Source organism: Vulpes lagopus, chromosome 12 (assembly GCF_018345385.1).
Source record: "Vulpes lagopus strain Blue_001 chromosome 12, ASM1834538v1, whole genome shotgun sequence".
NCBI classification, from domain to species: Eukaryota; Metazoa; Chordata; class Mammalia; order Carnivora; family Canidae; genus Vulpes; species Vulpes lagopus.
The window spans coordinates 20,407,344-20,479,432 of NC_054835.1; the positions used below are offsets into that span (position 1 = coordinate 20,407,344).

At 37.4% G+C, this 72,089-nt stretch overlaps 1 protein-coding gene across 3 annotated transcripts; it reads left to right on the top strand.

Moving 5' to 3' along the window:
* Positions 1–11,598: 11,598 nt before the first annotated feature.
* On the top strand, positions 11,599–57,540 carry SUZ12 (SUZ12 polycomb repressive complex 2 subunit). Of its 3 annotated transcripts, none has more exons than XM_041726351.1 (16): positions 11,599–12,211; positions 14,468–14,514; positions 14,599–14,663; positions 19,067–19,135; positions 29,125–29,174; positions 32,503–32,588; positions 34,975–35,206; positions 36,139–36,232; positions 41,626–41,731; positions 45,782–45,959; positions 48,954–49,045; positions 49,267–49,410; positions 50,447–50,604; positions 50,995–51,193; positions 52,180–52,259; positions 55,172–57,540. In XM_041726351.1, exons 1-16 carry the CDS (start codon positions 11,938–11,940, stop codon positions 55,515–55,517), a joined length of 2,220 nt encoding a protein of 739 aa, XP_041582285.1. In that variant the 5' UTR covers positions 11,599–11,937; the 3' UTR covers positions 55,518–57,540. The 3 variants fall into 3 exon arrangements, with proteins under 3 accessions (XP_041582285.1, XP_041582286.1, XP_041582287.1); XM_041726353.1 differs by having other exon boundaries at positions 12,083–12,211; positions 14,382–14,514; XM_041726352.1 differs by lacking the exon at positions 19,067–19,135.
* The last annotated feature ends 14,549 nt before the right edge of the window (positions 57,541–72,089 follow it).

Here is a 72,089-nt window from a genome sequence, read left to right on the forward strand (position 1 = left end):
CCCTTATGGTGGGGACTTATGTTTAACTAAAAAAGAAGTTCCCAGTCTAGAGAGTGAGCTCTGCCAGTGGCTCAGCGGTTTAGCGCCTGCCTTTGGCCCAGGGCGCGATCCTGGAGTCCCGGGATCGAGTCCCATGTTGGGCTCCTGGCATGGAGCCTGCGTCTCTCTCCTCCTGTGTCTCTGCCTCTCTCTCTCTCTATGTCTATCATAAATAAATAAATAAATATTTTTTAAAAAATGAACTTCAGGGATCCCTGGGTGGCGCAGCGGTTTGGTGCCTGCTTTTGGCCCAGGGCGCAATCCTGGAGACCCCGGATCAAATCCCACGTCGGGCTCCCTGCATGGAGCCTGCTTCTCCCTCTGCCTGTGTCTCTGCCTCTCTCTCTCTCTCTCTCTCTCAATGTGACTATCATAAATAAATAAAAATTTAAAAAAAATGAACTTCAACTCATTTGCTACCCCCATTGCTTCTCCCTCACCAGTGATTGCTGGGAAGGGCCAGAAGCAGTGCTGTGTATGCTTTAACTTAAGAATTTGGTTGTCATATACCTCCTCCCTGACATTTCAAAGTTCCTGGGAAAATGAAATCAGCTCTTTCTCTTTTTATTGTTTTTTAAGATTTTATTTATTTATTCATGAGAGACACACACACAGAGAGAGAGGCAGAGACAGAAGCAGGTTCCATGCAGGAAGCATGATGTGGGACTCGATCATGGGACTCTGGGATCATGCCCTGAGCCAAAGGCAGATGCTCAACCGCTAAGCCACTAAGGCATCTCTCTCTCTCTCTCTCTTTTTAAGATTTTATTTATTTATGCATGAGAGACAGAGGGAGAGAGAGGCAGCCACACAGGCAGAGGGAGAAGCAGGCTCCATGCAGGGAGCCTGATGTGGGATTCGATCCCAGATCCCAGGATGATGCCCTGAGCCAAAGGCAGACCTCAACTGCTGAGCCACCCAGGCGTCCCCACATCTTGGTTTCTTTAGCATTTTATCATAACAAAAGGAACCAGGACTACTTAGAGAAATGGGTGATGTAGAACTGGGGTAAAGAATATATTAAGATGAAACCCAGACTGGAACTTCTCAGTACAAAAAAGTAAGGAATTGCTAAAAGAAAAAAAAAATGATGGGGCTATGCAAAGGGACAGAGGAACCATTTAAAAGATCTCTTGAAGGCCGAAGAAGGAATAATTTGAACAAAATAATGTAGTATTAGATATAGCCCAAAGTGTCAAACATCCAATAATTCATACTGATACAGATAAGTTATTGAATTATAAAACAAAAATGAGGGAAAAGAGAAAAATCTTCTGTATGAAAGAATTGGAAATAATTTACACAGATACTCCCCAATTAGGAAGGTGGAGCTTAATTCACCACGACAATCACTATCACCACACTTGAATATGGGCTACAACTTGGGGACTTGCTTCTAGAATACAATACAGTAAGGGGAGAAAAAGTAACTTTACAGTGGAGGAGCCTGTCAAATACTAAGTTGGTCTAGTGATTAAGATTAATAGCATTAATGACAATCATGTCGATAGGATGTGCCCTAGATATGATATGATGGGAATAGATCAGAACTTTACATCTCTGATCTTTTGCCCCAAAATCTATAACCCAACTCTAACTATGAGGAAAAACATCAGAAAGGGGTTCCTGGGTGGCTCAGTTGGTTAAGTATCTACCTTCGGCTCAGATCATGATCCCAGTGTCCTGGAATCTAACCCTGAATTGGGCTCCCTGCTCAGCGAGGAGCCTTCTCCCTTTCCCTCTACCACCCCCCTCTGCTTGTGCGCTCTCTCTCTCTCTCTTTCTCGGTTAAATAAATACATAAGTAAATAAAATGTTTAAAAAAAAAAAAGGAAAGAAAAACATCAGACAAACCTAAATTGACGAACATTCTACAAGATACCTGACCAGGACTCTTTAAAGCTGTCAAGGTCACCAAAAACAAGGTAAGTATGAGAAACTGTCACAGGTCACACCACAGGAGACCAAGGAGACATGAGGACTAAAAGTAAATGTGGTATCCTGGTTGATAGATGGAGATATAGGTAGATAGACATAAATGGTAACCTTTTACCCAGCAGATAATATACATATTATTTAAACATTCAGGGCAGCCCCCATGGCCCAGTGGTTTAGTGCCGCCTTTGGCCCAGGGCGTGATCCTGGAGACCTGGGATCAAGTCCCACGTCAGGCTCCCTGCATGGAGCCTGCTTCTCCCTCTGCCTGTGTCTCTGCCTCTCTGTGTCTGTCATGAATAAATAAATAAAATTTTTTCTCTTAAAAAAATAAATAAACATTCACTAAACATTTAAAGTAATCTACCATTTTAGGCCCTGAAAAAAATTCAACGAATTCTCAAAAACAGAAATTATACAGGCCTTTTTTCCCCTATGACAGCAGAACATGAGATTAAGAAGAGATTGGTTGAGGAAATTATGGAACACAAAAAAAGGAAACAAGAAAAAGAGGCCTAACTAATTTTTTGATGCATCTGGGTAGCAGAAAGCTCATATCTTTTTGTATTCTCAGTATTTTTCAGATATTTTTGTCTTAATTTGTGAAAGATGATTTTTAAATTCTTGCATAAGTGCAATATTAGCTTTCCTTCTTATTTCTCATTCTAAACATTGTGCAGTTCACCTTCTCACTGGGTATTCTGACATCATTTGACATGTTTTGAACTAAATTTGTAATCCCTTTCTGTTCTGTTGGAGGAGAGGTAATGCTATTTGCCTTTTGTTTATTCATCATTCAGGAACCAAAAATGGAACCCAAGCTATATACTTTTACAGGAAAGGAATATTAGTATACATTTTTAAAAATTAGTATAAATTTAACTTTGGTACAGCACGAGATTTCTGTGACTTTCTTAGAATTAAAGAACTGTGATAACTTGAACCATAAGCTATATAACTGTTTCTTGATTTTTTTCTCAATGTCTAATTTGATTATGTATGTATGTATGTATTTAAGTAGGCTCCATGCTGGGAGCCTACTTAAAATGCAGGGCTTGCACTCAAAACCCTAAGATCAAGACCTGAGCTGAAATCAAGTCAGATGCTCAAACTACTGAGCCACCCGGGCACCCCTAATTTGATTTTTAAAAAGTTCTTATTCCCCTACCTCTGAAATTTATGTCTATCTCTCTAGAAGGATGTGTCTTAAGAACACTGTCTATCCGACCATCCATTAATGAAGAACTTTGTTTTCAGTGATTATAGGGTAAAAATAATAGATGATTTTGTTTTTGGTTCCCAAAAATAAAATTATAATGTTGGATATGATTTTCCAAATTATACATGACCCATCCTCAACTTCCAGGGATTCTAATATGGGCAAAATCAGTGATCTAAATCAAACCTTCATTTTAGATTTGAGAAAACTGAGGTCAGAGAAGTTAAATAACTTTCTCAAACTCACTATGAATTAGTGATTAAATCAACTCTTGATTCGTAGTACAATATAATGTTCTTTCTCCTAAGTTTGTTGCAAAGTGGAACTTGAGGAAAAACTTGATTTTAAAAATAGAAATAGAGGCAGACTAATTTTTCTCGTACTAAGAGAAATCTCTTCAAAGAAAGCCCAACCAAATAAAAATTCCTTTGGTTTCTCTGTGTTAATTTGATCCTGACTCTGCAAGTTAATTTAGAAAATTAATTTATCTTGATAGGAAGTAGAAGTTCTACTCCTCCAATCCTTCTTTCTCTTTACAGTGCCTCAGTGATAGAAAATGGTTACAGAATTCTGAGTTCTATTGTTGAATGATTTTATAATCTAAAGGAATTTCTTCCAGGCACATAGAGTACAAACTATCCTAGTGACAACATATAACCCCTTGTCCTTCTATCAAAAATAGTTAGTAAATCATTCTGCGGTCTCTTCTGTACACCTCTTATTCAGCTCAGTCATGAAGGTGGAAACTTTCTAAAACTAGTTACATGAATAAGTTGTTAGAACCTCCCATGCTAAAAATTAGGTTCAAGTGCTAATAAGCTCAGGCAATATGGAATGACAATGCATTTTAAGGATTCACAGCAAAAAAATACAAATAAAAAAATAAAATAAATAAAGGATTCACAGCAAATTTCAAATTGCTACAGCGTCTAAGGAAAAATCTTCCTACAGATTACAATTAAGAGATAGGAAGCCATGAGTATAAAGAAAAAATAGTTTACCAGTAATAACAGCCAACATTTCCCCAGAACCAGTTCCACTGAATAGCGTGTAAGCAGTAATAAAGTCCTGAATAGAGTAAGGTGCCTGAAGGTGTTTTTTGTATGAAGCACATGAAACATCTCAAAGAACACTGGATTTCTAACCTAGGACACAGCTCTTCCACAAACAGATTCTCTTTCAACATGTACTTTTTTTTTTTTTAAGATTTTATTTATTTATTCATGAGAGGCAGAGAGAGACAGAGAGAGAGAGGCAGAGACACAGGCCAAGGGAGAAGCAGACTCCCTGCAAGGAGCCTGATGTGGATCACGCCCTGGGCCAAAGGCAGACGCTCAACCCCTGAGCCACCCAGGCACCCCTCTTTCAACATGTACTTAACCTCTGGTATGATCTTGGCAAATTACTTTAAATTCTGGGATTTCTTTCTTCAAGTGTATGGAGGCTTAAACTAGATACTATCTAGCCAGAAGCACTTCAAATATAAGAAATTAATTTTTAAACAGTAATTGCTAAATATATCCTTCAAACAAAAATCACATCATGGAAATAAGAACATATTTGTAGTAATAACTAGCTAAAAATAAAGGTCCCTCTCATCTCTGAAGTTGTTCTGACTAGCAGTAGTAATTATAATAGTGAAATGAAAATGAATTTATACTTTAAATGGAAATGCAGACTCCAGCAGTATTATAGAAGTGATTATAAGACCGAGTTATACTGACATGATTTATGGAGGACACCTATATAGTAATGCTTTTTTCCTCAGAAAAATTTTTAAAAAACCATTTATTTTGGAAACAATAAGCTTATACAAAGATTAGAGGTAATAATAGCAAGACTTTTTTTTTCTGGGCAGAGCATGCATAAGATATTCACAGACTGATTTTTTTCATCTATATTTAATTACTATGAAATGAAGTGATCGCCATTACTCTTATCATAGGTTTGTTTTAATGCTGTTAATATTTGAAGTGAATATAGCCCAGAAATACATTATCAGTGCCACTTTAACTTATTGTTTCTTTTTACCAGACTTGGAAAGACAGCATAGTATAATGTGATGTTTTTAAAAAAATTTTTTTTTAAACAACGGCAACCATTTTTTTCAATTAAATTATAAAACAGATAAAAGCAGAATAGCTGGCTTGGGTGCAGAGCCTGCAATGCTGCAGTCTTGTCTTTTCCCTGGGGTAGCATCTTGAAACTCTGGGGTTTTATTGTACTAGAAAACACATGGGGTTTTGAGTCCCCTGTAACTGCGTTCAAATATCAGCTGATTGCCTTACAAACTGTGGGATGATGAGTTAATCATTTTGAGATTCAATTACTTGTATGTGAGGTCGAAGATAGCAACTAACGTTACTGCTTATGAGTGCTATAAGGATAAGATGCTCAATAAATATCAGTTCACTTCTGCTTTTGTCTGAAATTAAACAAACACCTTATTCCACCATTAAAAAAAAAGGAAATAGCTGTCTCCAGATTCAGCTATCCCAAAATTCAGATTTAGATATTTACAATTTGTCTCAGGCGGATTTTCCTCCCTCGGGTTATTAGTGTCAGGTTTCTTCTTGTCCCAGGGGTTCTAACTATGGCCTACTACCATCCTTATTGTACCTAGTTAACTCCCAGATAAACACACACATTCAAATCAGCAGTTTGCTACAAAAACTCAATAGTACACAGTGAGCACTCCATGGTTCTCATGTTTTCCTTTTCTACACAGAGGAAACAAAAATTAACTTTTGATTTTTGACTTTAAATTTCAAGTAGAACTGTTAAAATTATTCCTTTACACTAACTTTTATTAGGAAGGCTATTGCCCCATTTGCAACAACATGGATGGAACCTGAATGTGTTATGCTAAGCAAAATAAGTTAGAGAAAGACAAACACATGATTTCACTCATATGTGGAATTTAAGAAATAAAACAGATGAATATAGGGGTAAGGGAAGGAAAACTGAAAGTGGAGAGGGAGGTAAACCATAAGACTCTTAAACATAGAGAACAAACAGTGTTGCTGGAGGGGAGGTCAGTGTAGGAATGGGCTAAATGAGTGATGGGGATTGAGGGCACTCTTTGGGATGAGCACTGGCTATTACATGTAAGTGATGAATCACTAAATTCTACTCCTGAAACCAATACTACATTATATGTTAACTAACTTGAATTTAATTTTTTCTTTTTTAAAAAGATTTTATTTATTTGAGAGACAGAAAGAAAGAATATGAGCAGGGGGAGGGGCAGAGGGAGAGGGAGAAGCAGACCCCCACTGAGCATGGAGCCCTACAAGAGGCTGGATCCCAGAACTCCGAGATTATGATCTGAGCAAAGGCAGATGCTTAACCATCTGAGCCACCAAGGCATCCCTTCCTCTAAGAACTTATCAGCAAATACAACTTTTTAGTTTCCTTAAAGCAGGATTTAAACATTTTTTTCTGATACAGTATTTATTGGCTTATTTTAATAGTCTCAACACTCAATCTTAAGATGATGGGAATGGATTGAGGATAGAAAGATACTGTACAATTTAAAAAGGAAAGCTGATATCTAGGTTATTTTTCAGCAAATGCATTCAATACTGATGATTATCTCAGCAGATCAGAGGTAATATTTACTGATCTTTCTTGACCTAGAAATGACATGTGCAGTATATCTCTAAAACTCTAGTTTCATGGCATGATGGTCAAGAGGGAGGGCTCTGGAGATAGGCTCTGGAGATTCTGGGTTAGAATACTAGCTCCATTACTTACTTTGGGCAAGTTATTTAACAAATCTTGCCCTCTTCCCCATCTATAAAATGGAGATAACAATAATTGCCTACCTCAGAGAGTTGTGTGAGGATTGAATGTGTTAAAAATGTTAAAGACGGGCAGCCTGGGTGGCTCAGCAGTTTAGTGCTGCCTTCCACCCAGGGCATGATCCTGGAGACCCTGGATTGAGTCCCATGTTGGGCTCTCTGCATGGAGCCTCCTTTCCCTCTGCCTGTGTCTCTGCCTCTCTTTCTCTCTGTGTCTCTCATGAATGAATAAATAAAATCTTTATAAAAAAAAATGTTAGGGATCCCTGGGTGGCGCAGCGGTTTGGCGCCTGCCTTTGGCCCAGGGCGCGATCCTGGAGACCCGGGATCGAATCCCACATCAGGCTCCCGGTGCATGGAGCCTGCTTCTCCTTCCGCCTGTGTCTCTGCCTCTCTCTCTCTCTCTCTGACTATCATAAATAAATAAAAAAATTAAAAAAAAATGTTAAAGACTTAAAATACTGGGGCGCCTGGCTGATTCAGTCAGAAGTGCCTGTAACTCTTGATCAAGGAGTTGTAGGTTCAGGCCCCATGCTGGATGTAGAGATTACTTAAAAATAAAATCTTAAAAAGAAAAAAACTTAAAATATTACCTCACACATGGTAAGCACTCAATAAGTATTAGTTATTTATATAGTGCACTATCTATATTTATGCATTTGTCTATCTTCATTCATCAAAACTCATTGGATGAACCCCTATTTAATGCCAGGCACAGTGATAGACACTTCAGTTATTAAGACAAATCACTCATCATCCCTACACCTGAGAGCTCACAGCAAAGCAGAAAGAAAAAGACTTGGTGCTTAAACACAGGCGTTAACTTGAATCAGATTCAAGGAGTCTCTAACTGAAGATAGTATTTCCTTCAACTACTAATATCAATGACAAATTGCAGTAGTGTTAGCAGTGCCTGTGGCTTTGTTTCCAAGGAAATTACAGATATTTCCATATCAACTTACAGTTCTTGCAGGTATCTCAAAATATTATTTGCCCTCATTACTTTGAATAATGGCAGTTATTAGATTGATCTGCTGCTAGATTTTAGCTAGTGCCTTCAAAAAGAAGCACCTACAGGGGCACCTGGCTGGCTCAGCTGGTGGAACATGAGATTTTTGATCTCCAGGTTGTGGGTTTGAGCCCCACATTGACCATAATGCTTACTTAAAAGAAAAAAAAAAAAGCACCTACATCACAACTTTATTACTATTTTGGTAATGGTGTTTGCAATTGACCTTCTTTATAATCTGATAGATATTTGTGCATTTTTATTTTTATTTTTTGCATTTTTATTTTTTAAAGGTTTTATTTATATTAGAGAGAGCACAAAAGTGGGGGGGAGGGGCAGAAGCCTAATGCGGGGCTTGATTCAGGGCTCAATCCCAGGACCCCAAAATCATGACCTGAGCCAAAGGCAGACACTTAACCTACTGAGCCACCCAGGCACCCCATATTTGTACATACTTAAAAAAAGAGGTCCATAGGCTTCATCAGACTGCCAAAGGGTCCATGGCAAAAGAAAGGTTAAAAATCCCAGCACAGAAGTCTGTGTACTGAGAAAGTGAGGGCACTATTGAAAGAGTACACGATAGGGAGGAATACAAAACAATTTTTTAAAGATTTTATTTACTTATTCATGAGGGACACAGAGAGGCAGAAACAAAGGCAGAGGGAGAAGCAGGCTCCATGTAGGGAGCCTGATGTGGGACTCGATCCTGTGTCTTCAAGATCACACTCTGGGCCAAAGGCAGGCGACAAACCACTGAGCCAACCAGGCATCCCACCAATTCTGTTTTGTAAGAGAAGCTAGGTGGCCCTCATTTTGAAAACAAACTTCAACAAAACCCAGTCAACTTTTGAGGTACTAAGAATAACTTTTTTTTGATTTTGAAGGTACACAGAAATTAGAGTTTAAAAACCTGCATTCAAGTCACAGCCCTGCCACTAAATGAACATGTTATTTCTCTGATCCTGTTTTCTTATCTGTAAAATGAAAATAATGCCAGCTTCATAGGATCGTTATGAAAAAATGAGATAATATATATAAAAGCATGGAGTTCCATGGTGGCTCAGCAGTTGGGCACCTGCCTTCCGCTCAGGCCATGATCCTGGGATCTGGGATCAAGTCCCGTATCAGGCTCCCTGCAAGGAGCCTGCTTCTCCCTCTGCCTCTGTCTCTGCCTCTCTCTCTCTCAGTCCATATCTCTCCTGAATAAATAAATAAAAATCTTTTAAAAATACATATAAAAGCATTATAGAAAACTATAAAGGTTAAAACACTTGCTATTCTTTCCTTGCCCACGTATCTAATCCTGTGCTAGAAAATATATAGACATATATATAAAATATATATATCACACATATAAAGGACGATGGCCTTTGCTTCTTAGGATTTTACAGTTCAATTCCAGATATGGCATGAAGGCAAAAAAGAAAACCATGGAAAGCAAGTTCAGTATGAGGTAGGGGACTATATATATATAGTACATATATACATATATATAGAGGGAGGTACAGATATATATATACATACACATATGTTTTTATATATGTCATTTATATAACACCACAAAACAAATTAGCTGGCCACAAAAACAACTGTGTGATGACCTCTAAACATTTTACCTATGGAACAAAATGTGAGTAAGCAGGCTATAAAAGATAACTCATCAATTAACTCTACCTTGTCTGAGGTAATAGGATATTTTCAGTATCCTACATATATTCAAGACAAAGAAAACCAAAAATTAAAATTTGTTACTATGCCTCTTCCACAGATGGTTGGCTTGGATTCTCATGACCAGTACTGGTTAACTACTGTACACCCAAACTGTGCCCATGCCGAAACCAAGATTGCTAACATGCAGTTCTTATGTGAAATACCCTTTAAGAACATCCCAACTCCCTTAGCTCCATTTCTCTGTTTATCAAAGACCAATGATAACCTGTGACTTGCTTTTTCTTGAACTGTACCTATCCCCCACACTCTCTTCCAAAGGGAAAACCCTGTATAAGTGATGGATCATTGGCTGGGTATATTTATTGTTAATAACTTAGCATTCTGCTTTATAACTTGATTTTTTGTGATTTGTCTAGTGTGATTTAATTCTCCAGAACCAAATGATGAAACCTCATTTTCTAATCCTGCAGTGCTTAGATGAGTTTACCAAGATCTAAAACTCCACAAACCTCTGTGGGGTGGCATTAATCAGAAAAGGCTTACTTCAGAAATCTAAAAGAGAAAAAAACCCAAAAAAACACTTTTTGGGGGGAAGCAATTTTTTTTTTTTTTAAAGTGGAGAGTACAGAATAGTACAACGAATGAGAGCATTCTGGACTTTTTAATCTGACTGAAAATATAGATTATACTTAAAAATCAGCAACAGGTATACCTTATTTTGGTATTCCTGAAATGGCAAATTTTATCTTAAACCCATTATTTGTAGAGCTCATTTTCTTAAGTAGCAAATGCCTGGATTAAAAGCAGTACCTCAGATGTTTGACTAACTGTCCCAAAATCTCTGGTTTTGTAAACAGCGTTTGCAGTTCACTTTTATAAAGGTCCCAAAGCAGACGTTAGAAACATGTTAAAGTATGAAATGGTTGTGTTTATAGATTGGGACTTTTGAAGATAATGTTTCATTTTAATGTAATATAAGATCACAGTATTTGAACTGTAAGAACATCTTAGAGATCACCTCGTCCAACCTGAAATTCAAATCTTCAGTAGGAGTGTTAGCTCAACTCCAAACCTGTCTGTTACGAGGAGACAAAACCGGGCCTAGGCATCTATCTTATTAAGCAGGACCGGCAAAACAACGGATTCCCTCTTAACTTTCGGAGCGCAAAATGAATAGGTTGTCAAGGTTATACGTACTTTAAAGAAATCGTTCACTTTACCCCTCTGACCACTCCTACGGTGCCCGGCGGGCTGAAGGGGGTGGGGATCAGATATCTAGGCTTTGCTTCCAGCACGTTGAGAAGGCACGACTTTCTCAGTAACGATCCTGAAGCTTCAAATCACCCACCAAAGTTAGTCCTCCTCGTTTTATAGGCGATTCCTGTGACATGGAAATCGCTCCCCTCGGTGGAGCCCGGTGGCGTCCGAGAGCAGCAGCCGCAGCTCCCCGGCTGCCGCCCTGTCCTCTCAGGGGCTTTGCGGGCTGGGATCGGGCCAGGGGTGGCTTGGGGCACGTGGTGGCGAGGGGACCGGAGATGCGGTCCCCGCCCCGGGATCCCCTCTGACAAGAATCGACCCATCCAACTCCCGGCCTGGCCCCTTCCTGCGAAGTTAGAGACTCGACGATCGGTAATGGATCTGAGTTCATTGAACAGGCCCCGCGCCCCCAGTTCCTCCGAGGCCCGCCTCTCTTCAGAGGTCCTGTACCCCCTTGGGGGCGGCGACTGACGACGCTCAGAAGGCGAGAAACGGCTCTCTAAGCCGCTCGCTGGGTCCCTCTATCCCCACAATGCACCGGGGCCAGCAGGAAGGCCGCTCCGACCCCTAATTTTCCCGCGAATTCAGTTCAAAGAGGCGGCCGGGCCCGCGATCGGCAGCGCGCACGGGCCAACCAAGCCGCGCCTCCGCGAGAAGCGCCTCCGCGTGACTGACGGGAGAATCCGCGGGCCAACGGGCTGGGCGGCCGGGCGGCGCGCGCTCCCGCCGGCCAATCAGGACGCCGGGCGGGGGAAGTGGGCGGAGCGAGGCCAGGCTAGGGTGAGCGGCCTCCGGAGCGGAGCGGGGCTCTCAGGAGGAGACACTTTTTTTTTCCTCCCTCCTTCCCTCCTCTCCTCCTCCCTTCCCTTCCCCTCTCCTCCCCTCTCTCCTCCTTCCCCCCTCGGTCCGCCGGAGCCTGCTGGGGCGAGCGGTTGGTATTGCAGGCGCTTACTCTCCGGGGCCGCCCGGCGGGTAGCTGGCGGGGGGAGGAGGCAGGAACCGCGATGGCGCCTCAGAAGCACGGCGGTGGGGGAGGGGGCGGCTCGGGGCCCAGCGCGGGGTCCGGGGGAGGCGGCTTCGGGGGTTCGGCGGCTGTGGCGGCGGCTACGGCGTCGGGCGGCAAATCCGGCGGCGGGGGCTGTGGAGGCGGCGGCAGTTACTCGGCCTCCTCCTCCTCCTCCGCGGCGGCAGCGGCTGGGGCCGCGGTGTTACCGGTGAAGAAGCCGAAAATGGAGCACGTCCAGGCTGACCACGAGCTTTTCCTCCAGGCCTTTGAGAGTGAGTGTGTTTGAGGCTTCGAGGGCAGGAATACCCCGTCTTCCAGCATTAGGGGGCCGGGACGCTCGTACTGGGCCCCCTTCCTCGCCGGGACTCGACTTGATTGGGGAGTGGAGGGAGGAATTGAGGGTGCCGGTCCCACTCGAGGGATTACGGTCAGGGGGGCCCCGAAGTCGAGGTAGGGCCTCTGGGGTGCAGGTGAGGTTCTTGACTCCCCGAAGATTAGCGCACGAGCTTGGGCAGTGGGGCCCCACGTTAAGAGCAGCCCCCTTTTAGGTGAGAAGGTTACAGTTGGTCTGAGGATGCCGTCAGATCCCAAGACGAGTTCTTGATTTCTTTCATGTCTCTTCTTACTCTAGAAGTACAAGTGTTTCGGTTGTAGGTTTCGAGGAGCAGAATTAAGCCTGTGAAGTGATGAGTGCAGTAAAATCGACCAAATTTGTCATTTGTCTGAAATGCTTTCGCACTAACTTGGTGCTGCATGTTAATATGGCACCTTTTGATGCTTCAGAACCTTTCAGATCTATCCGCCCATTCCATGAGTACATAAACTGAGTCCGCTTGTGCTTAAGCACCTTATCTTGAGACGACCTCGGAAATCTGCCCGTTGTACTTGTCTTAATTACGGGACGTTTTCTTATGTCAGTTTTGGCTTTTAAGGTCTTGTTTAAGGGGCGAAACTATGACTTGATTTGGAAAGGAAGCCAAGGTGTCTGGAAACAAACAATAGAATTTATTAAAATCAGCATGACTGTAAATAATCTCAACTGTCCTTTAATGAGTATTATACCCTGATTGTTTTCCTTTTTGCTTTTGTGTACGTTTTATAATTTGAATGATCGCTAATAGCTAAATAACAAACTTGGAGAAACTCGGCTTTACCGCCGAATGTCTTTATTTACAATTTTATTGTGGCATATGTTTAAGGCATGGTATCAGCTGTGCTTGAAAAGACGTATTACATTGTTTAATACCCTTCTTTCATTCTCTCTGATTAGTGCTTCATGAAATTCTAATTGGAATTCAATACAAGGAATTTCAGTTTTTATTGAAACGAATATTGAACCTGCTTGAGAGAGATTCAGTCTTTCTTTTGCTTAATCTACTTTGAAAAATCTGGAGTGCTTTAAATTGGAAAAATGGTGGAGAACTGAAGGCAGTGATGACAATAAACATACATGTTTGTACCCCTTCTAAGTTATCTTCTCCTTTTCGTTTGACAGTAAAAACTAACTGAAGATTAAGTGGGAATTTAAACATTTCTTTCTGTTATGAGAAGACAAATCTGCCAAGAAAGTTTAAGCTATTTTGCTTTCTGATGAGTCTACCTTAGAGGAGTAAGCTGTCCTTAAGTGCTAGATTTTGTCAACAAAACAACTTGATTCTTCTCTAATATTAATCCTAATTTCTGGGAAATTAAAATGCTGTTTACTGATACAGTCAGTTATCTTTAGTTCATTTTGATACTTCTTTATTTAGAGAAATGTAATACTGCTAAATCATTAAGGGAACTGGTATTTGTATATAAAATATATTTTTTATGTATAAAGGCAGAGGAACTTTAAACAACATTAAAAAGCCTAGGAATCTGTCAATTAATTTAAAAATACATGTTCAGGTAGTGTTTACGTATTGGAATATATGTAATATATTCAATATAAGTATTGAGCAAAATAGATAAAAACTTCAAGTATAACTAAATATTCATTGGAAATTTAAGCTACACTTTGCATCTCATTTCTTTCAGTATGGATTCACAATAATATCTGCATTAGGACATCCAGGAAACTGTTTTATTCTGTTTTGGCTTACTACAAATTTTTTAAAAGATCAGTTAAAAATCGAAAATTTCATTTTGTCGTTTAGCATCAATAAGTTCTTTTGCTGAATCCGGCTACCTTGTTTCGGCTACTTTTTGGGAGGAGATGCGTAACAGTTTAAATTAGCTAAATAATCAGTGTAATTACTCTTCAGTTCTGCATACAGACTAGTTTAAAAAGTTAGCTACCTTAGAAATGCAAGGCCTAAGCACAAGATTGAGGGAAACCTTTAATTTAAAATAAATGTAGATGAGTTTTGTGAATATAAGACATAGATTGAACGTTTTTTTTATCTTACTGTGCGTACCAATTTTCTTGATGTCAATATTTAGTACATGATTTTCATACAGGTGATTGGTTTACATTGGTTATAACACTGACTGGACTGGTTATTTTCTTGAGAACTTAAGTAATCCTTTTGTTTCCTGTTACCTAGAACCAACGCAGATCTATAGATTTCTTCGAACTCGAAATCTTATAGCTGTAAGTAGTCAATAAAATTAATGAATATTTTTTTCATAAAATTTCATGCATTTAATTTTAACATTTCTAAAACTTTTTTTATAGCCAATATTTTTGCACAGGACTCTTACTTACATGTCTCATCGAAACTCCAGAACAAACATCAAAAGGTACATTTTGTGAATCTTATTTTGAGTTGATCAAACGATATTAAAGTTGTGTTTTAAAGTACTATTTCTAATTAAAGATTAAATATGAAGACTGAGGTGAAAAAGTGGTTGAATTGGTTGCCAGGTGATTTTTTTTCTAATAGTATCATTTTTATAAATCCCAGTTTATTACCATTTTTTTTTTCCTAATAGGAATGATTTAGTAGTGGAGTGAATGAATTAATTTTACTGAATAATATTTTTACTTTGTGCTATGAGTTACTTTCAAGTTTGGTAGAAGTTGGGGGTTTAAATATCGAAGGACTCAGGGAAATATCTTGAATAAGTAAATTTAGGTTAATTTTTAAACATTTCCTATATGTTCTAACAATAAGGAATTTGCTTCCATAATGATAGGTTCAGAAAGTTTCATTTTATGTCTTCGGTGGTGATCTTTCTAGAAAAGGAAATATTTCTGAAGTTAGTAGGTTGTGAGTGTCCTTAAAAAACAAGATAGTCTTAATTAGTCTTCAAGTGGAGTCTGGAGGTGTCGATCAGAGCTTATTTTTGTTTGTACATGTAATATGTAACCATATATAATTATGGAATGCTGGTTTCTTACCCTACATGAAAGATTATTGAGTATATCAAATGAACAATTTTAAGTTTAAAGGAGAGAACTTGTATTAAGCATTTAGTATTGTTAGTCTTGATTCACTAAAACCATTAAGCTATCCTGATAGACTTTGAAACCAAACTCCTTTGGAGACTCCTACTGATTACTAAGCATCATGTTTCCATAGCAAGACTTGGTTTAGCTTTATAAATATACCTAAGTGTATTTTGAAGGATTAAAATGTTAAAACCATTTGTCTTCTGGTAATCTTTCTGAACAGGGAGAGTGTGTGCGAGCGATTGCATGCTTGTGGGCATTACATTTAATAGATGAAGCTTGCCAAGAGCCTAAATAACTAGGAAGAAGGTGATGGATTAGGCAAAAGAATTAAATTTGTCAGCTTTTTGCTTGTCTGTGCCATTATTTGATCAATGCCAGGGTTTAGCAGACTTTTTCTGTGAAGGACCAGATAGTAAAGGACCTTGTGATCCAGGAGGCAGAATTCAGTTTATTAATTAGAATGTAGGTAGGTACTTATGCAAAGAAAGAGAAAACAAGTGTCTACAAATTTTTTATTGATGAAATTTAAAATACAATAATTGAGTACAGTATTTTGTAAGATCTGCCTACTAGTGAGAAGTGTGAGATTCTTATTTTTGTAGAATGGGAGGAAATGACATTTACCTTACTTGGGGTTTAGAGTTAGTGTTCTCTATCAAATCAATTGCAAATATTTATCCATAAAAATGATTCTTAGCTCACGGCTATGCAGAAACAGACAGTAGGGTAGGCCAGATTTGGCCTATGGTCCATAGTGTGCTGATTTATTCTATAAAACTAGGAGAATTTTATTAAGAGGATTTAAGAGGATCTCTAGTATTTTTAATAGGGAAGATCAGTTATTTAGGATGCCGCCTGATTTCAGTTTAAAAGTGATTAAGTTTTTTGGGGGTGGCTGGCTGTCCGTAGAGCATGCGATTTTTTATCTCAGAGTTGTAAGTTCAAGCCCTATATTGGGTGTAGAGATTAAACATTCTTTTTTTTTAATGATTAAGTTTTTTTCAAAGTAAGTTTGAGTTAATCCATACATTAAAAAAATACATTTAATGTATTAAATTACCATAAGTTCATTATTCTCCTGTCATGTTTGTTTATGGGGTTATTTGTCTCATTGGATACATTTCTGTTGTCTGCTAATATAGGTGGAGACAATTTTAAAAGCTTGGTAGGAGAAATTACTTTTCTTAATTTATTGCTCCTTAGGGAAAAAATTGTCTTTTGCAGAAATTTTGCAGCAGTTTACCAGCCAAGAAACATGTGAATCCCATAGTTTATTTCCATGCAAAAATGCATTAGGAGTCACTTAATACTTTTGTTATATACTTGGCTTATAAAAGACATTAGAACTAATTTTTAACAATTATACAGCTTGCATCCTCAAATGAATGCTGTTCTTTTCAAAGTAGTCGGTGACTTTGGAAGGTGGTGAATTTAGCTTAGTGATTGTGGTCTTCATTAAACATGTTTTTGGGACTCCTTTTATAAAGTTGCTTTTAATACGATCCTTTTGCTCAAAATGATTTTTGGAACTCCGTTTTTACTGTTATAACAGCATAATACCCGTTGTTGGGATAAATATAGCATTCCCTTTGAAATCATCCACTCAGTTGTGATATTAATTCTGTATGTTTATTAAACTCTCCTTGTACTTTAGTTTCACTTTATAGAGGTATTCAAATTCTATAGACTAACACAACATTGATACAGTAGAAATATTTGTGAGGAGAAGGCCATCTTTTATTGAATCCATTTTACTAGATTTCATGTAAACTGTTCCTGAATCCTCCGAAGAAAATTTCCTGGAATTCCTTGGATTTTAAACATATTCTCCTTTTTGATTATCTTTTAATAATCATTTCCCTTATTAAATCTGGGACTGTTGCAATGCCTTTCTAAAGAACAGACATACTTGGTGCTGAGAGTGAGGCTGCTTTTGTATAGTTGCTTATGTGGTTTTGGTTTTTTCCTAAGGAAGACTGGATTGCCTTTATGATCTTACCTATTTCACATGGTTGTTAATATTCAACTTTCCTATGAACTTCTCCTATGCACACCTCCATAATTTTGGAAGAGATGAACCTTGTGACTTAGAGTCTTAACTTTTCTTTCTACAGGCAGGATTTCTTCTTAATCATTACATAAACATAAACATATTATTCTTAAAAGTTTCCAGTAACTTCACAACCTTCCTTAATAGTACATTTTCAGTGTTTATAATGGAACGTTCTTTGCAACTAGCCTAAAATAATTCTACATTTTTCTTCTTTCTTCTCTCTTATCTGTGGAGAATGAAAAATGTATTGCCATCCTTCCTAAAAAGTACTACTTACTATGCTCTATTGGATGAAACTTTAATATTTTTGAAGTTTTCAGTAACTCTAAAGGTAAAGAGAGAAGCTTTTTTAAAAAAAGATCCTTTGTTAATGGAGGCTGTTTTTTCATCTGAACTGTAGATTGCATCTATTCTGCTCTTCCTATTAGTATTCTACTGTAATTTATTTACATTAACATTTCTCTGTGGGTGATGAACATAAGGAGGGCATGTGATGTAATGAGCACTGGGTATTCTATAAGACTGGTGACTCGCTGACCTCTACCTCTGAAACCAATAATACATTATCTGTTAATTAATTGATTTTAAATAAACTTCAAAACATTTCTCTACTGATAATTTTTTATAATAGTAGTTGAGTACAATAGTTGTTATTGAGGAATGAGCATATCAGTAATTTCTAGTATCTGAATTCAAGCTTTACAAAGTAATTTATGTGGAATACATTAAGCTTTTCATGTCTTAAGTTTGAAGAAAATAAGTATAAAAAAATACTTGTTTCCAATTAACAAATGCGGGTCTAGATTTCTAGCCTCTGTCTATAGGACAAGTATAATAGACCACCGTAAGAACTAAGATAAGGCTTGTTTTAGAGTCAATTCATTCTGAAATTGCTTGGGAGCATGTGGAGGTTATTAATTTAAGTTTCTATTTTGTGGAAAATGTACTTTTTTCCTCTTAAACTTGTAAAGTTAAAAGCCAGTAATTGTATGATTTGATGGGTATTATCCCCTAAACTTCAAAATTTTTCCATGATGGTTGTTGATATAGCCATCTCTTTAATATGACATATCATTTAATTTTAGCCATTGCTAGTAATCTTTGGCAATTTCTGTTAGCTTCAGATATTTTTAATAAAATATCTTTTTTTATGTAATCGTGCAACCACATATTTGTCAGCTTACTTAATAGAAATAGATGAATGTTTCAAAATATATATGGTTTGCATTTGTTTGGTTCAGTCCAACAGATGCTTGAATACTGTTCAAATGTAAGGTGCTGATGCAAGCACTATGTGGCTTTCCTTGAAGAAAAGCAATCTCTGCCCTTCAGGAACTTAGAGTCTAGGAGAAATACTATATTTATGTAAATTAACATTTATGAGACTAAATGTCAAAATAAATATAAGCCAGGTGTCATAGGTAAGGGGAAATCACTCTGGTTTGGGAATAATTACAAAAGGTTTTATGGAAAAGATAGCATTTGAGATGGGACTTGAAGGCTTGTCTACTGTATTATAACATATACTGTCTCAATGTAGTATTCATTGTTATGGCTAATCATCCACAATTTATCTTATTAAAAATAATCAAAATCAGATTTCCAACTTGCCTATTATGGTGACAATAAAGTGTAATCTTTTTTTTTTTTTTTCCCAGTTGAGAAGTGATTATTTTGTTTATCTGTTTCTTTCAGGAAAACATTTAAAGTTGATGATATGTTATCAAAAGTAGAGAAAATGAAAGGAGAGCAAGAATCTCATAGGTAAGATAACCTATCAGTTTACATTTAAGTGACATACTTGAGGAAAGAGGAAAAAATTATAGTGATCATTTCTCTAGTGATCACCCCAATATTGTAAGGAGTTAGAAGAAACCTTAGAGGTCAGTTGGTCCAAACTCATACATAAATCAGGAATTAATAGTTCTCTAGCATATATGGCAGAGATCCCTTAAGCCTCATCTTGAATACCTCCAGCTCTGGGGACTCACTTTTCTTAGGCAGTTGTGTTCATTATTGTTTATCTCTATTACCAGATTCTTGCATTTTGATTCAAAATCTCTGTAACTTATGCAGTTGGTATTAATCCTACTACCTCATGTAAGGAGGGATGGAGACTCATATTTATGGTATATTTATTCTATGCTAGATGGTATGCCAGATGCTTCACAACATGACATTTCTTCTAAATAATTGTCTTCAAATCTGAAAGAGCCTCTCATTCCATCTTGTCCTTCCCCATATTTATACCTTTCAGTCAAAATATTCCTAACTTAATATTTGAAATATGTTCATCGCATAAGTTTCAGAAACTTGACCCTTGGGACAGAATCTATTTATTGTATGTTTTCAAACGTAATAACTCAGAACTAATCCCTAAAAGTTCTGACTAGCCTACTATCTGCCTAAGCTAGATAGTGTGCTTCCATTTTTTCTTTGATAAGTAAACTAAAGAAAGTTAAGTATCATTCTAAAGAGATACAGGAACTTGGGTGGTATTTGTTTATTCATTGACTACTTTCAGGGAGAATACAAAACTAAAAGTACTAAATTTTTTAAAAATGAAGCTGGTAAAATTGCCGTAATAGATTTTTGTCTCTTGAAAATTTAAATCATACCTTACCAATTTAGATAGGATGTACGCTGACTTGATACTTCATTTATGGTTTCTTATTTTAGTAACTGGTGTAAGATGTCATTTTTGCAGTTGCTTATATTTTAACTTTGGCTTTTGAATTCAGTTATTTTGTTACTTGAATTGAAAAATCGCATTTTTAATTACGTGTCTTGCATTCTTGTAGGACTGAACTGTAATTTATATTCCATGTCTAGGCAGTCTTGACTTGTAAATAAGCTATGATGGTCCATTCTAGAAGCTGAGATCCCAAATCTTTACCTAATCTATTACTGCTCAAGGAGTACCTTACAACATAGGACTAAGAATGTTGTCAGTATGTGTACACTCTGTTGCTTGAATTTCTGTTCCAGATTCCTTGTCTGATCACCTACCCTAGACAGATCTCTCGGGATCCTCAGGGCCTTTTTTACTAAAGTATAAGCTGTAGTCAGAACCTGATCTCTGAGCTTTCCTAATTCTTTTCTCCTGAACATTTTAATAGTTTGACCTGCAGGTCTTTCAGGGTTTGTGTAGGAAGGAAAAATAAACCAAGAAGAAAACTTAGCCCTTTTCTTGATCTTCCCCATCAAGGTATTATCGTTATCACTGCTAAATCTACTACTATCTCATTGGGACGTTCGCTTTAATAAATACTACTTTGCTTTCCTTAGAATGTGTGTTGTGAGGGAAACACGTAATACTGGTCGGTTCTCTGTGAATAATCACTCACTCAGTAATTTTGTTCCTTTTGACCCGGTGCGTTCAACAGCTAGGCCAGTATTGTAACAGGTATTTTTAACTCAGAAGTTTCAGAGGGTTGCAAGAATTCTTTCCTGTAATTTTGAAAAACAACTTTTTCAGTCTTCAGGATCCAGTTGAGACTAGTGAATTGGCCATTTCAACCCCCTAAGATTGATCTCTTTCTCTCTGTCTCTTTCTCTTAAAAAAAATAAAATAACAGCCCTAACTATGTTGGAGCTGACCATGCTTAATGCCCAAGAAGGCACTTTAGGCTCCAGAGGTGTTGAGTTATTGTGCTAAGTGCTTCAGCATCCCCCCACAAGATCTTTATGAATTTCTCAGTGTCACTCCCAGAGTCACTAAAATGAATTGGGAGATTGCTTCGTTTTAAGTTTACCCCTAAGGCTCTGTATTATTAAATTACTTCAATGTATTTTTCATCTCCAATTAGGCATAATCCTTTTGTTCCATTAAACTTATCACATAGGATTGTAAGAAGTTCCCTAGACACCCAATATGTCATTCTGGCACTATAAAACTTTAAAAAAAACTGTGGTCAAATTCTCTTACAAGAGGACAAAATTAATCTTTGTTTTTCCTGACATCAATTAGTAGAAGTTAAATCATGCAAAAAACATATCTGTCTTCCATGTATATTTTTTATTCTGTACCATCTCTGATCTTAATTCAATTTAGTTGGATCCTAGATTTGTTCAACAGCAATAGTCTGGGAGTCTTCCATTGGAACTCATGTTCTTTGAGCACTTCCAAATTTGTAATATCTTTACTCCTAGATCCCATGTATTTCATTCTCTAGAGTTCAGGGGAGTATCAGGATACACAAATGTAGTACTATAGCCCCAAGTTAGAACAATCAACAGCCTGACCTATTTATGTCATTTGTAGTAACTTAAAAACCAGATCAAATTCCCAGCATTATCTGTGCAAAATGAAGTTGGTGTTCAAGGATCTTTTATTATTTTATATTCTAGAGCTACTATTGTCTTTACTCGTCACAGAAATGGGCAGAACTTATTAGGAGAAGCAACTGATGGGGAAAAAAGGACATTTCATAGTTTTTATTTCCTTAAGATGTCAGTCAATTTGTGGCAATAAGCCATATTTGACATTTGTAACCCTACCATCTATGAAGATTATGTCGTTTCTTGAAGAATGGCTTTCTGAAAACTTCATACGAGTTAGATTCTAGAAATTCATAGTGGTTGTACCTTTAGTCTCAAATTTTGCCTGCTGTTTCTTGCTTTTTGGTGTGATAGGGTATATTTCAAATGTCTTTATTTTCTTTTTAGAATGTTTGATGTAATTCCTCTTCAGTTATTTCTGGCATTCCAATTTATTGTGGGTTTCAAATTTATTGTGGGTCTTGACCAAGTACTATGGCTTGCTGGAATAAATCACTGGTCTGTTTGTAATTTTTCATCCTAGCAGGATCCCAGGAGTCTTTTGTGCTATTAGTACTACCAGTTTTAGAATTCTGTAGTCATAACTCCTTTAACTTCAAAGTGCATGAGCACTGGCTGAAAGGTAGCATGAAGAGATTTCCAAATTGGAGTTGCTTCCCGAAAGTATTTCCTGGGGCCAAGTGAGAAGCAAAATGTCTTTTCTCTCTTCCCCTTAATCATCATCCATTCCTGGTCCTCTGTTAGCAGCTAGAAAAATCCCCTCAAAAAATACCAGCACTAGAGCTTTTATTAGGGACATTTTCAAGCCAGTATTTTAGTAGATAACATAAATTGCCTTTCATTACTTCTTATTATTGTTACCACCAAAGCTTTTGAATTAATAATCTTTATTTTCTAAGCATCTTTTGTATAAAGAAGTCCAGATCTTTTTTTTTTTCCCCCCCCTAAGAGTCCAGTTTTTTTTGGTGTACCAGGTCCAAAACTCTGTTCTAGTGCTGGGGATATAATAGCAAAACTCATGAAGACCTTGCCTTTCTGGAGGAAAAAGATAAATTTCATAATATGTACAATTGTAAAATAATTGCTAGGAAAGAAAAATATAGGGAAACAATGTATGAAGCAGGTGCACCAGCTCTTGTTTGAGATGTTGGATTTGGGAATAGTGATGGTCAAGAGGGCTTCCTTAAAAAAAGGAGCTGAGATATGAAGATGAATATAGGAGTAAGATGGGGACCAAGAGGGTGAACAGATAGGTGATTCTAAATAAAGAGAGTATTTCAGGTACGACATTTGAGCCGAGTAGAAAGAGTAGCCGAGTAGAAAGAATAAGGAGAGTGGCATTAGATAAGGCTAGAGCAGATGGCCATGGCCAGATAATGCAGAGCCTTGTAGGCTATTTAAGCATATTCGTCTTTATCCCAAAAAGTCATAAATTACTTTAAATAGATATATTGAATTAATGGCATTTCCCTACCATTCTCTTTTGTGGATTTAGCTGCATTTTTTAAATTTAAGGCTGCTTCTTAATTGTATGTCTTTTCTACCATTCATAAGATCTGAGATGCTTCTCCCCTTTCTCTTTTTTTAACAATCTTGTATTGGACACAGGTTTTGAAATTATTTTTAAATCAGCATCTTTGGGCAGCCCTGGTGGCTCAGTGGTTTAGCGCTGCCTTCAGTCCAGGGCGTGATCCTGGAGACCCGGGATCAAGTCCCACATCAGGCTCCCTGCATGGAACCTGCTCCTCCCTCTGCCTGCATCTCTGCCTCTCTCTCTCTCTCTGTGTCTCTCATGAATAAATAAATAAAATCTTTAAAAAAAAAAATCAGCATCTTTTCATGTTTGAGTTTTAGTTTCTCTTTCAGAACCTGAGCCATGGATTCTTTTTACATACTTACTCCTAAAGGTGCCTTATCAGTTGCTACTGAGCATGTCTGATTCTTAAAATCTTAAGTGTTTAAAAGCAGGTTTTTATGATGTTTCTGTTTATATAATCTTTGGGTTTACAATAATTCCTTTATGTTTTGTCTATTATACTTCTAGAAAGGGATTTATTTATTTGTAAAGGACTCCCTCCCCTCATTCAACTTTATCTTCTCATTACAAAATGTTTCCCATTCTTGTGTCTGAATCTTGGAAGAGAGGCTGGATTCCCAGAATAATGGGATTGAGGTAGTCACCAATTTCTCAGTTTGTTTATTTATTTATTTATTTATTTATTTATTTATTTATTTTTAAGATTTTATTTATTTATTCATGAGAGAGAGAGAGGCAGAGACACAGGTGGAGGGAGAAGCAGGCTCCACTCAGGGAGCCCAATGTGGGACTCCATCCCGGGACTCCAGGACCACTCCCTGGGCCAAAGGCAGGCGCTAAACTGCTGAGCCACCCAGGCATCCCAGTTTCTCAGTTTTATGCATGATAGCATTAAATGTATAAGAAAAGTTAGGTAACTAACTTCTAAGAGTGTAGACGCCAAATAGCTTATCCTATTTTGAAGTAATAGAGCCATAACTCTAGAAATGAAGCCTTAGATTAATGTGTATAAATTACAGGCACTAATCTTGGTCTCTTTCCAGCCTGAAAAACTTGGTCTTTCAGTGAGATCTGGCTATTCTTAAAATTTGAGTTTCCTCCATGGATGTCATCTCAAAATATTAGTCCCTTATGAGTTTAAATTTACTTAACCTCATTCTGTAGACAGCTTTAGAGTTGTTAGAAGTTTATGCTTGGAATCTTACCTCAGAATTTTAGATTCCTTGCCTAGTTTCCTGTTGCCCTATTGCTTGCTTTCTCAGAAGATATGGATAGGGAATATATCACAAAGATGAACCAAATCCTTATCTGGTATCTGATCTTGATGAAGTTAGATCACGTGCAGCCTAAAACCAAATAGGCCTGACCAGTCTTACATGTTTCTTTGCCTTCCATTCTAATTCAGCTTTAACAATTAAGATGTGAATATGGTAGCCACATGAGAGGGAAGATGGTAAATCAGAAAGGGAAAGAAAATTGCCCTTTTTTCCTGAATGAAGCCACCCTGGAAGAGAGCAGCTAGGCGTCATTGTTAGATTTTATTCTAGGTACTTTTAGGAAGGGGAGTTAGAGGGAAAATTGTGCAAAGTAAATCACATTCACAAAGTTGTTTTTTAAGTTAGTTAATTAAAATAGGAATTAAAAAATATATATATATTTATACATGAGAGACACACCAAGAGGTCTCGAGACATAGGCAGAGGGAGAAGCAGGCTCCCTGCGGGGAGCCCCATGCAGGACTCAGTCCTGGGACCAAGGCAGAGAGACGCTCAACCACTGAGCCACCAGGTGTCCCTAGAATTCCTTTTCTTTCTTTTTTTTCTTTTCTTTTCTTTTCTTTTCTTTTCTTTTCTTTTCTTTTCTTTTCTTTTCTTTTCTTTTCTTCTTTTCTTTTCCTTCCTTTCTTTCTTTCTTTCTTTCTTTCTTTCTTTCCTTCCTTCCTTCCTTCCTTCCTTCCTTCCTTCCTTCTTTTTGATTTTATTTATTTATTCATGAGAGACACAGAGAGAGACAGAGACACAGGCAGACAGAGAAGCAGGCTCCATGCAGGGAACCTGACGTGGGGCTCAATCCCGGGTCTCCAGGATCATGCCCTGGGCAGAAGTCGGCACCAAACTGCTGAACCACCTGCCTGCCCAAAGAATTCCTTAAAGAAAGTGTTAGAATGATAGCCTAATGTGCTTTTATCTCTTTTAACTTAGAACATACCATGTAAAACTGTGTCTCAAACCACCTGTGGTGAAGGACCTTTGTGTTTAATTTTCCGTCTTTCATAGATCGGTATTTTTGTAAATATACTTACTGATCACAAGCTTGGATGTTATGGGAATGTTAAATTTCTATAAACTGTTTAAGTCTTACTCTTAGCTTCTTACCTTGTTGTGGAATGGTAACAAGTTCCCCTAGAGACCTCAGTTTGCTGACCACATGTTGAGTAGCACTAATTTAAATTACTTTCTGGGGTAGATCAATCTAAAATGCTTCTGGCATTTTAGAGTTGGAGCTTAGAACCACATTTTCTATAAAAACAATGTAAATAATACTATAAGCACTACAGTGTAATGGCTCATGATCCCTGACCTTAAAAATCTGTTACTCTAGGAGCACCTGCCTGGCACAGTCGGTAGAGCATATGACTCTTGATCTCTAGGTCATGAGTTTGAGTCCCACATTGGACATAGAGTTTAATTTAAAAACAACAACAAAAAAAATCTTACTCTGGGAGGACATCGCTATTCTTTTTTTTTTTTAAATTTTTTAAAAATTTATTTATGATAGTCATAGAGAGAGAGAGAGAGGCAGAGACACAGGCAGAGGGAGAAGCAGGCTCCATGCACCGGGAGCCTGACGTGGGATTCGATCCTGGGTCTCCAGGATCGCGCCCTGGGCCAAAGGCAGGCGGCAGGCGCCAAACCGCTGCACCACCCAGGGATCCCAGGACATCACTATTCTTATGAAAAGTATTTGTTGAGTGCCTTTGTGTAAGACACTGCTAGGTATAGGGACACTGATGTAATAAAAAGATTGTCAAAAGGGAATATGTGTTAAAAAGGTTGACAAAAAAGTGGTAAATACAAGTACTTGAGATTAAGCTGTGATCGTTAAGCTCTGAAATGTTTGGAGATGGGGCCATTGTAGAAGAGGGAGAGACTACTTTGATGGATACTTTATTATTTTATGCAAGCCTGATAATCTTGAGAGGTCATTTTCTCATTTTATAGATAGAGGTCACAACTACTAACTGGAGCCAGAACTTAAACTTGGATTTTTCTGTTTTACCATTCTGTCCTGTTTTCCTCTGTAGGGCTTTAGGAGCCATATTATAGATACCAATTAAACAAAAGATTTAGCAGTTGGGGACTCACTGGAAAATTTGAAGAGAGGAGTAATACATACAGAATGGGGTTTTAAGAAAACCTGGCTGCAGTGTATAGGTTTAACTCAAGCAATTAAGAATAGGATAGATTGGGGATCCCTGGGTGGCGCAGCGGTTTGGCGCCTGCCTTTGGACCAGGGCGCGATCCTGGAGACCCGGGATCGAATCCCACATCGGGCTCCCGGTGCATGGAGCCCGCTTCTCCCTCTGCCTGTGTCTCTGCCTCTCTCTCTCTCTCTCTCTCTCTGTGACTATCATAAATAAATAAAAATTAAAAAAAAAAAAAAGAATAGGATAGATTGGTTGTGACTAATGGATTGTCTTCTAATATGTGGAAAATACAGAATGTTCCTCTTTGTCTTCAGTTATGTTTTGGAGTTTTGCTAATTCTGCTTTGTAAGATGACATTTATGGAACTATTTTTATAGGAGAATGCTAGTCATCTTTTAGTAAATGGCATGTAGATTTTGTAGATGGCAGATACACTTTTTAAAAGCAGCTTTGGGTATAACTAACATTCAGTAAAATACACCCACCTTAAGTATATAGTTAGTGGGCTTTTTTTTTTTTTTTAAGATTTTATTTATTTATTCATGAGACACAGAGAGAGGGGCAGAGACATAGGCAGAGGGAAAAGCAGGCACCATGCAGGGAGACCCACTTGAGACACAGTCCCGTGCTAAAGGCGGGGCTAAACCACTGAGCCACCCAGACTCCCCTATAGTTACTGTTTGGACAAATGTATACACTTATATAACCATAACCACAATCAAGATATAGAAATGTTTCCATCATTTTGAAAAATTCCTTTGGGCCTCTACAGTCTGTCCGCTTGATATACTTTTTGAGGTATGAGTTATATGCGTTTAGATTCAGTCTCTTTGGTTCTGAGTTTGACAACTGCACACAGGTAACAACCACCACAATCAAGATAGATTTCTAAAAATTTCCTCATGCCTCCTTTTATGGTCAACTCTCCTCTTCCCCACTTTTTTTTTTTTTTTTAAAGATTTTACTTACTCATTTGAGAGAGAGAGAGCAGGAGCAAGAGGAGGGGCAGAAGGAGGGAGAGGAGAAGGAGAAACAGACTCCCCGCTGAGCAGGGAGGCGGACAATGGAGTTTGATTCCAGGACCCGTGGATCCTGACCTTAGCTGAAAGCAAACCCTTAACCATCTGAGCTACCCAGGTGCTCCCCTTCCCCACTCCTTATGTTTTTAAAAAATATATCTGATTCATGTCAAAAAGTAATATATATGAATTTCCTGTTTGTAAGAATCCCATTATGTACCATTTTTATTTTGTTGATGTTTAAGTTCCAGTTATTCTTCATTTTCCCTCATACTTACGCTTTCAGAACCCTGCTTAGGCCTTTCCATTTCCACCCTCCCATAGTCATTTTGTCCTCTGCTAATATCCTAGTTTGCTTTTCTTAGTACTGTTCTGGAAATGCCCTTTGAGACCCCCTATCCTGTAGTAGTTTTTTTAGCGTACAGTTCTTAGCTTACCTGAGTAAGAAGATAGAGAGGCACTGTCACATCTTCTGTTGAAGGATCATTGTCTTCTCTAAGAAAGAGAAGGATCTTGGACAGAGTTAGAAAGCTAACTTCTTTATAATATATTCTTATTTTCAATCATTACTTGCTCCTTAAAACTCTCTTGCCTCAATGTCTTTACATAACTCTTCCTCTCTGATTATAAGAATGACTAGATTGTCACCATCATTTTAAAAAGTACAGAACCGTACCCTTATTGATCCTTACTGCCTTTTACACTAGTACATGTTTTAAGTGAGGAATCAGTATTACTTCCATTTCCCCAACATCTGTTCTCTCTAGACCTCTATAATCTGACATCTGTCTGTATCACACAGCAAAAACTATGTTCTAGAAATTTATGAATGGTTCTTGATCAACTAATAGATTGCTCTCTTTTGCAGTTTAAAGATACTACAGAAGCCTGGATGTTTCTGCTTATTTTGTCTCATCTTAATAGTTTTTCCATTGTTAGTTGATAATTTTCAAAGCAAAAGGATCCATGTAATTTATGCTTCATTTTCCATTGCTTCTAAAACTTAGTGAAAATGACATGTTGAAACAATAGATCACAAATCTATAGCAGATCTCTAATTGTATATTTCAGCCTTAATGGAAGAAGAAAGTGTTAGTTCCTGCATCATTTGCTAGAGGATTGAATTTTCATAGCTTTAAAATATTTAAACACTTTTGCCTGAATTCAGCTACCTTTACCAAAATTTTCTTTTGAGATGTGAGAAGGGAAATGTTTCCACTTTTTATAGGTAGAGTACTAAAGCACAGTAAATTATCTTGCCTCTCATTTGGTGATCTCTTTTTTCCTGACTGACTTCTTTGTTTTTTTTGTGTGTTGTAATGTTTTGTTTTTATTTTTGTCTATAGACCACATGGAGTCATAGGCTTGCACAGAGTTAAGAATAAAAAGATGAAGCATTTATAAATTAGCTGAAGTAACCTAGATTTAAAGTTTAGGGCTATTTTTATTATAGAACATTAAAGTGATAACTGTTTTGTTTGTTTTTTAGCTTGTCAGCCCATCTGCAGCTTACATTTACTGGTTTCTTCCACAAAAATGGTATGTACTTAAAAGTAAATATATTGGCATTTTAACAGCAAAATGCCTTTGCGAATATAAAAAAGGAAATTATTTTTTTTGTGTGTAAATTTATAAAATTATACTTAGTGGGAAAAAAATACTGATTCTGATAATTCAGTTTCTCTTTAGTTGACTTCAACAATTCCAGTTATTGCTTTATGTAGTCAGCGATGAGATGTGGAAGATGTAACTTTCACCTCTTTAAACTTTTAAAGTAGTGTTCTTAAATTTTAGTGTGTGTAGAAACATTCTGGCAGTTTGTTTAAAATATTATACCTGGACAAAGATTCGGATCTAGTAGGGTTTTGGTGAACCTTAGGAGTCTGCATTTTAATAAAGCACCAGGATAATTCAGAAGTAGGTTGTCTGTGGAACAAATTTTTAAAAACTGCCTTTAAAGGTTTTGTAGCTGGACCTTATACATAAAATCTTGATATAGCCCGGTTTTCTTATTGCTTTCCTGCTATTTAAATTTTAAGTACATTTTGAAATTGTTAAAATTATTCGGTGTTGTGTGTGATCATTCTTGAAGGTAATTGTTTGCTGCATGTGGCTTATATCTAAAATGAAATTCCAACTCTTATCTCTAAACCAATACTTTTTATTTTTGAGGACACTAACTTGCTAAAAAAAAAAAAAAAAAGGCAGCTACATAACATTGTTACCCAACTCAAAGTCATCATCCTTCCAGAGTTTATAACTTAGAAACTATGGGAAAATCTTTTCAGTACCATTTCTTAGATTTTGCAATTTTTTATTTCCAGTATTTTTTAACTTTAAATTAATTGTCTTAGAACCTGAAATAGGTGAATTCTCCGCTGAGTAGAATCCTTTCTGTATGAACATTTTTAGTTGATGGTATTGCGTCATATATATATTTTTTAATACAGTAATAAAACAATACAAATAACCACTGCTACCAATGGGATATATCAACATGTTAGATATTTCACAAAGAAAAGTTGATACTTAACTAAAAGAGGTAAAACCATGCTAAAATCAGTTGGTTTCATAATGGAGAGAAATGCTACCTAATCCATCTTTAGTTATCATTTAATGGAATGAAATCTTTTAAGAAAACACGTCAAGGTGATCATCCTTAGTATTTAGTAAGAAACAAAGTTTAGTAATAATATGGTTATATTAGAACAATTTGATAACTAGTCAGGTTTTTTATGTAAGAAGTTTGAAATCTGGTTATCTCTCTCTTAGCAGCTAATGTAACTTCTAGTTTTGCCTTAGATTTGATCCATTTTTATATAGAAATAAACTGAACAGCATTTTTATGTCTTTTTCTAAATTACAGTTGTTTTATAGAGTCCTTATTTCTAATCATTTCTTATACTTGGTTTTCTGTGGTACTTTTAAGTACATGGACTCTAATACTTTGAAGCTTACAGTTTGAATATTATAGGTTCATTAGCCTTTTGTTCCCAGGGATGTACATAAAACATATGTAAGTTATCCATAAATGAAATTGATGATGGATATTTATTGAATATTTACTAATTAATACTTATTGTTACTTGATTAATATTTAAGTTGAATTAATTTTAGTTGAAGTAGTTGAAATTAATTGGAGAGTAGTCTGATCAAATTTTTTTCCGTCTACATGACAAAATATAGAGTTCAAAATTGCTCAAATTCACTTGAAGTTCTTATTTTTCTTGATGTTACTGAAGTAAATGAGAAAGTAAACTCTGTTGATACTTCTGTTTCCAGAAAATAATTTCCCATTATAACTTTGAAAATTAGTGGAAGTTGGGAAGAAGCAGCTATATTGACTCTCTTGTCTAATCAAGGTATATTTGTAGTTTTTTTTTTTTTTAAGAAATAATATTTTTAAGAAATCAAGATAGAAAACCAACATCAAGACCCCTAAAATCTGATTATTTTTCCTTTTGTTTTTAAATGAAGACCTTTGTTTAGCTATTACTACTTGAAACTGCTTAGAAATAATACACAAAGATTATTAGGGTACTATTTTCGTGGTGAGTATGGTTTGGAGAGTATTTTTATTACTGCATTTTATTTTTATTTTTATTTTTTTGTTACTGCATTTTAAATACTGAATTTTTTTCCCCTGTATTAAAGTTTTTTTAATCCTGAATACAACTTTCAAAGAGACTGTTTCAAATGTATTTTATGCACACACCTTGATACAAAGAATGTTTTTTTTTTAATTAATTTTTTTTTTTAATTAATTTTTATTGGTGTTCAATTTACCAACATACAAACACCCAGTGCTCATCCCGTCAAGTGTCCGCCTCAGTGCCCGTCACCCACAAAGAATGGTTTTAAGTAGAAGAAAGCATCCAAAATCTCAGAACAAAAATTATTTTATTTTTATGTTAGTGGATTTATCTACTGTAGTAGTTTTATATATTATTGAAACCTAGTAATGATTAAATAGTTTGAACTATTAATAATGCCTTTGGGATTAAAAGCAAGTTATAGAGAAGTACTCTAGAACTTAATTTGTAAAAGCTTTTGTCAGTAAATTGATAATTAAAATTAAAATCCATAAATTTTGTAAACCGAGAGATTCCCCTAGGTAGTAAATAATATCCTATGCTTAGCTGTCCTGCTTAGGCTTTAGAGAAATTCTAGGGAAAAGATAAAAAATTAGCTACCTTTCTTATGAAATCATAATATAATTGTTTATATAACTTTTGCATGAAATCCATATTTTAATCCCTTTGATCACAAGTCCTAGTCAAATCAAATAACTTTTTGGTTTGATACCAGTGTGCGTTCAAAATGAAACATACATAATAGTGTAACTAGTTCAATTTAAGTGTATCCTAAACTAAGTAATTTTTCTAATAGATTTTGGGACAAGGAAAAAAATATAAATGTTTATTTTGTGTATGGTTGTCTTTCTTGAATATTTCATTTGTGTTTTCTGCCAAGAAGCTTTAACTGTATTTGTCAAAAATACTTTTGACTGGCAGTTTATTATAGTCTTATTATTATAAATGTTAAATCTTTATAGCCATGTAATCAGTAAATGTTTTTAGTGTTAATTAAAATAATTGGACATCTTATTTGATCAAAAGAAAATCACAGTATTGTAGGAAGGTAATTATAGTTGTATCGTGAAAGGTTTATTTAAATGACTTTATATATAAGGACTTAAAGAGTTTGCTGCAAATTTGGAACTGATTTGGGGGGGGAAATGAGTAAACTTCTGAGAAGTCATCATAGGAATAGGAAGTCTTTTTGTTTTCCCAGACTTTTTAGGAAAATGAATACAACGTTTATATTTTTAAACAAAAACATTTTAAAGTATTGATTTTCTATTTAGATAAGCCATCACAAAACTCAGAAAATGAACAAAATTCTGTTACCCTGGAAGTCCTGCTTGTGAAAGTTTGCCACAAAAAAAGAAAGGTAACGTATACAATATTGGTAGATTATGTGGAATAATTTTTTAATCGAGTATGTTCATGCATATATATCGTGATTTTAAATCCTGAAAGCCTTTTTTTAAAAAACAATTTATTTATTTATTTATTTTTTAAGATTTTATTTATTCATGAGAGAGACAGAGACACAGGCAGAGGGAGAAGCAGACTCCATGCAGGGAATGCGATGCGGAACTCGATCCCGGGTCTCCAGGATCACACCCTGGGCTGCAGGTGGCACTAAACCGCTGAGCTACCGGGGCTGCCCCAATTTATGTATTTATTAAAGAGAGCATTTTGGGGGTGAGGACAGAGGGAGAGGGTGAGAAAGAGTCCCAAGCAGACTCTGAAACGAGCACGGAGCCCAAGGCGGGGCTTGATGGCACAGCCCTGAGATCACAACCTGAACCGAAACGAAGAGTTGGACACCCAGCCAACCAGCTGTGCATCTGGGTGCTCCAAACCTTGAAAGCTTTTAAATATGTTGATGGCTGAAATTTTAAAACTGTGATAGTCTTTTTTGTCAACCTCCCAGATCTTCGTGTTTTTTCTGGACTGACTGAGGTATCTGCATAAAACTTTCTCCTATAGGAGTTTGATGGTGAAGGGAAGAAGGTATCTTTTAGCATCTTAAAACATAAATTCAGTTGCATCCCTGTCACTTCAGTCTCTTAGCTTATGTTTTAGCAATTTGTACCAATTAAAATGTAAATAAGGGCTGAGAGTTTTTCCCAAAAGGATTACCTTTTGTAACATTACTCTCGGGCAGAGAAATTCTGTTGCCATTATTATCAGCCATTGACCTATTAATACATTGCCTCAGATTTTTACTTATAAGGTGAAATCATTTCACCATAGAAACACATGTTAGGGTAGTTAAATTTCCTCACCAACCCACTAAACCCCACAGATATATTTTTAGTAGCCTCATGATCTTGGGTATTTTAAGATTAGGAATGACCTATATAGGGGCACTTGGATGGGTCAGTTGGTTAAGCGTCTGCCTTTGGCTCAAGACATGATCCCGGGGTCCTGGGATTGAGTCCTGCGTCAGGCTCCCTGCTCAGTGGGGAGTCTGCTTCTCCTTCTGCCTTATGTGTCTGCCTTTCTATGTTTCTTATGAATAAATAAGTAAAATATTTTTAAAAAAGAAAAGGAATGACCTGTATAGAGGTTCCTGTTGCTGATGTTCTTCCAAAATCATAGTAAAGTAGCACAGGGCTTGAGCACTTTTAGAGCACTGGTATAGAGTAGACTAAGGTGATGATAGACAACAGCGTAAGTATATATTTAAAATTTCAAAGTTAAGAAATACCATTCCCGACTCCCATGCAATCCCCATACAGATGATAAGCAGTGATGTGAACATTCTTGAAGATTCAGGCAAAATAAGTGAATAAAAACTATAATGTCCTTTTTGTGTTTCAAAAAATAGGTGTAAACATTTGCTTGGAAGGATATATACAACCAGCTGCTAATATTAGTCATCTTTGGAGTATAGGACCTAGGGGAACTGGGGGAAACTTTAAATATTTCTCATTTTATACTCTTTTGTAGAGTAGATTTTTTTTTAGATAATAAGAATGTATTCTGTTTTCAAAAAGAAGCTACCATTTGTTATAAAGGTCTTCACATCTTCCAGTTTTTCAGCTCTTTAAGCATAACTACAGTTCTATAATTACAAAACATTCATAAGGTGAATTATTAAACATTTAAATATATGGATTTACCATTTTATAACATTGATAGTAGTATTATTATAATGCTTTTCATTTCTAATGGTCCTATCAGTTATTTTGTTAAAATAGAAAATTTAAGGCAAAATATTATTAATTTATATGATCTTAACATTTTAAGCTTGGTGTTAATTCCATATTTCTAATTTAAAATATTTCAAATGACCATCAGCTAAATATTAGATACACTGTATCATTTTCATTATGTTGGAGAAATCTTCAATTGTTAATATTTGGGATATAGCTATTCCAAATTTTCTTTTTGCTTTGTCACAACTTTCAGAACTATGGTTAGGATTTTTTTTTTTTTTTAAGTTTTATTTTATTTTTTAAAGATTTTATTTATTCATGAGAGACACAGAGAGAGAGAGAGAGAGAGAGGCAGAGTCACAGGCAGAGGGAGAAGCAGGCTCCATACAGGGAGCCCGACGTGGGACTTGATTCCAGGTCTCCAGGATCAGGCCCTGGACCGAAGGCAGACGCTAAACTGCTGAGCCACCTGGGCTGCCCTATGGTTAGGATTTTAGCATGCTATTTGGTTAATGGTGTTTCCTATATCTGTGATTAGAAGTTTTACTATAATTCTTATAATAATTGCATATGCACAAATATAATTTCATAATCTTTGCTTTGCAGGATGTAAGTTGTCCAATAAGGCAAGTTCCTACAGGTAAAAAGCAGGTGCCTTTGAATCCTGATCTCAATCAAACAAAACCTGGAAATTTCCCGTCCCTTGCAGTTTCCAGTAATGAATTTGAACCTAGTAACAGCCATATGGTGAAGTCTTACTCATTGCTATTTAGAGTGACTCGTCCGGGAAGAAGAGAGTTTAATGGAATGATTAATGGAGAAACCAATGAAAATATTGGTAATTTTTATTTTAATAGTTTTATTTTAAATTTTGCTTTTCTAAGGAAGAAATTGGTGCAGAGCTAGAAGTAAATTGCATGCATTCTAAAGTCATGAAATGACCTTTATTTGCAAATCTTTTAAAGTCTGATGAGTTAATTAATTTTAGGGTAGATTACTCTGAATCTTAAACAGTTGGCTGTTGTGCTGTACTAGGTATTTAATCTGTAAAGTTCTCATTGTTACATGATGAAACCTATTTCATGTGGTAAAAAGAAATCTTGAACACTGGATGGAGAAGACTAGTATTTCAAATTAGTCTCTCAGCAAAAAAAAACAATTCATTTCCCCCCACACACAACATTTATTGTGAAAAAATTTGTGTGTATATGGCTGTCAGAAGAGTTTTATATAGTGAACATCTGTCTACCCTACCACTTAGATTCAGTAATTAAGATTTTATTATATTTACATGTCATATATCTATCCCTCTATCTTCCCAGCAGTTCTGAATCGACCTTTGACATAATCATTCAACTAGCATATAAGTGCTAGGAATACAAAGATCATTAATACATCCACTCCTATCCTCCAGAAGCTCACAAAGCCGACCTAGAGTATAGAGATAAATATAAATAATTAAAGAAAAATGATGAGTAGTATAATAGAGGTATATGTGAAATTCAGTGGAGAGGCACGTGGGGGAAATAACGTTTGAGCCTTGAAGTATCCATTGAAGTTCTTGAAAAGTAACTATAAATATGGATTTTTTTTTTCTTTGCCTAGTAAGGACATACACTTATGATAAAACATAAAATTGAAGAGTGTAAGTCTGGACATTGTATCACAACTTAATTGTATTTTGTACCTAATTTGGGATAAGAGACCATGTCATAAATAAGACCTTTTTGTCTGAATATTTGACTGATGAGAAATGTTTGTGAAATTCAGATGTCAATGAAGAACTTCCAGCTAGAAGAAAACGAAATCGTGAAGATGGGGAAAAGACATTTGTTGCACAAATGACAGTATTTGATAAAAACAGGTAATGTTGGACAAGTGAGGTTCCCATAACATTCTAGAAATGTTTTTGTTCTGATGTGTAATATAGTGGTGATACTTCTTTGCCTTTGTTTCTTTTTATGCTTTAAAATGAAAAAAACAAGTTTGTAAATACTGAATTTTTCTGTCACATAGAAAGCAATAAACATAGATGAGTTGCTATATGAATGGCTCAGTTAAGATTGTTTATTAGGCATGTATTTTCTCAGTGTCTACTCTCTGTCAGACTCTGTTCTAGGCAATGATAAGGCAGCAAGATCCCTGCCTTCATGGAGCTTAATTCTAGTGGAAGAAACAGACCACCATCCGAAAATTATATCAACTAATGCCACTCATTGGTGAATGCTATGAAGAAAAATAAAGGGAACAAATGGTTGTTGTATAGAAAGGTCTAGGAGAAGATAGTATTTCAAAGAGACCTGAATGAAGTGGGCCCTGTGCAAATCTTGAGGTTATGTATTATAAAATTAAGGTAGAAATCTGTGTCGTCACAGAGGAGCAAAGAACACCTGAATTTGTTCCCATCTCTCCCACATCCCAGGTTTCACTGGGAGTGAAGCATCTTAGTGACAGTAAAAGGTCTAGGAGGCAAAGGCAGCATTCTTTTTTGAGGAGATCAGAGAATGGATCCTGTAATGTGCCATGAGTTCTTGTTTCAGGCTACTTGCTGGTAGTTAACACAGTTCACTGATAGGTATAGGAGAAAGAGGCAAGTAAAGCAATTAGTACATTCCTCCTACTTTTTAAAAAGTATGAGATGTTGCTTATTAGCTACTAGATAAAGTTACAAGGCTTTTAATAGGAAAGCAAAGATGGTTAGGAATAATGCCATAAATTCTGGCTACGTATTGCTATATTGTCTTAGAATAAATCCTTTAACATTACTGTTAGAATATCTGACTTAATATTGAACCAGTATAGTGTCTTTTAAAGTCAGAAATTTATAGGTCAGAGATTTTTTTTTTTTTTTTAAGATTTTAAAATTTAATTTTATTTGAGAGAGTGACAGAGCAAGCATGAACAAGGTGTTGAGGGGATAGGCAGAGGGAGAGGGAGAAGCAGACTCCCCTCTGAGCAGGGAGCTGATGCAGGGCTTGATACCAGGACCCTGGGATCATGACCTGAGCCAAAGGCAGATGCTTAACACCTGAGCCACCCAGGCGCCCCAGGTCAGAGGTTTAAATGGAGAACAACGGAGACATGTTCTAGGAGATCATAGTTAATGTCTATGGGAGAAGCAACTAGGATGTGACACAATGGCCTTCATTGTGTTCATCAGTGTTCTATTTTAGGCAGCATGAGGGGGAGTGTTGTGTTCTTTTTTTTTTTTTTTTTTTTTTTTAAGATTTTTATTTATTCATTCATGAGAGACCTAGGCAGAGGGAGAAGCAGGCTTCATGTAGAGAGTCTGATGTGGGACTCCAAGACCATGCCCCTGGCTGAAGGCAGGCACTAAACCACTGAGCCACCCAGGGATCTGCGTGTTGTGTTCTTTTTAAAATTCTTTCTACCTTACATGTATTAGCATATTCCTTATACCTATAAAATATTGCTTTCTAATTAATGAATAAAAGTGCCAAGAAGAAACCATAGTAGAATTTTTCTCCAATGATTTTGAAAATTTCTAAACTATGAAAAAGTTAAACAGTATAGATCATTAATACCCACATGCCCTTCACCTAGATTCATCAGTCATTAACATTTTACCACATTTGCTTTGTGTGTATCTTATTTTTGTGCTTAACTGTTTCATTGTGACAGTCTACTTCATTCCTCCTAAACACTTCAGTATGTATCTCCTAAAAACTAGGAATTTCCTTCATAACCACAATACACCTGTCATACTCACGAACTTGAATGTAATGCAACAAAGACTATCCCCAGTTGACCACAGTAATGCCCCTTACAGATGCTCCTCTCCACCCCACCCCAAATGTTATGATCTGTAGCAAGTCGCCCTATCTATTCAGTCTTCTTCAGTTCTCCAAAATTGGGATAGTTCTCCATTCTTTTGTTTCTCTCTGCCTTTTGTGACGCTTTTTATTGTTGTTAATTCATATATTGCCTTTATTTTTTTTTACATTGAAGTATAGTTGACACAATATTACTTTCAGGTGTACAACATAGTAATTTCAAACATTCCATATGTTGTGCATTGCTCACCAGGATAAGTGTAGTCACCATCTGTCACCATAGAAACTTATTACAATATTATTGACTATGTTCTCGATGTTTGTACTTCTCACCCCTGTGATTTATTTATTTTATAAGTTTTTACCTCTTAATACCCTTCACCTGTGGTGTTTTGTTGTTGTTTTGTTTTTTTAGGATTTTATTTATTTATTTGACACAGAGCGTGTGAGAGCACAAGGAGGGAGAGCACAGAGGGAGAGGGAGAAGTAGGCTCTCCGTTGAGCAGGGATCCTGAGCCAGGGCTCCATCCCAGGACCCTAGGGTCATGACCTGAGCCGAAGGCAGACTGTTAAATTGACTGAGCCACCCACGTACCCCCCTCTTTCATCTATTATGTTTAACCCCCCACACTCTCCTCTGGCAACCACTTGTTTGTTTTCTGTATGTATGAGTGTGTATCTTTCTCTTTTTGTTATTTGTGGGACTTTTTAAAAGTACAGGCATATAGTTTTACAAAATCTCTTAGTTAAGGAGTAGAATTAGGTTAAATATTTTGGGCAGGATACACTGAAGGGTGATGTGTTCTTTGTGTACATCACAGACACAGGTAAAATTGGGTTTGATCACTTACTTGGTTAAGGTGGTGGTCATATTTCTCTATTGTAACAGTATCTTTTCCCTTTAATTAATACATAAACTCTGTGGTAATCTCAGTTTCAACTGGGTCCATTTTCTCCCCAACAACCTTTCACCCGGTAGTTTAGCATCCATCAGTGACTCTTGCTTGAAAAAATTATTCGTATGGCAATTGCCAGAATGTTAACATTCTATCATTTCTTCCATTTTTATTGACATTTTTTCTGTATATTAGAAGAGCATTCCTTTCCTCCACTTATTTTTTTATCAGTAATTTAATTTTTTTTTCTTAATCAGTAACAAATTCCATTTTTATCCATTCTTCTTTAATCTACTCATGTTGTTACTCATTTTAATGTTCAAATTGTCCCAAATTTAATCAGGAGAAGCCCCTCTAAACAGGGTCCTTTATGTCTTTTTTTTCTTTCTTTTTTTTTTTTTTACTTTTATTTATTTTTTGTTTGTTTTTCCTTATTTTCTGAATAGTAAGATATTCCAGGCTTACATTCTCTCTCTCCTACTTCTGCTCTAGAATTGGCCATTTCTTTAGTCTTTATTTCTTTTTTCTTTTTTTCTAAGATTTTACTTACTTGAGAGCATGTGAGTGCATTGAGGGAAGAGCCAAAGGGGGAGGGGGAGAGAGAATCTCAAGCAGGCTTTGTTCAATGTGGTCCCTGACATGGGGGTTGGGCTTGATCTCTGAACTCTGAAATCATGACCTGAGCCAAAACCAACAGTCAGATGCCTAACTGAACTACCCAGGCACCACAGCCCCCCAACCCCCATCCTTTTTTTTTTTTTAAGATAGGCTCTATACCTAGTGTGGATTTATTTTTTTTAAGTAATCTCTACATCCAGCATGGGGCTTGAACTCCCAACCCCACAATCAAGAGTCTTTTTATAGTCTCAGAGAAGTTAAAGTCTCCTTAAAGAATGACCACAATTCAAAAGCCATATAGAAAAAGTATGAAAAAAAATGAGCAAAATTAAAAACGTATTCTGAAAACAATGGAAGTCCTCATAAGCTAAGTAAAAAATAAAATGACAAGGGAGAACTAACTTCAATTCATACTATAGATTGATGTCTCATTTCTTTAATATAGTAAGATCATCCTCATTAAGAAAACTACCACAGCCCAATAGAAGAATGAGCAAGAGATAAAAATGGTTACAAAAAAGGAAAATATATGTGATTTTTAAACATTTAAAAGATAAGACATCTAAAACATTTAAAAGTACACTGAGATGTCATTTTTTCACTTACCAGTTTGGCAGAGATCAAAAAACTGATAAAGCACTGTTGATGAGGCTGTGGGGAAAAAAGGGCCTCCTCATGCATTACAGGTAGGAGAGTAAATTGGATTGTAGCTATCAAATGTACGACTATAAAATAGAATATTATGTAGCCATGTAAATGCATGAGGGAAGCATCGTTTCAGTTTAGAAATATATGGATGTGTTATTACCTATACAAATACATATAAATAGCTTTTTAAAATGTTAAGTTGAATAGCTTTACTGCTGTACTGTTGAAGTAGAATAAATTCAAGGTGCACAGCATAGAGACAAAAATTCTTAAGTCTCAAAATCATTTGGTGTTACAATCAGACTCAGAGACATACTACCCAGATTCAGTTGCTAGCACTATTTACTATGTCATCTTAAGGCAAGCTGCTTAATCTCTCTGCCTCAGTTTCTTTTTCTGAAAAGTAGAATAATCTATTTCATAGGTTGGGAAGATTAAATGAAAAGTGAAGTCTTTCAAATAATGCCTGGCACATAGTAAGCACTCAATAAATGTTAGCTGTTATCACCAAACAGAACTGTTCCAAGACTGATGGAGAGAAGCCAGATTCTTACAACATAAAATTAATTGTTGAGCATGGTTGAAGAATGGTGTTTAGGGTAGTAGTGTTACCAGTGTTTAAAGGAATGAAAAAAATAATAAGCTGTATGTACACACACATATATGTACACATACATTAAAACTATATTGTGGGAAAAAAAAAAACTATATTGTGAGTATGGGCATAATTCTTTGATTCAACTGGTATTTCATTCATTTATTCATCCATGAAATGTTTATTGAGCACCTATATGTGCCAGGTGCCCCTGGGATCTTATAGTTACCAGAATCATAATCATCAAGTTTACTGGTCATGAATGAAACTCAAGAATTCTAGTTCAAGTATTTTCAATAGTTAGAAATAACAGAGGCATAATTCTTAGTGGTTACCTAAGCCAAGTATTCGAACACTTTTTATCCCATTTTTTTAAAGTATAAAGCTTACTCTTGTGCTTTATACTTAATGTTTAAAATTTACCAAGTTTTGAGAATTTAGGCATCTATTATACTTTAGTATGATAAATTACGTCTGAGTATCTACAATAATGAAATAATTCCTTAGTAATAATAGTTCTTAGTGCAGATCATTAAAATTGCTTTTGTCAGGAATGGAGAGTAGGTATATTTCAAAATTCTGTTGGGTATGTAAGCTAGTTTATAAATTTAATTAACTGCTTTTTAGTATAAATCTAAAGATGTAGAATTTAATGTACTTACAGTAATACACAGGTTACTTTAAAGTGTATGTGTTTGTCTAACAGGCGCTTACAGCTTTTAGATGGGGAATATGAAGTAGCCATGCAGGAAATGGAAGAATGTCCAATAAGCAAGAAAAGAGCAACATGGGAGACTATTCTTGATGGGAAGGTATGGACTACTTAGAAGGTGGAGCACGTTATAGTCATGAACTCCCATTTTTGATTGATGTTTTCTTTCCCAAATGCAAATTTATGTTGGAAGTAAAAGAGTCCTTTGTTTTTATACTTTGAAATACACAAGTAAAAATTACCTAGTCAGAGTATTCAATGGAAAGCACTGTCCTTGGATCCAGACTGCCAGGTTCAAATCTCCACTCCTAGCTATGTGGCATTCTGGCAAGTTTTTTAAGCTTTTGTGTGTCAGTTTTCTCATCTGGAAAACGAGGCATAGAATTGATGGATTAAATGAAATAATGAAATATGCTTACCACCGTGCCTGGCATAAAATAAGTGCTCAATAAATGTTAACTACTATTGTACCTGAAACCAGTACTACACTATGTATTAACTAACTTGAATTTAAAAACAACAACAAACTGTAAATCATGTTGATGGTAATAGCAGGCAACATGCGATGACTAGTAATACATTTGTCAAGAAATCTTCAGAACTTGGATGAATCATAATTAAAGTAACTTTTTAAAGAGACTTGGTAAAGAATAAATACATTTCTTATCTTAGGTAGGCCGACTCAACAGAATCATGATGTCATTTATTTCCAAATATGTGCCATCACAAGCAAAATCCTAGGACTTTTTTAAGCCTTAAAATTAGTCTCAAGTTCATGTAGGCATATAATAGTATGTAATTAATAGTAAAGAATATTGTAGAAGTTTTCTAAGAATGTTTACTTAACAGTAAACGATACTGTAAAGATAAATAGAACTTGAATTGTATGGTATAATAAACATAGGAATAGAGGAAGCATTGTTTTTAAAATAGTTTCATGTACATTTGGATTTTAGTCTGTGATAAAATTGGTATTAGATCTGTGTGGGAAAGACTTCTCATTCATTGTGAAAGAACTGGTCTCTAGCCATCTGGAAATAAACTTAGACCTCAGAAATCCCAAAAGACTCATACATGAAATGTAAACATTAACATTACATAACTTCAGAAAAAAATGTAGGTGAATATTAATACAATCTTAGTGTGCAGAAAGCCCTTATAAGTATAATGCAAAACAAGAAAGTGTAAAATAACTTACGAAAGTGAGTCATTTCTCCACTACAAAAATCTAAAATTAAAAGCAAATGATAAGCTGGGAAAAAATTAACATACAAAAAGCTAATACAATGTATCATTTTATAAACCAACAAGAAAAATAATCTAATTAGAAAAATGGTTAAAGAGCAATCAGAGGCAATTGTAGATTACTAGCAAGCTTTTAAAAAGATATTCAACCTTATTAGTATTCAAAGATGTGTAAACAAAATCAAAGATAGTACTTTACTGGTTTGACAAAAAGTTTGGCAGTTTCTAGTTGGAGATGTGAGGACACATAGTCTCACATAATGCTTCACTGTGAGAATAACTGGGGACAGCCTTACTGGAGGGCAGACTGGAAACATGGATGACATTTTAAATTGTGTGTATAGGCATTAGCAGTCAAGCCCATTTCCTCAGTGTTGTCATGAGGTGTAGTAACTGAAAAGATGTGGGTAACAGGTCTTGTCAAAAATAGTGAGAAACTGGAAATGCCTTAAATCTAAAAAAATAGTCATTAAAAAGAACAATACTTTGACACGACGATTTCCATGGTATTTAGTTTTTAGTAAAATAAATTAGTAAAAAAAAAACTAAAACAATTAGTTTTACTTTAATAATATACATATTTCTACTTTTCTAAAATTAATGGTGGTTTCCTCTAGGTGGTGGAATTTTAAATTTATTTTTTTATATACTTATCAATAGTGTTTGAATTTCATGCGGGTGTTCATTATGTTTTAAATTTTTTTTAAAGATTTTATTTATTGGGATCCCTGGGTGGCGCAGCGGTTTGGCACCTGCCTTTGGCCCAGGGCGCGATCCTGGAGACCCGGGATCGAATCCCACATCAGGCTCCCGGTGCATGGAGCCTGCTTCTCCCTCTGCCTGTGTCTCTGCCTCTCTCTCTCTCTCTCTGTGACTATCATAAATAAATAAAACTTTTAAAAAAAAGATTTTATTTATTTATTCATGAGAGACACAGAGAGAGAGAGAGAGAGAGGCAGAGACACAGGCAGAGGGAGAAGCAGGCTCCCTTCGGGGAGCCCGACATGGGACTCGATCCTGGGTCCCCAGGATCAGGCCCTGGGCTGAAGGCAGCACCAAACTGATGAGCCACCCGGTCTGCCCTTAAATTTCTTATTTAAAGTTTTAAGGTGTGTGGGTGTTTTTGTTTTTGTTTTTGTTTTTGCTGTTGTTTTTTAAAGATTTTATTTATTCATGAGAGACAGAGAGAGAGAGAGAGAGAGAGGCAGAGTCACAGGCAGAGGGAGAAGCAGGCTCCATGCAGGGAGCCCGGGACTCCAGGAGAGAGAGAGAGAGAGAGAGAGGCAGAGTCACAGGCAGAGGGAGAAGCAGGCTCCATGCAGGGAGCCCGGGACTCCAGGATCACGCTCTGGGCTGAAGGCAGCACTAAACCGCTGAGCCACCCGGGCTGCCCTAAAGAAAATAAGTATTCTATATGTGAGTTACTGGTTTTTCCCAAGAAATTGAAGGAATATGAAATGGATATCCTTTTAAAGTTAGAGCATTTAGATTTTTTTTAAGAAGCTTTGTGGTATTCTTCTAAATAAATGTCCCATAATTTATTAAGTAACTAATGCTATTTTAATGGATAATTCAGTTATATTAATTTTTTTACATTTTCACAAATGTAAATATACTAGTACATGTATCTTTATGCATTGTATTTTTATGAGATAAATACTTACATATATGGAGAGACTTTTTTCAAAACTAATTTATAAAAACACACTTTTATTTAATTCCTGTCCAAAATTATAGTTTAAAAAGAATGATTTGTAATAAAGTTGTAGGAATTTAGGCTTGTATGGCAGTAAAATAAACAGGTTTCTGTGGAATAGCATGAATGCAGTCTTTCAGAAGATTATTGGATTATTGAAAATTTATTCTGTATGAATTGAGAAGTAAAAATAGAAGGAGGAGAGCTGCTGAGATACTTTAGTAATAAGGTAGTAGAGATCTATACTTAGTGATTATATAAGAGAAACAAAAAGAAAAATAGGGGCCAGATGTAATTCTGAAGTTTTTAGGTTAGAGTCCATAATAGGAATGATAATATGAACAAAATTAATTATACCTCGGAAGGAAAGAGAATAGATTCATGTCTAAACATATTTTAGTTCAAGGCAACATTAATGTCATTCAAGTGGCAATGTCCAAGAGGTAGTTGAGGTACAAAGTTTTATAGCTTAAGGAAAAAAAGTTTTATAGCTTAAGTATAAAAGAATGGAGGATCAATTTGGAATCATCAGCCTAATAAGGTACATCCATAGATAGGTGACTAATTAGGGTAGATGGCTAAATGTTAGCTAGGAATTAATGAGACAATGAGTAGAGTCTTCTCATAAGTGATTAGAGGTTGTGGTGGAAAGCCAAAATAGCTCAGAGTCCCAGAACCCAAACAGGAAGAACAGGGGAAGTTGTCATTGAAGCTGAAGAAGTCAGGGAAAATTACTAATTGCTCTTAGTGTTCAATTTACAAAAACAAAGTAGTTGGTCATCTAACTGGTTGCCAACTGGCAGGTTTTGGTTACCACAGGTTTTTTTTTTTCTTTTTAAAGCCATTTCTCATTGATTACCAACATGTAAGAATAGGAAGGTCTCCCATGTGAACTTGGATTCCTGACTTCTTTTGAAAAAAAATCTGAAAATCTGGCTATGCTGGCACTTTGCACTTGGCGACAATTCATCCCTGCTGTTAAGTGGCTGCCACTTTAGGCAACCTGAGCTCTCCAGTACTTCAGTCTGTCTTGAGCCCATGTATGTGCTTTCCTTCCCTGGCCATATCCTTCCTTCCCAATGAAGGCATTGTAGGCTTTCAAATCCACATTAATTTATCATAATAGATAATCAGGAGGTTTCTTTTGTTCTGTAATTTCTTTCAATTCATTATGTGAAACCTTCACTCTTTTCATGTTTTCTTTTTTAGAGGCTGCCTCCATTTGAAACATTTTCTCAGGGACCTACATTGCAGTTCACTCTTCGTTGGACAGGAGAGACCAATGATAAATCTACAGCTCCTATTGCCAAGCCTCTTGCCACTAGAAATTCAGAGAGTCTTCATCAAGAAAACAAGCCTGGTTCAGTTAAACCCACTCAGACTATAGGTAAGAAAACATTGCTATCAAAATAATGCTTTGCGGGGGCACCAGCTGGCTCAGTGGAAAGAGCACGAGACTCTTGATCTTGAGATTGTGAGTTTGAGCCCCACATTGGGTGTAGAGGCTACCAAAAAAATAAACAAACTTTATGATTATAATAATAATAATAGTGCTTTGCAGAATTAGGACTTGGCTTCAGATTCATTTGTTTTCCTTTTGTTCTAATAATTATTCCTAGGGAAATATAAGCAGTTCTTTATGTTTTGTGCAGATGTGTCTGGGAATTTTTTTAACTTTAAAACCATGATGAAATGCATAGTGTATATATATAGTATGTTACGTATCATGTGTTATATAACCCCTCCAAATGAAGTCTTAGATAGCTTCATGTCAATTTAGGACAAGTTTTTTTCCACCAAATTTCTCTTAAGCTCATGAGAAAAACAGTTGGTTTTCATACCTTTTTAGATTTTGGAACTGCAGATATATAAAGAGTTTTAGAACTGTATGCTTTTTTATAATTCATATAAAGATTTGTGTATGTTTTAGAACTGAATTAAGTATTTCAGAGTGTTTTTTACAGTTTTAGGGCTAGAAAAGTATCATCATAACTTGAATTTTACCAGGTTAAATTTTGCAGTAAATTTTTAGAGGAAAAACACTTATAAATGGAGATAATTCTGCTGAGTTAAGGCCCAGGTGAGCTGTAGTGTTCTGTTTGTCATGTTGTATCTGCCTCATAAGAACACTGCCTTCAAGTGAGAGCATCTGTATGTTTTTATCCAACTCTATTTAAAGAAGACAAAGTTTAAGACCACTGTCTTGGCCTGGGTGGGTCAGCGGTTGAGTGTCTGCCTTTGGCTCAGGGTGTGATCCCGCAGTCCCAGGATCAAGTCCCACATCGGGCTCCCCTGAAGGAGCCTGCTTCTCCCTTTGCCTGTGTCTCTGCCTCTCTCTGTGTGTCTCTCATGAATAAATAAATAAAATCTAAAAAAAAAAACAAAACAAAACACCCAAGATGTGGGTGCTGAGTGTACTCCTTGCCTCTGGGGTGCCATTTCTTTAAAGATTTTATTTGAGAGACAGATAGGGAGAGATAGAGTGAGTGTTAGCATGCATGAGGGGAGGGGCAGAAAGAGAGAAGCAGACTCTGCTGAGCAGGGAGCCTGACTTAGGGCTTGATTCCAGGGCCCTGAGATCATGACCTGAGCCTCCCAGGCTCCCCTATTTGTTTTTAATGAAAGTAGTCATATTTATTGTTTTCACACTCTCTTCCCTGAGCACATATTCCAAGGGGCCCTAGTTGGTGGGGGTAATACGTATGTGTTTAACAAGTTTCACCATATTTTAGTGAGAAAACTGATTTCGGGATGCATGGGTGGCTTAGCAGTTGGGTGTCTGCCTTTGGCTCAGGGATTATCCTAGTGTCCTGGGATCAAGTCCCAAATTGGGCTCCCTGCATGGAGCCTGCTTCTCCCTCTGCCTGTGTCTCTGCCTCTCTGTCTCTCTCTTTCATGAATAAATAAATAAATATTTTTTTTAAAAAAAGGGATTCCTGGGTGGCTCAGCGGTTGAGCATCTGCCTTTGGCTCAGGGCATGATCCCGGAGTCCCAGGATTGAGCCCTACATTGTGCTTCCTGCATGGAACCTGCTTCTTCCTCTGCCTGTGTCTCTTCCCCTCTCTCTCTCTCTCTCTCTCTCTCTCTCTCTCTCATGAATAAATAAATAAATAAAATCCTTAAAAAAAAAAAAAGACAACTGTCTTTGACATTGACCACTCATGTCCATTCATTGTGTGCAATTTTCTGTTACGTCAAAGAGACTTAAGAAATGAGCAAAGAAGCACACCTGAGTGCCTCCGTGGTTAAGCAGCTGCCTTCAGCTCAGGGCATGATCCCACAGTCCCAGGATCAAGTCCCACATCGGGTTCCCCTCAAGGAGCCTGCTTCTCCCTCTGCCTGTGTTTCTGCCTCTCTCTGTGTGTCTCTCGTGAATAAATAAATAAAATCTTTAAAAAAAAAAAATGGGCAAAGATTCCCAAGTAAATTGTGGTCTGGGTACTTCTTAAAATACTCTGTGGCCAAATAGGTAAGTGTTTTGAAACTGAGAAAGAAATTAAGTCTGTAAAGAAATATATCAAAATTATTAATAGCCATCTTTTGGATTTGCAGTGATACTAATACAATCATTATTTTTTTTAAGATTTTATTTATTTATTTATGAGAGACACAGAGAGAGAGGCAGAGACACAGGCAGAAGGAGAAGCAGGCTCATGCAGCGAGCCCAATGTGGGACTCATCAATCCCAGGACCCCAAGATCACACCCTGGGCTGAAGGCAGCGCTAAACCGCTGAGCCACCCGGGCTGCCCAGAGATGGTTTCTTAAAAAGAAAACATGGCTCCTGCCAGTAAGACCTTAATGACTTGAGGATGAGAACAAAAATTGTGTTAAGTGGGGCACCTGGGTGGCTCAGTCAGTGAAGTGTCTGACTCTTGGTTTGAGCTCTGGTCATGATTAGAGTCATGAGACTGAGACCTGCATAGGGCTCCGCACTGAATGTGAAGTCTGCTTTGGATTCTCTCCCCCTCCAACTTGTGGCACGTGTGTGCCCGTGCTCTCTGATTTTCTCTCTCAAATAAATAAATCTTTAAAAAATTAAATTTAGGGATCCCTGGGTGGCGCAGCGGTTTGGCGCCTGCCTTTGGCCCAGGGCGCGATCCTGGAGACCCGGGATCGAATCCCACATCAGGCTCCCGGTGCATGGAGCCTGCTTCTCCCTCTGCCTGTGTCTCTGCCTCTCTCTCTCTCTCTGTGACTATCATAAATAAATAAAAAATTTAAAAAAAAAATTAAAAAAAAAATTAAATTTAAAAAATTGTGTTAAGTACCATAAATAGAATTCTTTAAAAGCTTTAATGTTTAATTAGTTTTATAAGATATATTATTTCACTTTTTATAAGCAGGTATGTGCATTAAATATAAAAGTATATATTTTCAGCTGTTAAAGAATCATTGAATACAGACCTGCAAACCAGAAAAGAAAAAGATACTTCAAATGAAAACCGGCAAAAATTAAGAATATTTTATCAGGTAATATAGCTGGCCCTTCTTTTTTTAAGTAATCATGAAATACCTTTGTTTTTGCATGTTGCATCTGAAATACTTTGGCATATTTAAATGAAAAGAATGTCTCTAATTTGGTTTTCTCTTTTTAAATTGTTTTAACTATTTCTAAAGGTGATACTGAAATAAAATATCTTGAGATGTTTAAATTGGATATTTGCTGTTTTCTGATTTTTGTTATTTTAAAGTTCCTTTATAACAACAATACAAGACAGCAAACTGAAGCAAGAGATGACCTACATTGCCCGTGGTGTACTCTGAACTGCCGCAAACTTTATAGTTTACTCAAGCATCTTAAACTCTGCCACAGCAGATTTATCTTCAATTATGTTGTGAGTAACCTTTCTTATTTTTCTTACTAATAATATATGACAATCTGAATTTCAGAAACTGCTTCTTGGGGCGCCTGGGTGGCTCAGTTAGTTAAGCATCTGCCTTTGGCTCAAGGTTATGACACTGAGCCCCAAGTTGGTTTCCTTGCTCAGTGGGGAGTCTGCTTCTCACTCCCCCTCTGCCCCTTCCCCTCACTCTTGCTCTCTGTCTGTCTCTAGCTCTCAAATAAATGTTAAAAAAAAAATCATAGGGGGATCCCTGGGTGGCGCAGCGGTTTGGCGCCTGCCTTTGGCCCAGGGCGCAATCCTAGAGACCCGGGATCGAATCCCACGTCAGGCTCCCGGTGCATGGAGCCTGCTTCTCCCTCTGCCTGTGTCTCTGCCTCTCTCTCTCTCTCTCTCTCTCTGTGTGACTATCATAAAAAAAAAAAAAAAAAATCATAAAAAAAAAACCTATGCTTCCTTAAGAGTACGCTTACTATGATGAGCACCAAGTAATGTATAGAAGTGTTGAATCACTGTGTTGTACACCTGAAACTAATACAGTACTGTATGTTAACTATACTGGAATTTAAAAATAACAAACTGTGCTTCTGCACAAAATGCCAAAATCTTTGCATTTGATAGATTGCTATTTGCATTTGATAGATTGCTAAATGCATGAATTATAGTGATATATATATATTTTTTTATAGTGATATATTTTACACATATTTGCATAGTGCACCTGTACTGACTTACATAATCCTCACGCCAGCTCTTTGAATTAAGTAGTAGTTTCTTCTTACTCAAAACAAGAATAATTTGTATAAAGTCACCAAGCCAATAAATGTCATAGCCAGGATTTTAACGCAAATATTCTTGACTCCAGATCTTCTGACTTCCCTTTCACCATTCCGGTGTGTGTGGCTTATTTTAGTTTTCAAAACATTAAGAGCCACAAATACTTTTTAATTAATTAATTAGAGTGATAGGTATTTAGGGTAGGGATAATTAATATTTCCTTATTCTAAGCATCTTGCCATTTTTGTTGCAGTATCATCCAAAAGGTGCTAGGATAGATGTTTCTATCAATGAGTGTTATGATGGCTCCTATGCAGGAAATCCTCAGGATATTCATCGCCAACCTGGATTTGCTTTTAGTCGTAATGGACCAGTAAAAAGAACACCTATTACACACATTCTTGTGTGCAGGTAGGTTAAAAGGTCATACAAAAAAAACCTCTTATCTGACTTTCATTGATGCTGGAGGCACAAAGGAGGGCTAGACAGAGCTACTGTTTAGGGTGGGAATCATTACTTCAAATTATTATTTAGCTAACTGTCTGGGATTGTATACTGCTTTATAACCCTCCGCAGTCTCTGTAGTGATTTTCTCACTTCTTCTTTAGAACTTTTTCATGTTTTAAATATTAATGTCACCACTGCTACAGTGGTTAGAAGGATTAAAGAATTCTCCCAGTGGAAGTTACTGTGTGCATGCCTAGGTAGGAACCTGTGCCAGAAGAGGAATATACTCTGAGAGGTGTGAAAAAGAACCCTATCCCTGTCACTTAATGTTACATCAGCCTTTCTTTTCATCAGACCAAAACGAACAAAAGCAAGCATGTCTGAATTTCTTGAATCTGAAGATGGAGAAGTAGAACAGCAGCGAACATACAGTAGTGGACACAATCGTCTATATTTCCATAGTGATACTTGTTTACCTCTCCGTCCACAAGAAATGGAAGTAGATAGTGAAGATGAAAAAGATCCTGAATGGCTAAGAGAAAAAACCATTACAGTGAGTATTACTATTATCACCATTGACTGTGATTTTAGAATCTTAAAATGAAGTGATTCATGTTTAAAAACTATTAGTTTAATACAAATTAAACTCTTGAATTAGTGTAAAGGAGCCTGTTCTAAATGAAGGAATTCAGAAATCCACAATGTTTGTAGTTGTGTCATTTAAACAGCGGAAGGACATAAAGATTTTCTTCTTGTGATTTTATATCATGTTTTTTTGGGGTTTTTTTTTGGAAGTAGGTAACTACTTCATAACTTAGAGATTCCCTTTAAGATTACTACTTAAGGGGCACCTGGGTATCTCAGTCGGTTAAACGTCTGCCTTTGTCTCGGGTCCTGGGATTGGGCCTTTCATCAGGCTCCCTGCTTGGCAGGGAGCTTGCTTTTCTCTCCCCCACTCCTCTTGTTTGTGTCAAGTAAATAATTAAAATCTTTTATTATTACTATTTTTTTTATTCATGAGAGACAGAGAGAGAGGGGCAGAGACACAGGCAGAGGGAGAAGCAGGCTCTATGCAGGGAGCCCGATGTGGGACTCGATCCTGGGTCTCCAGAATCAGGCCCTGGGCTGAAGGCGGCACTAAACCACTGAGGCACCCGGGCTGCCCAAATAATTAAAATCTTAAAAAAATAAAAAGAAAATTACTGTTTAAAAGTCCTTTGAGGGCAGCCCTGGTGGCTCAGTGGTTTAGTGCCGCCTTCAGCCCAGAGAGTGATCCTGGAGACCCAGGATCGAGTCCCACATCGGGCTCCCTGCATAGAGCCTGCTTCTCCCTCTGCCTGTCTCTCATGCATAAATAAATAAAATCTTAAAAAATAAATAAATAAGAAATAAAAGTCGTTTGACTTTGCCACTTTGTTGTATAAATAAGTTGTAATATTGTTATTTACAAAAATTGTTTTTGACATTCTGATAATTTTCTTAGAAATACCAATTTTGTTTATTCTTTACTAATAGTTTTTTGTGTTTTTTTTTTTTAAGCAAATTGAGGAGTTTTCTGATGTTAATGAAGGAGAGAAAGAAGTGATGAAACTGTGGAATCTCCATGTCATGAAACATGGGTAGGGTATTTCTAAATTTAAATACTCCATTTCCTTTATGCTCTTGTTGCCACTTCACATTCTATAAATCTATGTTTGAATCTTATTTAAAATTTCATTGGCTTAGGGCTGCCTGGGTGGCTCAGTCGGTTAAGTGTCCAACTCTTGATTTCAGCTTACGTCATCATCTTAGGATAATGATACTGAGCCCAGTTGTGGGGCTCTGCACTCAGTGTGAAGCTTGCTTAAGATTCTCCCTCTCCCACCCTCAAAAATAATAATAAAATAAAATTCCATTAGCTTAGATACAGTGTGCTCTAAATATTACCCTAATCCAGAGTATTGTAACTGCATAAAGAAAAAAGGTTAAAAAAAAAAAAAAAAAGTGTCAGCTCTAACAATAGTTTCCAGTTTTAATAGGAAAAATGAAAATTTTTTAAATAACCTAACCCTTTTTTTAATTACCTAATTTTCATTTCTTTTATTGCCAAAGATTAGACAAATATGTCCCTTGCTTCATGCCTGGAAATCCTGAAAATTACTTTTAGCGCACTTTACCACAATTTTTGAAAATTGTATAATTCTGGAGAATAAAATATAATAAATGCCTTCTGATTTCTTACTACCATTGCATAGAGGTCATGGTAGAACAAGTTCTTGTGCCATTGTGGCTATCTACCTTCCAAAACATTGTTTTTCCTACAGATCTGCCTCCTTCCCTGTGTAAACTATTTGCCTGTCAATACACAGATTTTTCTTCTATATACCTTATTATTAGATATTTATTTAAGGCTTTCTTTTGTAATGCAAGCAGCCAAGGTTTTTTTCATTTATAACGAAATAAATGAATAAAATAAATGGTAAGAAGCACTTTTGTTTCTTCACTCTTAGGGAGTATGCACCAATTCTTGGTGCATAATTTCCAGCCCATCTGAGGTGCATGGGCCATCGCCTTTTTTTGTATACTGCCTCAAGCTAAGAATAGTCTTCACATTTTTAGGGGATTGGCAGGGAAAAAAGGAAGACCACAGATCGTATATGGTCTGCAAAGCATAAAATGGTTACTTATCTAGTCTTTCACAGAAAATGTTTGCCTGACCCCTGGTGTAGTCATTAAAACTCAGTTAACTGAGTAATGTATGTATGTGGAAGCTCAGGTTAAGTCTGTTTTTTCTTTTGTCCTGATATGTCAGCTTTAGATGGAATTTTAGTCCTACTATTATTTATTGATTTCCATTTTCATTCCTTGATCTAACTCTGTTAGCATAACAATTATTTTGGGTTCATGATGTACTACTAGCATTATAAAGTGGCAGGTAGTTGGGTAAACTTTGAATTTGAAAATATCCGTAGGCAGGCCTTAAAGACTTTATTGGACTCTCAGTTTCAGTAGGTAACTGAGCAGCCATTCTGTTTGGTTTAATTTGATTTTTTCAACTTTTATTCATTGTGGGTACACTATAATTGATTTCTAGCAACACAACCACACTGTACCACATTTGTTGTGACATCAATTTTTTTTTAATGTAGCTTTTTTTTCTGTTTCATTGAAAAATCATTGGCATACATCACACATCACTGTGTAAGTTTAAGGCATGCCATATGATGGTTTGATTTACATCCATTGTGTGAAATGATTACAATAGATTCAGCTAACATTTTCTCATACAGATAAAAAGAATAAAGAAAAAACTTATTTTCTCCTTTTCTCCTTTCATTGAGAACTCTCAGTATTTACTTTCTTTACAACTTTCCTGTATATCATACAGAACAGTGTTAGATATTATCCTCATGTTTTCTGTCCATTATATCCCTAGTACTTATTTATCTTATAACTGGAAGTTTGTACCTTTAGAACACCTTCCTCCAATCTCCCCTTTCCCCACTTTCTGCCTCTGGTACCCACAAATCTTCTCTTTTTCTATGAGTTTTGTTTTTTTTTGTTTGTTTTTTTTTTTAAGTAATCTCTATACCCAGGTAGCCCCTGTGGCGCAGCGGTTTAGCGCTGCCTGCAGCCCAGGGCATGATCCTGGAGACCCTGGATCAAGTCCCATGTCGGGCTCTCTGCATGGAGCCTGCTTCTCCCTCTGCCTGTGTCTCTGCCTCTCTCTCTCTCTTTCTCTCTCTCTCTCTGTGTCTAAATAAAATCTTTAAAAAAAAAAAAAAGTAATCTCTATACCCAGCATGGGGCTCAAACTCATGACCCAGAGATCAAGAGTCGCACACTCCAACCAAGTCACCTGTTTTTTCAGATTCTGCATATAAGTGAGACTTAGTGTCCTTCTGTCAGATTTATTTGTATAATGCTTTTAAGATCCATCCATATTGTCACAAACGTGGCATCTTCGTTTCTTTAAAGGCTTTCCGTGAACTGAAAATGCAAAGAACACTGCTTCTGAAATAGGAAAATATGTCAGACTAAAGTGTGTGTGTAGAGAGTTAATGAGAGTGGTGCTGGCAGGAGAAAATGCTCTATTTTTAATACGGCTATATGCCATTTCATTAGGACAAACAGAAATGACATCTGTTTAAGTTCTGGTTAAATCTCTTTAGAGGTGCCTGGGTGGCTTAATCAGTTGAGTGTCTACCTTCGGCTCAGGTCATAATCCCAACATCCTGGGATCAAATCCCACATTGGGCTCCCTGTTCAGCATAGAGTCTGCTTCTCCTTCTCCTGCCTCTGCCCCTCCCCGCTGCTTGTGCTCTCTCTCAAGCTCTCTCTCTCTCTCTCAAATAAATAGAATCTTTTTTTTTTTTTTGTTAATCTCTTTAAGTTTTTTAAATGATAAGTCCATTCAAGTCATGGAATTTCAGATTCACTAGATCACTACTAATTGTTAAATCATCACTTACTGGTCTATCATAGTTACCATATTGCATTTGACATAATGCTTTATATCACTATTGATGTTTGTGTTATTTTTATTAAATAGGTTTATTGCTGACAATCAAATGAATCATGCCTGTATGCTGTTTGTAGAAAACTATGGACAGAAAATAATTAAGAAGAATTTATGTCGAAACTTCATGCTTCATCTAGTCAGCATGCATGACTTTAATCTTATTAGCATAATGTCAATAGATAAAGCTGTTACCAAGCTCCGTGAAATGCAACAAAAATTAGAAAAAGGAGAATCTGCTTCCCCTGCAAATGAAGAAGTGACTGAAGAACAAAATGGGACAGCAAATGGATTTAGTGAAATTAACTCAAAAGAGAAAGCTTTGGAAGCAGATGGTGTCTCAGGGGTTTCAAAACAGAGCAAAAAACAAAAACTCTGAAAAGAAAAAACCCAACCCCATGTTATGGACAAACACTGAAATTGCGTTCTAGGGAATTCAGCCTCTAGGAAAAGTTTTGTTTGTTTTTGTTTGTAATCATAGGTTTCAAACAGGCACTGTTAGATGAAGTAAATGATTTCAACAAGGGTATTTGTGTCAGGGCTCGACTTCACTTCGTCATGCAGCATTACATGTATGTCCATTTCATTGATGTCATTACAACACACTCTGAGCATGAAAAGCAATACTTCAAAGAAAGTATTTTTAACTTCAGCAATTGTCTTACGAAATATATTGAATTGAACTAGAAATTATTTCATATATTTAAATTATAATGTTTTTTGCATTTGTGACTGGCCATTTTTCTACTTTGTAATTGTGAACCTTTTCTTGGGGAGGGAAAATTGGAGTGTGATTCCTTTTTTAGAAATTGAAGATATTTTGAAATTATGTTGCATTATTATTTGCAATCAAACCTTGATCCTTGAGTTTGAAATCATTTATCAATTTGGAATGAGAAATTACAACATTAAATTCTTTACAAAGGTTCATTTACAATTTTAAAATAGCACTTCTTCATCTTATGCCTGTTTGAAAAAATGTCAGTTTTTCATATTGTTGACAGTGAAATGTCATGTTGGCTTACAAGGTTACTGACCATTTTGTTTTTATATGGATACTTTTACTGCATTGCTCACCCAGTATATTGTTTTAAACTTGAACATTTGCTGTTTTGGGGTGGTTTTGTTTGTTTGTTTTTTGGGTTTTTTTTCCTTTTTCAGTATGGTAATCACATTGAAATTTCAGCTGTCCACATCTTTTCATTATAAACCAAGGGAAGAATGAGTTTGGGATTTTTAAGATGCCACTTTCGAGGAAGGAAATATTTTATAAAAATGAACCAGAAAATGTTATAACTTTTTTTTCTTGCAAGGATGTCTTTGTAATGTATTTCATGATTAGAATATCCAATACAGATAAGCTGACTTGAATTGTTGTGAGCAATTTTGCCCTGTGATATATGTGTTTTATGCACATATTTGCAGTTGGATTTTCTCCAACAGAAAGTGGTTTCACTACTGGCACATTGACAAGCACCAATAGATTTTTATTCCAACTCCAAGCACTGTGGTTGAGTAACATCACCTCAATTTTTTATTATCCTTAAAGATAATTGCATTTTCATATTCTTTATTTATAAAGGATCAATGCTGCTGTAAATACAGGTATTTTTAATTTTTTAATTTCATTCCACCACCATCAGATGCAGTTCCCTATTTTGTTTAATGAAGGGATATATAAGCTTTCTAATGGTGTCTTCAGAAATTTATAAAATGTAAATACTGATTTGATTGGTCTTTTAAGATGTGTTTAACTGTGAGGCTATTTAACTAATAGTGTGGATGTGATTTGTCATCCAGTATTAAGTTCTTAGTCATTGATTTTTGTGTTAAGAAAAATAGGAAAGAGGGAAACTGCAGCTTTCATTACAGACTCCTTGATTGGTAAGCTCTCTAAATGATGAGTTACAGTAAACTCTGATCATGCCTCTGGATAGTGAATCTTGAGCATTTCTCTCGGGCTTTAATTTGCTAAAGCTGTGCACATATGTAAAAAAAAAAAAATAGATTATTTTAGGGGAGATGTAGGTGTAGAATTATTGCTTATGTCATTTCTTAAGCAGTTATGCTCTTAATGCTTAAAAGAAGGCTAGCATTGTTTGCACAAAAAGTTGGTGATTCCCTCCCCCAAATAGTAATGAAATTACTTCTGTTGAGTAAACTTTTTATGTCATCTTATAATAAAAGCTGAAAAAATCCCTTTGTTTCTATTTATAAAAAAATGCTTTTCTATATGTACCCTTGATAAGAGATTTTGAAGAAATCATGTAAGATGATAAAGCATTTGAATGGTACAGTAGATGTAAAAAAAAAATTCAGTTTAAAAGAACGTTTGTTTTTACATTAAATGTTTATTTGAAATCAAATGATTTTGTACATAAAGTTCAATAATATAAAAGCTGTATTCTGTTTTGGTTTTGGTTTTTATTATTATGCATTGTTAATGTGTGTACTAAAATTTTCATTTGGCTAGGATAGTAAGGATCCAGAAAAAGCACACCCATTGGTCAGAGTTCATAAGAAATTAAAAAATCAATGCAAAAATCCTACTTTCAGTTCTAGTAACATCAGTTGCAACTGCCATGTTATTTATGGTAATACTTAACCATTTTTATAGTTCAGAGTAATGTCAATGTTAACCTAACAGCTATCCATCTTTGTGGATTTTTTTCTTTTTAATGAAAAAGATTTTATCTTGGCCTTCACAAAGCTCTTAGAGTGGGATATAAATGAGAATTATAAAGTAAAATGACATTGTATAATAAAGTTATATACAACATTCTGTGAGGTTAGTAGTTGCTGACGTTAACTCTGAAAGAGTTAGGGGAAACTTTACAGAGGAGCTGAAGACAGTTCAGCCCTTGCTTTATTTACTAGTAATAGCATGTTGCCTGTCACATGCTTTTGTGTATTCTTTGAGCTGAGTGCCTCTGCTTCCAAAGCTCACTATAGGTTTCTTGTAAGCCATCTCACTGACCTTAGTACTGCCCAATGGTTTTATTTTTATTTTTTGAAGATTTTATTTATTTATTCATGACAGACACACACAGAGAGGCAGAGACACAGGCAGAGGGAGAAGCAGGCTCCATGCAGGGAGCCCCACGTGGGACTCAATCCTGGGTCTCCAGGATCACACCCTGTGCTGAAGGCGGCTTTAAACCCCTGGGCCACCGTGGCTACCCACTGCCCATGGTTTTAGTTGGTGCTTAGGTATATGGTGACATGAACTGAGGGTTTTATTTTTTTTAACTGAGAGCTTTTTTTTTTTAAGATTTTATTTATTCATGAGGGACACAGGCAGAGAGAGAAGCAGGCTCCATGCAGGGAGCCTGACCTGGGACTTGATCCTAGAACTCTAGGATCACACCCTGGGCCAAAGGCGGCGCTGAACTGCTGAGCCACCCAGGGATCCCCTAACTGAGGGCTTTAAAAGCTGTGCTAAGAGTTGTGATTTCAGGCAATAGGACACCAACCTGTGTTTTTGGCGAGCCATGGCTCTAAGAATTTGGGAGGGGAAAAGCTCTGCACAGGAAGAACCCATCACTAGGAGAGTGTTGTAGCCTAGGTGAAACACCCAACTAGTAGGACACTACCTGCCATGAAGTAAATGCCCGAGCAGTCTTCGGTCAGTCGTGGTGCAGGACAAAGGAGCAACGAAGCCAGGAATAGTTTCAGAAAGGAAGTAGTCCTCCTGCGGCATGGAAAATGAAGACGGCAGCTTCAGGGTGGTGAGAGGATAGGAAACGGGTATAAAGTGTCGAGTACACGGGAAATGAGTTGGAGAGGTTTATCATGAAGAGTGTGTGAAAAATGGAGCCAAGGCACACAGACCAGCAAGGTTAAGAATTCTGGGGAGAGGGCCACCCATGTTGGGCTCCCTGCTCTGTGGGAAGTCTGCTGCTCCCTCTTCTCTGGCCCTCCCCCTGCTCCTCTTTCAAACAAATGAATAAAAAAATTCTGGGGAGAGTGGATGGGAGGATTGAGCATGATCTCAGACTAAGAAGTCAAAGTTATCAGAAAAAGGAATGAGCAAGAACACCCATGGATTCAGCTTGCTGTCAATAGAAAGAGGTTTCACTACTGGCATATTAACAAGCACTCAAGACCCTTCTGGTGGCAAAATTGGTACAATGTTTATTTTTATTTTTTTAAATTATTTATGATAGACATAAAGAGAGAGGGGGGTGCAGAGAGGCCGGAGGAGGGAGAAGCAGGCTCCATGCCGGGAGCCCGACGCGGGACTCCATCCGGGGACTCCAGGATCACGCCCTGGGCCAAAGGCAGGCGCCAAAACGCTGAGCCACCCAGGGATCCCCTGGTACAATGTTTAGAGAGCAATCTGGTACTTTCTATCAAAATCACAATGCATTCAGCCTTTGTCCTAACAATAACATCATTAGGTAGTTATCCTACAGAAAACCAGAACATATACCAAATGACAAATTGTCATCACTGTTGAAAACATTAGACAAGTCATCGGTTGGGAATTGGATACATTTTTCATACAATCCATTTAAGTGGAATACTATGCAGCAATAAAGGATCAAGAAAGGTTGTTTTGGTGAAACAATGTGGAGCAAATGCCAAGATAAAAGGTACACAATGGTTTCTAGTATGCTCCAAATTTAATTGAAAGATTAACATGTGCCTATATTTGCTTAGGTTATAGAGTATGTCTAAAGGATACAGAGCGCAGGTGGGTGGCTCAGCAGTTTAGCGCTGCCTTCAGCCCAGGGCCTGATCCTGGAGACCTGGGATCGAGTCCCACGTGGGGCTCCCTGCGTGGAGCCTGCTTCCCCCTCTGCCTGTGTCTCAACCTCTGTGTGTGTGTGTGTGTATCTCATGAATAAATGAATGAATGAATAAAATAATACACAAAAACAGCTCATTTTAGGGAGAATATCTGGAGAAAACAGACGAGAGGCAGGCTTTTCACTTTGCCATTTTTGAGATCTCAATTTACTACCTATAAGAATTTTAAATTCTTAAAAAAATTTTTAAATTCTTAAAGTTTTTTTTTTTAATTCTTAAAGTTTTTATATTTAAAAATTTAATATAAAAAATTAATGCAGGGCAGCCCCGGTGGCGCAACAGGTTAGCGCCACCTGCAGCCCGGGGTGTGATCCTGGAGACCTGGGATTGAGTCCCACGTCAGGCTCCCTGCATGGAGCCTGTTTCTCCCTCTGCCTGTGTCTCTGCCTCTCAGTCTCTCTCTCTCTCTCTCTCTCTCTCTTTCTCTCTCTCTGAATAAATAAAAAATCTTTAAAAAATAAATAAAATAAAAAATTAATCCAGAAAATAGAAGAGTTCAAGAAAGATGATGTCCTCACTGTGAAAAAGGCAAAAGGGTAAGTGCCTGGCACAGAGCTTGCAGCACAGTAAATTTCTATTAAGTAAAGCAGGAAGTTCATTGTCAAAAATAGTTTCTAAAAATTCAATTTATATAGTTAAGTAACATAACATTATGCCACTCCTAGAAAAGTGAAACACATGAGGTTCTATTGATTACGCCAAGTACCATATTAAAGCAGAGATCTTACCATTAATGGTTTCTGGGTTGTTGTAAGAATAAAAAAAATATTCTTGCTGACCTGATTTCATTTATCTTTCCAACCTTATCTCATGTACACAGTCCTCCCCCTCCAACCAGGTGGAATACCAGGTCACAGCAGAATTCAAGTACAACATTCACTCTGGTGTCCTCAGTATGGAGCCTGTGGTCCAACTCCTGGACAGTCTTCTGTTCCTACGTCCTAGCTCCTAAGAGGGTAAGGTCGAGTTTTAGGAATAAATATCCACTCAAGTACATTCTGAGACAAATAGGAAATTGTTACTTAAGTGTCACATGGGATCGCGCTATAAAGCTGATTCTAGAGAGCGGGGTTGATACTTCTCAGACTACTGCATTTTACCATCTTTTCCCATTTTGGACTGCCATCCTACCCACAGGCAGGTGCCCCATCTATTTGTTTTTGTTTTGTTTTGTTTTTAAAGATTTTATTTATTTATTCATGAGAGACACACAGAGAGAGAGAGGCAGAGGCACAGGCAGAGGGAGAAGCAGGCTCCATGCAGGAAGCCCGACTCGATCCCAGGACTCCAGGATCATGCCCTGGGCCAAAGGCAGTTGCTCAACCACCGAGCCATCGCAGGATCCCGCCCCATCTATTTGTGTCCAAGATACTCCATCCTTTCTCAGGAGCCAAAGAGCTTCTATCTGCTCTTCCAGCATGCTGCCCCCTGCAGCCATTCTCCGTCTATTAAATGTATACCAACACTTTGTCCCAAGCACTGGGAATGAGGTATTGAATAAAAAAGTCTCAGAACATGTTTCAAGAATTCTCCCAGGGCCTCATGGGGTCAAAACCAGGGTCACTTTACTCCTTCTTTCTGTCTCTGAATGAGCAGATATTTGCTTATAACTGCAGAGAATGGGTGAAATTATAAAGGTGTCAGAAGAAAACCTTTTTACATTTTGACACTTAAATTTATGAATCACCTGGTTTGACACTTAAATTTATGAATCACCTGGTACACTCCCCAACTACAGCAGGGATCCAATCAATCTTAGCCCCTTTCTGTGCTAATCCAACTAAAATTTTCTTTTAGGTGGATTCTGTCTATAATCCTTATTTCTCTTATTTGTGGGATTGGTTCTTCTGTGAGGCTTTGTAAGAGGACCACAGTTACCTAATTAGGTAATTAGGTAACCCTAATTAGGGTCATGGAGACTTAGTTTTCATTAAGGACTTCCTGAGGTCTTACTATCTTACTATGGCTTTTGCCTTAGCTAGGCATAAAGATGAATAAGCCAGACACTGTTCCTGTTCTCATGAATCTTAAATTCTAGAGAGGGAAACATTCAATTATTTTTCAATAAGCCTTGTTCCAAAGTATCTAATCTCCAGTTTGTGTCCTGGGGGACATGGGATGGTATGGACACTACCCTCTTGAGTGGTGGAAGAAGAACTGAGACTTGACAGGCTTGGATGTGAATGCCAACTTTGGTGCTTTCGCAGATTCAAAATGCAGAAAGTTAAATACGCGGAGTTGTTTTCCTCAACTGTAAAATGAGATTAAAGTGCCTCCTTCATAAAGATAACTAGTGCAGTAAACTGCTCTTGGTTAACATCCCCATTTCCTTTCCTACAACCATACAGTGTTGCCAACTTCAATTCTCCGTTCTCACCTCCAGAGAGAATCACATGCTGCATTGTATAAGCTTGCTTCTTCTGCAGCTATTTTAAGAACACAGAAGAGAGAGTCTCCGGATATTATATAGACAGAGTCTAATTCTACAAAACAAGTTTTCTAACGTTGCCTTATGTAAGATTAATGAATAGAAGAGGCATAGAAAGGTCAATTTTGTTTTAATCAGTATCCAATTCCATGAGATTAAAAGCTTTTATAAGAGGTTTGTTTTATTTTACTGAATACAGTTTTTGTCTTTTAAAAAAGACTGGTCTTCGTTGAAAAGAGTTTATCAGGGGACCGCCTAGGTGGCTCCGTTGGTTGAGCGTCCAACTCTTGATTTTGGCTTAGGTCGTGACCATCAGAGATTGAGCTCCATGCTGGGCTCCATGCTGAGCGCAGAGTTGGCTTGTCTCTCTCCCTCTGCCCCCTTCGCACCCCACTCGCACACACGCGTACGTACACTCTTTCAAATAAAAATCTTAAAATTTTTTTTTTAATTTTTAAAAAGTATTTTTCAGATGGCCATATATCAGGCAATGTAGGTAGGGTGTTGAGTCGACCTAAGAGTTGTATACTTCACAGACCAGTAATACACATTTTTCACATTTCTGACTTTTTTGTTCTGCCTGGTAAGAGGATTTGCAAACAAAACAGTCAAACCTGATTGACATCTACTGGCATTCTCATTTTATGAAAGTACAAAAAACAAGAAAGTTTATTATTTCAGAATAAAGGACAGTCTTTTCAGTAGAACACATTTAGATTTGCAGAAAAATCATGGTGGGGGCTGACTCTGAGTTACTGTGGAGCAGTTACTCCCAAATCTGCTTTGGTAAAAAATAAAAATAAAAATAAATCATTTTGTTTCTTAAAACACACACACACACCCCCAAAAAAGAGTGAGCTCCACTGACCCCAATTACATTAGAATTTTTGCTATTTTTAAAAGCTAATAAAATAAAATAAAATTAAATTAAAATTAAATAAAATAAGGGATCCCTGGGTGGCGCAGCGGTTTGGCGCCTGCCTTTGGCCCAGGGGGCGATCCTGAGGACCCGGGATCGAATCCCACGTCGGGCTCCCGGTGCATGGAGCCTGCTTCTCCCTCTGTCTGTGTCTCTGCCTCTCTCTCTCTGTGACTATCATAAATGAATAAAAATTAAAAAAAATAAAAAGTAAAAAAAAATAAAAAATAAAATAAAAGCTCTCCAGGCATTGGTAATGTGCAGCCAGGGCTGCGAACAACTGCCATGGAAGATACTGGACCTCAAGGAGCTTCTAACCTGGAGAGTTGAAAGCCGGTATCACAAACTGAAATACCCACAAGGTCAGCAGGGAAGTGGGTTACGCAGCTGAGTGTTACACCAGCTCGGGAAGACCGGGAATGGATGTTTTCAAGGAACAAAAAAATGTACAACATACAAATGAAGAGGCAGCGGAATCGCGTCAGCCTCGGCCAGGCCGCAGCAAGGACACGACAGGGCACTGGCTTCCAATCCTGAGGGACAGGGATCTCCCGCCCAGGGTTCTTAGCCAGTCACCACCAGTCAAGGGGACAAAAGTTAGCAGTTTCCAGGTCTCCACTTCTCAAAACTTTCGCCCTTTGGGGACTGATTCCCAGGCAACGGAGGAAGCGCTTCACTGAAACGCTGGAATAAGCCAACAAAGCAGCCCTGGACTAGTTGGGACCGAGAGGTGCAGCCGGGAGCCGGCGGGGCGACTGCAGTCCGGGCGCCGCCTGAGGTGGAACGTGTGGCTGGTGCAGCCCGTGGAGACACGTGACGGTGTTTCTGTCAGTCACAGTTGTCACAATAGCTAGCTGTTACCAATAACTGCTTGTTTCACTTCTTTTTTAAAAAATAAGTTTTTATTTATTTGAGAAAGAGCCCAAGCAGGAGGAGCAGGAGAGGGAGAAGCAGGTTCCCGCTGAGCAGGCAGCCGGAGGCAGGGCTCCATCCCAGGGCCCTGAGATCATGACCTGAGCCGAAGGCAGACGCTTAACCCACTGAGCCACCCCGGCGCCCGTGTTTTATTTCTTGATCTTGGACTAATCCTTCAATTATAACAGAGGCCCTCGGATGCTTACTTTTTAACCTCTCTACAGAGAAACCCCTCACAAGGACTGTATTTACTATTTGTCTCTACTTACTGTTCTATTTTTTTATTTTTGATATTAAAATCTGTTATATAGCTTCAAAATGTATGCTTCTCTGAGAAAATAGAGTACAGCATGCTTTCTCTTTTCCTCCTGCTATGCATAAATAAAAATCCTGGAAAGGGGCACATGGGTGGCTCAGTCAGTTGAGCATCCAACTCTTGGGTTTTGGCCCAGGTCGTGATCTCAGGGTCCTGGGATCAAGCCCCACACTGGTGCTGTTTAAGTCACAAAGATTGTGGAAGTTTGTGTTGGAAGCCCTAGTAAACTGTAACAACTACAGAAAAGATTGTGTCCTTGGCCTGTCCCATTCTGGCAAGGGCCAAGTGGAGAGCCTAGACTTCTACACTCATGATGCTATAATGAGATACCCCAACACTGCTGCCAGATAGTGTCAGCAAAGACCAAAGAGGCAAAAACTTTCACCCACTGGGCACCAATGAAGCCACCCACTTCCATGGTGAGAGAGGAGCCTGGACCTCCACCCCCACCAGCAGTAATAAGGTTATCTCTCACTTTCTCTGATATGAAGGCCAGAAGAAACCTAATGGAGAGTGCAGACTTTTACCGCTGCCTAGAGTAATGGGGCCACCCCCACTGCATCATCAGTGGAGATCACACAAGGAATTGAACTCTCATGCTCATGCAACCAGTAACAAGACATTTCCTCTTGGCTGTCAATGGAAGCCAAGGGGAAGCTACCCTTCCAACTCCACATGGTAGTAATGAGGCAGTGCCCTTCCCCCTCAATCTTTTCATGTTGGACTAGTGTCAGAAAGCCAGCTGAAAGAGAATTTTTTTTAAAGATTTTATTTATTTATTCATGAGCGACACAGAGAGAGAGGCAAAGACACAGGCAGAGGGAGAAGCAGGCTCCATGCAGGGAGCCCGACGTGGGACTCGACCCCGGGTCTCCAGGATCATGCCCTGGGCTGCAGGTGGTGCCAAACCGCTGTGCCACCAGGGCTGCCCTGAAACAGAAGGTTTAAATACGATCCAAAGTCTTAGAACATTACACAGAATGTCCAAGCTTCAATAGAAAATCAATCACTTGCCATACCAAGAACCAGAACAATCTCAAACCTAATAAAGACAGACAATAGATGCCAATACCAGGCTGACAAAGATATTTGAATAATCTGACAAAGATTTAAAAGCACTGTGTTAGAGTTCTCCAGAAAAACAGGACAAATAAGTGAATATAGAAGTGGAGAAGTCCCAAGATCTGCTGTCTGTAAGCTGGGAACCCAGGAAAGCAGCTGATGTAGTTCAAAGGCCTGAGAGCCAATGGTGTAGATTCTAGTTCAGATATGAAGGCCCTAGAACCAGGAGCACTAAGGGCAGAGATCCAAGTCCCGGTCTAATAGGCAGAGAGCAAATTCAACTTTCCTTCACCTTTTTGTTCTATTTAAGCCATAGCAGACTGGATGAGGCCCAACACATTGGGGAGAGCCACCTGCCTTACTAAGTCCATCAATTCAAATGCTAATCCTTTCCAGAAACACCCTCACAGAACACTCAGAATGATGTTTTAATTAGCTATCTAAACATCCCTTGGCCCAGTGGAACAGATGCATAAGACTAACCATCCCCAAAGTCATGATTACAATGTTTCAACAAGCAATTTATGCACAAGCTTGAAACAGATGAAAAAAGAACCGCCTCAGCAAAGAATATAAAAAGTCTAGCCCAGAAATAGAACATGCAAAGACAATCCAAATGAACATCTTAGAAGTGAAAAATAACTAAAACAAAAAGCAAAACAAAACAAAAAGCAAAACAAAACCAAAAAAAAAAAAACAATAACCAAAACAAGTAACAAAATTTAACAAAAAATCGGTAGATGGGCCCAACAGTAGAATGAATGTGACAGAAGACAGACTCAGTGGAATGGAAGTAGAACAGGAAGTAGAAGAACAGGAATCACCTAATACAAATGAGAGAAAACCAACTTCAAACAAACAAACAAAACTTCAGGAATCAGTGGGAATATATAAGAGATGTAAAATTTGTGTCACTGGAATCCTAGAAGGAAAGAAAAAGAAGGACAGGGCTGAAAAAAGTACTTGAAATAATGGCTGAACACTTTCTAAATTTGGCAAGTTACATAAACCTAACAATTCAAGAAGTGGAAGAATCCAAACAGGATAACCTCAAAGAAACCCATACAAAGATATATCATAATTAAACTTCTAAAAACTGAAGGCAAAAATATATATATTGGGGATGCTGGATTGAGGGATCCCTGGGTGGTGCAGCGGTTTGGCGCCTGCCTTTGGCCCAGGGCACGATCCTGGAGACCCAGGATCGAATCCCACGTCAGGCTCCCGGTGCATGGAGCCTGCTTCTCCCTCTGCCTGTGTCTCTGCCTTTCTCTCTCTCTATCTGTGTGTGACTATCATTTAAGGAAAAAAAAAAAAAAAAAAAATATATATATATATATATATATATATTGAAAGCAACAACAGAAAAATGACACTTTACAAGGAAAAACAATTAAAATGACAGTGGATTTTCATCAGAGGACATGGGAGGTAGCATAGTATTTCTCAAGTATTGAGATAAAAGAATTGTTGGGGCACCTGGGTGGCTAAGTATCTGACCCTTTATTTTTTTAAAGATTTTATTTATTTATTCATCACACACACACACACACACACACACACACAGAGAGAGAGAGAGAGAGAGAGAGAGAGAGAGAGAGAGAGAGAGGCAGAGACACAGGCAGAGGGAGAAGCAGGTTCCATGCAGGGAGCCTGACATAGGACTGGATCCGGGGTCTCCAGGTTCACACCCTGGGCTGAAGGCGGCGCTAAACCGCTGAGGCCCCCCCCCCCGCCCCCCCAACCCCCCCACCCCTGCCTGCCCTGACTCTTGATTATCAGCTCAGGTCTGGATCTCATGGTCATGAGTTCAAGGCCCAACCCCACCCTTCACCCAAATAATTGTCAATCTTTGATCTCTACTCAGTGAAATATCCTCCAGGAATTAAGGGAAAATCAAGATATTCTCATATAAAAGAAATCTGAGGATTTTTCACCAGCTGCCTTATAAAAGAATGGCTACAGGAAGTTCTTTTTTTTTTTTTTTTTTTAAATTTATTTATGATAGTCACAGAGAGAGAGAGGCGCAGAGACACAGGCAGAGGGAGAAGCAGGCTCCATGCACCGGGAGCCTGATGTGGGATTCGATCCCGGGTCTCCAGGATCGCGCCCTGGGCCAAAGGCAGGCGCCAAACCGCTGCGCCACCCAGGGATCCCTACAGGAAGTTCTTGAAAAAGAAAGGAAATGGAACAGAATGAAACTTGGAATGTCATGAAGGAAGAAAGGACGCAGTGAGCAGAAATACATATATATACGATAGTCATTTCTTCTCTTGAGTTTTCTGAAATAGTTTTTATGGTTAATGCAACATTGTCTGATATGGTTCTAAATGTATATAGAGAAAATATTCAAGAAAGAAAATTGTGCTGTAAATGGGGAAGGATAAAGAGCGTAAGGATCATTTCACCTGATCTGATAAAATGATGACACCAATCAACTGTTTTATAATCCCTGCTATCCAAAAGTGGACCATTCCTATGAAATTTTTCACAAGCTGAAAGGGTGTAAAGTTAACAATATCCCCTGCTTTCTGAAAGTTCCCATTAGACCATTTCACTTTACAAAAGACCTACATTAGTACCTGTTTTCACAAATGCAAAGAAATCCAAAGAGGACTTCTGCATTTATGAAAAAAGCCATTAGTATACTAATGTAGATGTATGTATACCTACATATATATCTGTATAAATACACACACACAACATAAATATGTAATGTATAAAATACATATATATCCATTCATGAATATACATATGTGTATATATGGTATAATACCATATATTAAAAAAAATACCATATATTATTACCATAAGTAATAGGTAATACCTATTGTAATAAGTAATATACACATATGTATATATGTATATTTTATATATATATTATAATACATATGTGTATACTATATATGTGATATATATAATATATATATAATATGATTAAAAATACCTAGTATTTTTAATACCTACAATTACTAAAGAACCCACAAAAAGACACTCAAAACACTTCAGACAAATCAAAATGGAATTCCAAAATATGCTGAATCAACCCACAAGAATGCAGAAGAAAGAAAACCAGAGAGAACAGAAAACAAAAAAGAAAAATGGCAAAGTTAAGCCCTAATATATCAAGAATAAAATTAAATGTAAATGGTCTAAGTAGACCAAAGAAAACTCAGAAACTGACAGAGTAAATTTAAAAAAACAGACTCAGCTATTGGCTATCTACAAGAAACTAACTCCAAATATATTAATATAGAGAAGTTGAAAGCACGGTATGAAAAATATATATCATGCAAACCTTAATCAGAGGAAAAGAAAGGCTAGATTAATATCAGATAAAGTGGACTTTAGAGGAAAGAAAATTAACAGAGACAGGGATATTATGATAAAATGGTCAATCCACCAAAAAGATATAGCAATCCTAATTGTATATTCATAAGACAAAAGAGCCACAAAAACTGATAGAACTAAAAGGAGAAAGACAAATCCACAATTACAATAGGTGACTCTAAAAAAAAAAAAAAATTGGTGACTTTAACACTCCCCTTTCAAGAACTGATAGAGCAACTAGATGGAAAATCAGCAAAGATAGAACTCTACAAAATCAAAACATTCTACCCATTAACAGAATATGCAAGTCTTTTTAAGTGCCCACAGAACACATAACAAAACTGACCATCTTTTGGGACATAAATCAATAAATGTAAAAGAATGGAAATCATATAGACTGTTCTCCAAACACTTCAAACTGAGAAGTCAGTAACAGAAAGATAAGAGGAAAATTTCCCAATACTCAGAAACTAAATAGCACATTTCTAGGAAATTCATGGGTCAAACAAGAAATCTTGAGGGGGAAAACAAGAGTTCAGTAATTCTGCAGGATACAAAATAAACATACACAGACACATTATATATTAGGAATGAGCATGTGGAAACCAAAATTAAAAATACAAGATCATTTACAGTCATTAAAACAAAACAAACAAAACACTTATGTGTGAATGTAACAAAACGTATAGAACTTGTAGGCTGGAAACTACGAAATGCAGATAAAAGAAATCAAAGACCTAAATTGATGGAGAGACATACTATGTTCATGGATTGAGAAGACTCACTAAGGATGTTGACTCTTCCCAAATTGATAGACAGGTTTAATGCAATTCCTATCGAAATCCCAGCAAGATTTTTTAGAGATAGAAACATCATTCTGGGGCACCTGGGTGGCTCAGTGGTTGAGCGTCTGCCTTTGGCTCAGGTTGTGGTCCTGGGGTCCTAGGACTGAGTCCTGCATGAGGCTCCCCATGGAGCCTACTTCTCCCTCAGCCTATGTACTTGCCTTTCTTTGTGGGTCTCTCATGAATAATGGAAGGAAGGAAGGAAGGAAAGGAAGGAAGGAAAGGAAGGAAAGGAAGGAAGGAAGGAAGGAAGGAAGGAAGGAAGGAAGGAAGGAAGGAAGAAGGAAGGGATCGAATCCCACGTTGGGCTCCCGGTGCATGGAGCCTGCTTCTCCCTCTGCCTGTGTCTCTGTCTCTCTCTGTGTGTGACTATCGTAAATATAAAAAAAAAAAAAAAAAAAAAAAGAAAGATTTTAAAATCTACATGAGAAGGCAAAGAAACTGGAATAGGTAAAACAATTTTTTTACTATGCATTTATGTATATATGTATGATTTTCTAAGTAATTTCTACACTCAACATGGGGCTCAAACTCACAACCCCAAGATCAAGAGTTGGATACTCTACCAACTGAGCCAGCCAGGCATCTCATTAAAACAATTTTTAAAAGGATGAATAGGGCAGCCTGGGTGGTTCGGCAGTTTGGCGCCTGCCTTCGGCCCAGGCTGTGATCCCGGAGACCCAGGTTTGAGTCCCACATGGGGCTCCCTGCATGGAGCCTGCTTCTCCCTCTGCCTGTGTCTCTGCCTCTCTCTCTCTCTCTCTCTGTGTCTCTCATGAATAAATAAATGAAATCTTAAAAAAAAAAGATAATGAATAAAAGAGATCAGTCTACTGGATTTTAAAACCTTATGTGTCTCCAGTAATTATATTGTGTGGTACTGACAGAGGGGCAGACCCATAGATCAAAGTTAAAAACAGAGAACCTAGAAAAAGACTCACTTTTTGGTGAGTCTTAAATTGGACTCAAATATGTCCAATTAATTTTTGACAAATGTGGGACAACAATGGAGGAAAGACAGCCTTTAAGGGTGTCTGGGTGGCTCGGTGGGTTAAGCATCTGCTTTCGGCTCAGGTCATGATCCCATGGTCCTGGGATCAAGCCTCGTATCAGGCTCCTGCATAGCACGGAGTCTGCTTCGCCCTCCCCCTGCTTGTGTTCTCTGTGTGTGTGTGTGTGTAAAATAAATAAATGAAATCTTTAAAAAAAGAACTATTAAAACTTAACAGTAAAACACCAATCTAATTAGAAAAATGGGTAAAAGACATTTCCACTGGGATGCCTGGGTGGCTCAGTAGTTTGCCACCTTCAGCTCAGAGCGGGATCCCAGAGTCCCGGGATCAAGTCCCATATCAGGCTCCTCGCAGGGGAGCCTGCATCTCCCTCTGCCTATGTCTCTGCCTCTTTCTCTGTGTATCTCATGAATAAATAAAATCTTAAAAAAAAAAAAAAAAAGATATTTCCACCAAAGAGAATTTACAGATGGCAAATAAGCATGTGAAGAGATACTCAACATCATTAGCCATTAAAGAAATGTAAACTGAAACCACAGTGTGAGACCACCACACATTTAGCAGAATGGCTCAAATAAAAAGTGGTGACAACCAAAGAATATGTTGCTGGTGGGCATGTGAAAATGGCTTAGCCCCTCTGGAAATCAGTTTGTCAGTTTCAAAACACACAACATGCAGCTTTTCTGCAGCCCTCAGACCTTCACTGCAGCCACACATACCACTACCACCACCATGACACACTGTTCTTACCTCCATCAGACAAGTGCTTTGTAAAAAAAAAAAAAAAAAAAAAGACAAGTGCTTTGTCTTCTACCTCAAAGGACTTAGCAAATTTCCACTCACCTTTTTTTTTTTTTTAAAGGCATCCTTTCCTTTTTTTTTTTTTTTTTAAATTTTTATTTATTTATGATAGGCACACAGTGAGAGAGAGAGGCAGAGACACAGGCAGAGGGAGAAGCAGGCTCCATGCACTGGGAGCCCGACGTGGGATTTGATCCCGGGTCTCCAAGATCGCGCCCTAGGCCAAAGGCAGGCGCCAAACCGCTGCGCCACCCAGGGATCCCTCCACTCACCTTTTAAGGTTGACTTTTCCTTGATCTTCAGGCAGATATGGTCAGCCCCCTACCTTTCTTGGTGCTACCATTAATCCCGTGGTTGATTCTTACCTACACCTGAGGCTGTCCACTCCTCCTGGAAGTAGGGGCTCCAGAGTGAATCAGGTCTGGGCTAGGATCTTGACTACACTAGTCACTAGTCATGACCTTACACAAATTAGTTCACATCTCTTCAGCCTAAGTTTTATTGTCTGAA

Bases quoted from the DNA above. Each gene is read 5' to 3' on its own strand.
- SUZ12 (XM_041726351.1), top strand. From the start codon at position 11,938: ATGGCGCCTCAGAAGCACGGCGGTGGGGGAGGGGGCGGCTCGGGGCCC. The intron at 12,212-14,467 runs GTGAGTGTGTTT...CCTGTTACCTAG, and splicing joins TTTCCTCCAGGCCTTTGAGA to AACCAACGCAGATCTATAGA. The intron at 29,175-32,502 runs GTATGTACTTAA...TTTTCTATTTAG, and splicing joins TGGTTTCTTCCACAAAAATG to ATAAGCCATCACAAAACTCA.